Source organism: Crocuta crocuta, unplaced genomic scaffold, assembly GCF_008692635.1.
Source record: "Crocuta crocuta isolate KB4526 unplaced genomic scaffold, BGI_CrCroc_1.0 scaffold211, whole genome shotgun sequence".
In the NCBI taxonomy this organism is placed as follows: domain Eukaryota; kingdom Metazoa; phylum Chordata; class Mammalia; order Carnivora; family Hyaenidae; genus Crocuta; species Crocuta crocuta.
This window is the reverse complement of record NW_027527939.1, coordinates 600389-671811: the sequence shown is the minus strand read 5'-3', so window position 1 is coordinate 671811 and position 71423 is coordinate 600389. Positions and strand designations below refer to the sequence as shown.

The following is a 71423-nucleotide window of genomic DNA, read 5'->3' as shown; positions in this document are numbered from 1 at the left end:
CAGAGAGAGAGGGAGACACAGAATCCGAAGCAGGCTCCAGGCTCTGAGAGGGCTGTCAGCACAGAGCCCAACGCGGGGCTCAAACCCACGGACTGTGAGATCATGACCTGAGCCAAAGTCGGACGCTCGACCAACTAAGCCACCCAGGCACCCCTATTTTTTAATTATTTTTAACAGCAACTTAAAAAATGTTTGTTTATTTTTGAGAGGGAGAGGGAGAGGCAGAGAGAGAGGGAGACAGAATCCCAAGCAGGCTCCACACTGTCAGTGCACAGCCTGATGCAGGGCTCAAACTCACAAACCGTGAGATTGTGACCTGAGCCAAAACCAAGAGTTGGACACCTAACTGACTGAGCCACCCAGGAGCCCCAAAGTCCTTTAAAAAAAAGTACAAAACTCACTACATGTTAATATTGGCACATGGATACACTTTCTTGTGCCTGTATATGGATTTCTGATCACGTGGTACACTACTGAAAGTTCTTGGGAAACTTAACAAAAAAATCATAATCATAAGAAAAAAAACAATGTGGGGGGAAAAGACAAAATGTTTGGTCATGATGTGGGCAATGTGCGAGGAGAGACTTTGGATGGGGCAATCAATATTTCCCTGCCAGCTCCAGTCTTTCAACCTCTTCCACAGGCTCCCAAATATATGTCATTATTTCCCCCATTCACCTTCATTTCTGCCAGCCTGAATGAGTGTGAAGAGTCTCTGTCTAGGTCATAAGTATCGGCCTATTTAGATAGCTGTTAGTTAACACGATCATCCTTGTTTCCAACTAATTGTGCTGTTTCTCTAATGGTTCTGTCACCCAAATTTTATAATTAAAAAATAGAGAGCAAAATACCTCAAAGCATTCTCATAACTGCAGAAACTTTACAAGAAAAAAAAAAAACAGAAGCAGTTAAAAGACTTATAAGTAATGTACAGACACTCCCACCCCAGAAGATGGCAAATAAAAGCACACGGAAAGATGCTCAACATTATTAGTCATTAGACAAATGCAAAGTAAAACCACAGTGAGATACCCCACACACCCAATAAAATGGATAAAAAAAATTTTAACGACCATCCTGAGAGTTGGTACAGATGTGGAGTAATAGACTCTCATAGCTGCTGTTGGGAACGTAAAATGGTACAACCACTTTGAAATACAAGTAGGCAGTGTCCTGAAAAGTTAGACATACACCTACTGTTAGATCAGTTCCAGCCATTCCACTCCTAGGTATTTATCCCAAGAAAAATGAAAACATATGTCTACATGAAGACTCGTACATGGATATATAGAGAGCTTTATAATAGCTAAAAACTAAAACCACTCAAATGTCCATCAACAGCAAGTCGGTAAACACAGAGGGACATCCATCTAGTGGAATACTAGTCAGCAACAGAAAGCTTGAATATGGATGAATCTCAAAATAATTACGCTGAGTGAAAGAAGCCAGAACAAACAGAAGTATGTATTGTATGATGCCATTTATGTATAATTCTAGAAGATAAAAATGAATCCCTACAGGGACAGAGAGAAAATCAGTTTTGTTTGAAGACGGGATGGGGTGAGGTAGAGAGGAAGGGTTTATAGAGGTACATGAAGAAAATTTTAGGGGAGGATGGGTATGTTCAATGTCTTGATTGCAGTGATATTTCATGGTGTATACATATATCAAAACATCAACACTTTACAAATGTGCAGTTTATTATGTCAATTATATCTTGATAAAATTGATATTTGAAAAAGACTCACATAGTGGTTTTTGTACCAAAGATGAGAGAACTGGCTTGCATTTTTTCATTAAGTTTCAAACTGCTCTTGAAAATTCGTTTTTTTAATTAAAAATTTTTTAATGTTTATTTATTTTTGAGAGAGAGAGAGAAAGAGAGAGAGAGAGAGAGCGCATGCAAGCGAGCAGGAGAGGGGCAAAGAGAGGAAGACACAGAATCTGAAGCAGGCTCAGGCTCTGAGCCTATCAGATGTGGGACTCGATCCAATGAACCTCCCACAAACTGTGAGATCATGGCCTGCGCTGAAGTTGTCCACTTAACTGACTGAGCCACCCTGGTGCCCTGAAAAGCTTGTTTCAAAAGTATTAAGTCAGTGGAGAGGAGAATGAATGTGCTGGGTTACCTATTACCTCACTGTGCTTTTATCTGTTGGTTTCTTTAGAGTTTCTGTAAAGACTTCTTTTTAAAAAGGCCAGTTTTGGGAAAAAAATGGAAAAAGTCTTTAAAATTTGCTGGATCGTCTCATTTTTAACGCCTACTAGCTATAACAGTTTATGAATCTAAAGTTCTATAAATGAGTTATACTGTCCCTTTTGAGTTGAAGATGCCCTCAATTATAAAAGATACACTGTATCTCTAGCTTTTAAAAAAGCAATAAATGTACACTTATTAAAAAATTCACTCCAGTTTCAAAAATATTAGAAAGTATGACTGAGAATAGTCCCTGGTAGCAAGCAATCCCAAGGCGGCCGAAAAGGATGCCAAGGGCCTGCCTTTAAAAGTTCAAGGTGCCCATGTTACAGTCTCGGTACTGTGGCTGCTCTCAGGCACAATCTCTAAAGAAGCAGCAACATACTAAAACCCCAAACTTCACACTTAGCACAAGTTTCCTCTTTGCCCAGAATCTGTAGAAGCTCCGATGTTAGGGTTATATCCAGAATCCATCTTATCTTTTAAAATTGTAAAATTACACTTGTGTAACTTGGATCAGGAATCATCAGGGAAATGCAAATCAAAACCACAATAAGATATCACCTCACACCTATTGAATGGCTCTTATCAAAAAGACAGAAGATCATAAATATTGGCAAGGATGTGGAGAAAAGGGAACGCTTGTGCACTCTTGGTGGGAATGTAAATTGGTACAGCCACTATGCAAAACAGTACGGAAGTTCCTCAAAAAATTCAAAATAGAACTACCATAGGATGCAGCAGTTTTGCTTCTGGGTATATATCCAAAAGATTTGAAATCAGAATCTAAAAGAAATATCTGCACTCCCATAGTCACTGCAGCATTATTTACAATAGCCAAGACATGGAAGCAATGGAAATGTCCATTAACAGATGAATGGATAAAGATAATGTGTTGTATACACACAATGGAATATTATTAAGCCTCAAAAAAGAAGGAAGTCTTGCCAGTTTTGACAACATGGGTGAACCCAGAGGACATAAAATAAGGTAAACAGACAAATACCAGATGATACAGCTTATATGAGGATCTAAAATAGTCAAGCTCCTGGAACAGAGAGTAGAATGATGGCTTCCAGCATCTGGAGTTGGGGGAGGAGGAAACTGAAAGGTATTAATCACATGGTAAAGTTTCAGTTAGCACTGAGCCTACACCAATTGTACACTTTAAAATTTGATAAGATCGTTTATTAAATCTTCTGTTAAACCTTTGCTAAGATCTTATGTAAATGTTATCACACACAAAAAGTAATAATAATAAAAGAGGATAGGAGGAAACTTTTGGAGGTGATGAATGTGTCTGGTATACATACAATTTCACGAATGTATACTTTATCTCTTAACTCATCGAGCAGTAAACATTAAATAAGTACAACTTTTGTATGTCAAAAAAATAAGTCAAATTAAGTGAAAAAAATTAGTCCATATCTCCCTTCATTTGGATGTTAAACAAACTTTGAGAGACTCTATCTTAACTTCCCATGTGAGACAATCAGAGACTATTTTAGGCTTCCTTATGTAAGAGTATGCAAATAGAAACACTGGTAGATTTTAAAAATATACATGATGAAAAAAAGGGACTCAATCTAGGAATTAGGGAAGTATCATCCTATTAAATATACTTGCTACAATAAATACATTTTAGAAAATTTCTGAATCAAGTTTGTGCAAAATTCTCAAGAGAATCTTGAATTAAAAATTCACATAGTCATGAAACTGTAATGAAAAGAGTAATGAAAAAATAAAATGGAAATATCTAAATTTATCTGTTAGTTGTGGTGAGTGATAAGTATGTCTGGGTCCCAAATTTCAGAACGCTCTCCTTTCAACAATACCTTGGCAAAGGCCACCCCCTAGAGTATGTGCACTAGCGACAAATGTGGCAAAGTCATCCCCAAATCTTGATGTCCTCTATCCTTGTGAGTTGTTGGGCTAGGAAATATGATTTGTGCCTAGATGAGTCACCCTCCTGCCTGGGAGACTTTACTCAGCTTCTTGTTCGGTCTTCCAGGGAAGGAAGCAAATTTTTCGAGTTGGAGGAGGATTCTTGAGTCCTTCAGTTCCAGCTCTGAGGAGGAGCAAGGAGGGATGCAATTCAATAGGAAACATCTGAAAAGACCAAGAGGCACCGGAGCATTTATCTTAACCCAGCTCTACTGAAGGGAGCTCTACCCTTGCTAGAAATTCGGTCTTCTCAGACCTCACAGAAAGCGCAGGAGCTCCCACTAGAGGATAGAGCACGTAGATCGCACGTCCCCATTTGATCCTCCCCGTAGGCTTACCTGGGATTTTATTTCCCTTTTCAAGAAATGGCTTGGGAGACTCCCTTACTGCTTTGAGCATACCTCTCTAATGGTACTTATCACATGGCATTATTTGTTACAACCCCTATCTCCCCCGCAGATGTGAGCCCTGAAGGAAAGCAGAATATGTCACCTCCAAAAATGTTACTTTGACACAAAGATTATTTTGAACTTAAGGCATCTAAAAAACAGCAGATAAGAAAGGAGACTCTGACCTTACTTTTTATTCCTCAACGTAGGAGATGAAAGTTCTGTGTGAAAGTTACCTTCCCTGTAACAGGAGGAAAGAAAAATCCTTGTCACCTGAGACGGGAGACCAGGCTGAGAGAAATCTGTACAAACCAATCTTGTTAAGCTCACCCTTCCATCTCAGTCACTTCTCCACCATTAACTGCCTTAACACTTTGTCTTTCTATGTTTCCACAATTTACTACTTTTGTGCAATTTAGTGTAAAAACATTTGGCTCTAACTGCTTCCTCGGGTCTTCATTTTGATGGATATGTAAAAGTCTGTATGCTTTTAAAAGTAACCAAAAAATAACCAGATAAAAGTCTGTATGTCTCTCTGCTGTTAATCTGTGTTATGTTGGTTCAGTCTCAGTCCAGCTGGGGAGCCTCTGAAGGGAGAGGTCCAGGTTCACGTCCCCACAGCCCCTTGAGGGAAGCACCCGTCCTGAGGCGTCCTCCATCCTTTGCAGCAGTTTCTGGCACACAGCTGGCCCTCAGCATTGGTGTTTTTTGGAGGAATGGAAACACCCGTAAAAAACAAAAACCATTTGGTCACATTCCTATCTTGCAGTGTTCAGTTCTTTCTCCTATTTTCTTTTCTTTTTTTAAAAAATTTTTAAAATGTTTTTATTTATTTCTGAGAGAGAGACACAGCGTGAGCAGGGGAGGGTCAGAGAGAAAGGGAGACACAGACTCTGAAACAGGCTGCAGGCTCTGAGCTGTCAGCACAGAGCCCCAGGCGGGGCTCGAACCCACAAACCGTGAGATCATGACCTAAGCCGAAGTCGGACACTTAACTGACTGAGCCACCCAGGCGCCCCTCCTATTTTCTTTTCTGTTCTTTTTCCTCAGCCCCACATTACAACCTGCACTTTATAGAGAGGAGAAAACTGACATTCATATTGGTGAAGGGAGTGGCAGAAAGTTCCAGAGCCAGGCAGTTCCCCTCTAGCCTTTCCTCTGTAGCGCTCTCTGAGCACTCAGAAGGCAGCAAGCCAGGGATCCTGTCGTGGAATCCCCAGCAGGCAGTCCACACACCACAAGAGGTCACTAGGCGATAAAAGACCACGGCTTCTCTGAGCAAACTCTATCTGGCTGAAGACACTCCTTTTCAGGGCATTTGTTGGCAATGGCAGGAATCATAGGGACTCAGTGATCTGAGAGGATACCAGAATTCTGGATTTATTTATTGTAGACATTGTAGACATTGATTCGCTGCAAGATGTAAAGGAGAAGGTTTCTTTTGCCAATCACTCCAACCAGCCATTGTTTTAGGAATTATCTTGCCTTCATAGATCAAGCTTGGATAGAAAGAAGTGGCTAAGCACCAGGGCTTTGGAGTCATATCTGCGAGGGTCATGTCTCAGTTCAGCATGACCTTAAGCAAGTTACATAAGCTCTCCTCTCCTTCATCTGGAAAATGGTGGTGATGAAGACAATGCCTATGAATTGAAATATGTAAGTAAAATGCTTGGTTTATGTTTAAGGCTAAATAAATGCCAGTGGTTCTTGGGTCTATGGTTGCTAGTAGAGAGGACATGAGTTCACTTTGGGGCCCTTTAAGTTTGAGATGGTGGAACATGAACACAGAGATAGTGGCAAGGGCAGAGTGAAGTGTGTGCTATCACACATAGCTTGTGGGGGGTGGGGGGGCCAACCAGACACATTATCTGGGTTATGCAATCTGGCAATATGTTTTGGAATTTGTTTTTAGATAGATTCTATTTTATAAACAATAAAGCATTTTTATCAGAGCCTTCAGAAAGTGCCACTATAGACAGAGATCAAGAAGAAAACATGAAGAAAATGTACATGGGTAAAATTGGATTGTGTCTATTAAATGAGGAAATGAAAAATTTGGTGGGTTGTCTGGCTGACATTTGGCATCATGGAAAATTACTAAAAATACTTTAATATTCATTTATACATCCTCACCACATACCTGCCACCTTTTTAGTATCCTATTCAGATGGGACCGAGGTCGTGTACTGAAGGTCGAAGGTTTCATGTAACAATATGAAATATCTTAACTCTCCTTTTTTTAATTTAATTTTTAATTTTTTAATTTTTTTTGAGAGAGAAAGCATGCATGTGTGTGAGCAGGGGAGGGGCAGAGAGAGAGAGAGAGAGAGAGAGAGCATCTTAAGTGGGCTCCATGCTCAACATGGCGCCCAACAAGGGACACCATCTTCTGACCCTGGGATCATGACCTGAGTAGAAATCAAGAGTCAGACACTTTGACTGAGCCACCCAGGCACCCCTAACTCTCCTTTTTAATGAAAGCCCCTGATGCAGCTCCCCCGTACTCCGTATTTCCCCCCTGAAATAGTTGGTTTGGAATCAATACATACAATTCTCTAATGAAAATGCTCTAAATTACTGGGCACATTTACCTGTATGCAAGTCACATTAGAGATACAAATGAACTAAAAGTGTTTGCATTTGTCAGGGTACAGAGTGTGACAAAGAAACCCCAAACTACAACAGCTTAAAGTAGGCAGAAATGTATTTCAATCTTACTTAAGATGCAGTAGTAGGCAGCCCAGAGCCCTGCTGTCCAGAGCTGGCTTAATGGGCATTTGGCCTATGCAGTTATACAGAGCCCTAACTCAGAAGGGCCCAAAGTTTGGTTTAATATTGAGCTATTGCCATCTTGCAATTCTTAAAAATGTTATATTTGAACTTATGTTTGTAAGTAAAGTCCAATGAGACAGTGGAACATACAAGTTGGCAGAGAAATGCACAGTATGTATGTGTGCGTCTCATTTCTTGCCACCCCATCTGCATATAGTGTTGGCAATGCTCTATGAGTGCACAATTCCAGTGTGGCCATGATGCGTGGGAGTTCAAGGAGACTCAAAGTGAGTGCAAGTGAAATGTGTTAAATCTATGACTGAGGGAGAGCAGGGAGGCCAAGCTTTCCATCTGAACCAGAACTTGATTCCTATCCAGAAGGAAGACAGTGACATTGTAAGATACACAAATGACTGAGGAAGCCTATCACATCCTTTCTTCCTCATGTTACTTCCCTGTATTAGCCAGCCCCCTACACGGAAAATAATGATGGAGAAAGGGACACCTTTCCTTTAGTCATTCCATACTCATCAGTAATGTAGATACCATATGGGTATATCAAGAAATGAAACAAAGACAGCTGGGTTAGTTTTGTGCAGCACCTCTGTTCTTCTGGAAAAAATGAAATAGATTGCATCTATGAACCACAAAACACAGATAGTGTAATTTCAGTACTCCAGCACATCAGTTAAATGGTCTTACATTTGCATTTAAAACTGGGAAAAGGGGTGTCTGGGTGGTTCGGTTGGTGGAGCATCCAACTTCAGCTCAGGTCATGATCTCATGGTTCGTGGGTTTGAGCCTAGCATTTGGCTCTGTGCTGAGAGCTTAGAGCCTGGATCCTGCTTTGGATTCTGTGTCTTCCTCTTTCTGCCCCTACCCCACTCACACTGTGTGTGTGTGTGTGTGTGTGTGTGTGTGTGTGTGTGTGTGTGTGTGTGTGAAAAATTAACATTAAAAAGATAATAAAACTGGCATTGCATAATGTAAAGATGAATGGCAAAATTTATGTTAATGATCTAGATTTTAAGTTTTTTGGTTTTTTTTTTTTAACTTAGAACAACATTAAATAGCAACATTAAATAGTGCCTGGGGGGGCTTCATCAGTTAGGCTCCCAACTGTTGCTGGGCGGGTGCTGGCCTCCGCCGGCGAGGGAACCCAACCCCGCAGGCTCTGCCTCCATCCGGGGCCACCTTGTCCTCGTGCGCCACCTAGAGGTCGTCCGCCTCATTTGCGCGGGCATCGGGGACGCGCAAAGGGTCAGCGCGCTCCCCGCAGGAGGCCTGGGCTCTGCACTTGCTCTCCCTCTGACCCGCCGCTGCGCGCCCCCGACTCCGCCTGGCACGGCGACTCCCTCTCACCCCCAAAGAGCGTCGCCAGCCGGGACAGAAATCTCCCACCTCGGCCCCACCTAATCCACCAGGTCTCACAGGTCCGGGCGTCCCGGCCCCGCACCCTCCGCCTTGCTGGGGCAGCGTCCCCTCCACTCACACGCCCCGATAGTGCGACGGCTGCCTCGCCCCACAAAATCATCTGCTTCAATGTTTTTCTTCCTTCCCCCCCGCCAAGATTTTTTTTTTTAAGTAATCGCTATACCCAAGGTGGGGCTGGAACACACGACCCCAATATCAAGAGTCGCAAGTTCTTCCGACTGAGCCAGGCAGGTGCCCCTCAATGTTCCTTCTTGATGTTCTGTGTGAATTAGGTAGATCATGTTCTAAAAAATATCTCAAACTAAAAAGCAAAACCAGGCTTAACAGTAAAACGCTAGTAGATTACCATGAAAAGTAATAAATTAGAAATAATCAAAGAAGCACACTCTTATCACAGAATTTTAGCCTTTTTTCTGTAAGTTCTAACCAATATATAAGTAAGACACTATTGAAAAGGACTGAAATAATATTTCATTATTTGTACAAGGTATCATTTATCTTTTTTGTTAAGTTTTAAATTTTTATTTATTTTTCAGAGAGCCCGGGAGACATAGAATCTGAAACAGGCTCCAGGCTCTGAGCAGTCAGCACAGAGCCCCAGGAAGGGCTGGAACTCACCAAACTGGAGATCATGACCTGAGCAAAAGTTGGAGGCTTAGCGGACCAAGCCACCCAGGCACCCCAAGGTATCATTTCTCTTAGATTAGAATGTTGAAAATGGAAGAACGTTCAGTTGAAAAACTGTTAGAACTGGTTATGTATGTCAAAAAGAAGGTGAGTGGGTTGCCTGGGTGGCTGAGTCCCTCAAGCCTGGACTTCCACTCAGGTCATGACCTTGAGGTTCCTGAGTTCCAGCCCCACGCTGCTTCAAATTCTCTCACTCTACCTCCCTCTGCCCCTCTCTGGTTTGTTCTCTCTCTCTCTCAAAATTAAACATTAAAAAAAAAAAAAAAAAAAGAAGGTGGGTTACTAAAGATCTTGTCTCTAATAAAAGAAATAGATTTTCTAACAGCAGTAAGTTAAAAATAGAAAGAAAAAATATTCCATTCAACGTGGCAACAGCAAAAAAATTCCTAGCATAAACTTAACAACAAATGCATAGAGCCAATTATCAAAAGAACTATGAAAATTTAGTGAATTACAAAAATTAACATATAAATAGAGGTGCCATTTTATCTTTCTTAAAGCTAAGTTCTAACAACACATCAATTATTTCCCAATTTATTTATAAGTTTAGTAGAATCTTTATCAGAATGCCAAATTGAAAGTTTCACAAAACACTCCTAAAGTTTGCTTGGAAAATAAGAAGAGCCATGAAATCTTTGACGAAGATTGTAGGGGAGGTCATCTCCTATATATTTATATGTGTCACAAAGTTCCAGTAATTAAGATAATGCTGAGTACTGCAAGGATAAAGTAAAATGCATTGATAGAAAAATAGAAAGCATCATATATGTGTGTGCTGTACATACATATACACATACTAATCAAGTATATTAGGAACAGTATCTCAAAGGGATGCTGAATTGTTTTAGAAATGGTATCGACGTTAAGGTAACAGAACTCTGCATTATGGCTGTCCAACATCTTTTGAACACTCTCTGATATTTCTCACTTTGTAAGTAAGTCCTGTTTTACCAAGAGAATCCATAAATCAGGCATATGTCTTAGGTCCACACTCACCCTACCCTGCCCCATGATATCTCATGTGGAAAAGAGCCACATGGGGACGCCTGGGTGGCTCAGTCGGTTAAGCTCATGTAAGCGTCCAACTTCAGCTCAGGTCATGATCTTACAGCTGGAGGGTTCCAGCCCCACAAAGGACTCTGACAGCTCAGAGCCTGGAGCCTGCTTCAGTTTCTGTCTCCCACTCTCTCTCTTTCTCTCTCTCTGCCCCTTCCCTGCTCGTGCTCTGTCTCTGTCTCTCAAAAATAAATAAACGTTAAAAAAATTTTTTAAATGTTTTATTTATTTTTGAGATAGAGATAGGGACAGCGTGAGCAGGGGAGGGTCAGAGAGAGAGGGAGACACAGAATCTGAAGCAGACTCCAGTCTCTGAGCTATTCCTCAGCACAGAGCCCAACATGGGGCTTGAACCTACGAACCGTGAGATCATGACCTGAGCCGAAGTCGGGTGCTTAACCGAGTGAGCCACCCAGGTGCCCCTAAAAAATTTTTTTTAAAAGAGCCACATGAGGGGGCATATTCAGGGAGATTATTCTGCTAAGTGTGGTGTCAAGAGCGTTTTCTCTTTTGAAGAAGCGATGTCAGAGTTGCAGATGTTCCACAGAGTCAGGTTTTTTTGTTTGGCTTATTTGTTTGTTTGGTTGTTGTTTTTTGTTTGTTTTGCTAGAACCATCCTGTGGTATGGTCAGATCCACTCAGCATGCCTGCCTTGTCCTTGGCTGTGTAAATGCAGCCTATAAACCCAAGTTCTCTAGCCCTCACAGAAGTCAAACTATTAACAAAAATTTATACAAAAAAAGTATTCACAAAAATAAAATACAGCTGGATTAATGAGTAAAATGTTAAAAAAAATAAACATACACTAAAACCCCCAAAAACAAAAAAAACAAAGATAAACCTAAAGAGAACTAGTCAAACTAATAACAATGAACTACTTAACCACTATGGTCCAACATTTGATATGAGTAGATCCAAAAATGTGTCTGAATGAACTAGCAGGCAATGAGAAATGGGAGCCTGGCCAGGTAAGTGTTTCATAACATTATAAAGATAAAATTAAATGGGCTGTCCAGGGGAAGTGCAGCTATTCTTAGTTCTCAGGTCAGACAAGAATTTTGGTCTGCGTACTTCATACCGAGCACAGTCTGTGAGGGGATTATTGGACAATGGCCTGAGAGTGGGTCGCACAGACCTATTTTGGTGACAGCCCTCAGGCAAGTCAGAGGGTATCATACCAAAATCACATTAGCGCCATTCATCCAAAACAGTTCCCGCAGGAAAGGTGTAGGCCTGGGTGTGCAATATCCTCATTCTCTGTACCTCTGACATCATCAAATCGGATGGGCTGCACATTCTATAGGCGATCCTCTCCTAATATTTCTTTCAGGTGATCTTTCAATAATTAGGGGACTTAAGCCCAAACTGATACTCCTTCGTGGTAGGACAAAGGTCTCTCTCTCTCTATAATCAAGATTGGTGTGGGACTGGGACTCTCAGAGGCCAAGGGGGATCCAGGCTACTTCCCTAATTTTCAGCTTCCAGTAAGTATATTAAAAATGAAATGGTAAAACCAGAGTTAACATTTTAACAAGTTAATGCCTTGAATACACACATACAATAATAACTTTATTTGTAACTCATTTGGTGGCAACATCGAAACTGAATTTGGGGCCTTTCTTGAATCTGAAGGACAGATCTTCCTGGCCTTCTGGTGTTGGTCCTGGTTAAAGTGAAGTGCCAAAAATTTGTAGTCTATATGTTAAAACCTTAGTCGGTTAAGCGTCCGACTTTCGCTTAGGTCATGATCTCGCGGTTCGTGGGTTCGAGCCCCGCGTCGGGCTCTGTGCTGACTGCCAGCTCAGAGCCTGGAGCCTGTTTCAGAGTCTGTGACTCCCTCTCTCTCTGACCCTCCCCTGCTCACGCTCTCTCTCTCTCTCTCCTAGAAATAAATAAAACATTAAAAAAAAACAAAAACCCAAGTTGTTCTAGCCTTGACTAGATGCCCTCCTTGGCCAAGATTAAAAACGTCATTAATATATACCTAATTAAAACAAACCATTCCTGGTTTTATAAGCAAACATGCAGAAAGGTCTCTCCTATGTAGGTTTGATTTTTAAGACCCCATTTAAAGGAGGTAAGTGTCTATGAAAAAGTAATATAAGGTTCAGAATTGTCCACGTCTTCCCTTGCCTTTCTTCCAGGCCATGGCACTGTCTGCCCTGGTCATGTCTAGCTCAGGAAAATGAAACTACATTATCAGCATACAAAGGAATACTTGTCCTTTGTTAATTCTTCTCTGGTGTTTTCAGGTCCTGCTCCCCAGCCCCGCCCCCCACGTTCAGAGCAGAAGGGTAAGTGGAAAACAGGCCCATGGAAGGGTGACTCCTCCTCACAGCCCAGCACTGATCTCCATCCAAAACACATACCTGAAGTTCTGTTTCAGAGCAGGAAACCCTCTACACTCTCCATTCTGGTCAGTGGGTCCACATTTGGATTCTTCCCTGACCTTCTCAGAGAAAGAGAATCCCCTCCTCTGAACTCATAAGGGGGGCTTATCTCTCTCGTGGCCCTCACCACACAACCTTGGAATATACTTATAAGAGAAATCAAAAGTGTGATGTAATACCAAAAATACTTGCTAAGGAAGGTGGAACAGATTGGAGAAAGTTTCAGAGTTTCTGAGTGGCTTGTCACAAGCAGAGTAAAGGACCCTGGCTGACAGCCAGGAAGATGATTTGTTTGGAGATACGAAGGTTTGGAGGTGTACTGGGAGATACTGCCTCAACCAGGAGAGTAAAACCAATTCAGACTTCTAAGGACAATCTGGGAGGGAAGAAATGAGTGGGGGACAAGGCAGAGGAGAGGTTTAGAGGCTTCCTGCAGCAGTGAATGGAACATCCCACCCGGGCAGGGAGGGGGCTTCAAAGGACTTCTAGGAATAGGGATGACTAATGTTCAATTTTAAATTGTTCAATGACCACCACGTAATTCCCCTTCCTCTGCAAACTGTTAGCTATGTCTACTGTTAAATTAATTATGCAAGGAGGCTGTTAGACAGAGGTAGCTCTAATGCCAAAGCGCCTACGTAAGCAAACCAAAATCTAAGCCTGTAAATGCCTCAGGGTTACGAAATTGAAACCTAAGGACAGCCAATCACCAATAGCCAACTAGGTTTCAAGCTACAGCTAATCAATAATTTCATTTCTTTCCTTCTGCCTTTTATCTATAAAAGTTTTTCTTCAACTCTGTTCAATGGAGTGCTTCTAACTACTTGGTGTTGCTCAAATAAATTCTTAGAATTTTCACATGACCCAGTTAATCTTTTAACACTATGAAAAGGCTTTGTGCAAGTGAAATTGCTTGTTTGCTTTTGCTTTTTTATAGAAATCTAATGAAGGAGTCAAGTTTCCCATCTAGGTCATCACAGTAGGGATAGGGCCGGTGTACTGGGCTGGGGGATGACCCATGTGTGTGACTGAACAGATTCAGTGAAGTGAGAAGCTCTGAGCCAGAGTGACCTTAACAGAACCCCCAGAACTTCCCTCCAACTGGAGAAAGGCATTGGGCTTTCCAGAGGTTATAGAATAAAGGTTTGAGCCAATCTTATCTGGATCTAAAAAGGCAAAGAAAGTCAAGCATAGATGTGAGTTAACTATAGCTATTTGTGATCTTGCCTTCTCACACTACTAGACCCAAATGGGGCTTTGACTTTTACAGAGGATCAGTGTTGGTGCTAACCTCATAGGTCCAAGATGGATGAGGGAGAAGGCATGATGGGAAAGATCCCAGAATCAGTGCTTCTGGAGCTTGGAGGACAGGAGGAGACTCTGGAAAAAAGATTGACAGATTGGCCTGCACACAATGTGAGCAAGAGCTCTAGCAAGGGGTAACTGCCTATTAAATGAAGAAAGATTTTGAGGGTGGGAGTGAGGTGGGAGGATTCAGGGTGAAGGACACCGGAGATGATGAGGTTGGGTGCTATGGGAGAAAAAGTTTCGGAATGACTCTTCAGTGGTGACAGAGAAGGGAGAAGGGAATTTGGAGAATGTGGGAGAAGGGGATGATGATGAGGAGGATAGCAACTGTTATTTATTCAGTAATTAATTTTTGCCAGGCATCATGCATAACCCTTTTTGCTCATTATTCAATCCAGTCTTCCAACAATGTCATAGGTTATATTTTATTATTACCCTTTTGCTGCTGGGGAAACTGAGGCTCAAAAAGGTTAGAGGACTTGCCCAAAGTAACACAGCTAGGAAGCTCTGAGCCGGAATTTAAGAGTAAGTTCTATCTGACTTCAAAGTCCAAATTCTTTTTTTTTTTTTTTTTTAACATTTATTTATTTTTGAGACAGAGAGAGACAGGGCACAAGGTAGGGAGGGACAGAGAGAGAGAGAGAGAGACACAGATCTGAAAGAGGCTCCAGGGTCTGAGCTCTCAGCACAGAGCCCGATGCGGGGCTCAAAACCACGGACCTGAGCCGAAGTCAGACACTTAACCGACTGAGCCACCCAGGCGCCCCATTCAAAGTCCAAATTCTTAATGACAAAAGAAAATATTGACTTGCCAAAAAATTAATCAGTTTAATTACCTGGGAGGCTGAGTGACCCTGTTCTTTATTTTGTGGAGAGTAGATGGCACTGAGGTGGTCACTAAGCAAGTGACTGGTCCACCATTTGCATATGCTGGCTGGCTGCCGCTCAGCGTCTGGACCTTTTATTCCACTTTCCAGAATCTGGCCAGCCTGGCACTCTTTATTCCTATGGGAGGAAGCAAACCAAGGGGTAGGAGATTAGGAGACGGGGAGGTAGAACTACCTCGCTTCTTTCATACACACCAGCATTTTGAAGATTTCTAGTCAATAAATTATCCATTTTAACAATACTTCCCCAAAGAAGGCATCCTGTGGTCTAAGTTTCTTAGATTAGTGTTTAAAACCATTTGCTTTGTTTTAGGATAACCATGCATGTTAAAAACACACAATTTCAGGGAGAGAGACCATAGAGTATCACAGCTAGAAGGGACCCCTCCTTCACCGCATAGATGATGCATAGGTCCATAGAAGGTTCTAGGCCGGCTTTAGAGTCACAGATCTGTATTTAAACGTCCTTGCCCTGCTACTTACTAATGGTGTGCCCTTGGGCCAGAACAGGATCAGCTCATTCCTCTCCCAAACAATGCCTGCCTGGCTGATGTAGCGGGGACTGGATGATGTATTCTATGTGAAGTGCCCAGAAAAGGGCCTGTAGGGAGGAGATGGTCAACAAATGGTAATGCCCTCCCTTGGGCAATATCTTCCAGCTGTTCAGGGCAGAACGAGGGCTAGAACCTTGTTTTCTGATTGTCATATGTGTGTGTGTGAGCACAGGGAAGCCACAGGAATGTTGGTAATGTTGCTTCCGTGAAGAACATGGTTTAGTCATCTTGTAATTAGGTGGGGCTTTCGAGTTTTCAAAGCACTCACTTAGATGATATTGTTCACTCAGTGCAACAACATGGAAAAATCACACACGAGCGGTATTACTAGGCCCATGTTGCATATCAGGGACGGGAGGCTGAGAGGACGTGGTTTCCTTCAGTCCCGCGGCTAGCCAGGGGCAGATCTCGTGGCTTCTTATCTGTGGCTCTTTCTACTAGCGCACAATACCTTCTCACCTAAAGGCCAAACGGTTTCACCAAAGAGATAAGCAATAGTGAAAAAAATACACGGTGGGGGTCATAAATGACATAAGTAACCCACAATCCTGATTAGATAGTGAGGGAAAAATTGGACTTTGATATGATTGAGCAAAAGGCAGAGAGAAAACACTGACAAAGGCAGTAAACAGCTTACCAGGGGGGAATATGAGACAGCGGGGACTGGTGGTCACTGCCGACCAGAGTGTAACTCTTTCCTGTCAGAGACTACTGGTCACTCTAATTCTGAGGTTCTGCAGCCCCATTCTTTCTAACTGCCTCTACCTCTGCAGAATCCTAACTGCACATGTGCGTTTCCTCAGTCAAGGCAAACCTCATTCTTTATCACATTCAGGCTCTAGTTGTCTCTAGTCTCAAGGGGGTGGTATTTCTAAGCCCTAGAATTTAGATCATCTTTTAAAAAAAATTGTTTTAGTGTTTATTTATTTTTGAGAGAGAGTGTGTGAGTGGGGGAGGGGCAGAGAGAAAGGGAGACACAGAATCTGAAGCAGGCTTCAGGCTCCAAGCTGTCAGCACAGAGCCCTGTGCAGGGCTCGAACTCATGAACCACGAGATCATGACCCGAGCCAAAGTTGGAGGCTTAACCAACTGAGCCACCCGGGCGTCCCTAACATTTAGATAATCTTAAATCATCAGTGTCCCTCCGCATTTAGGTCTTGTAGTCTGGCATGCTGAATCAGATGGAATGGAGCCTGACCTGGCCATGTAGCAATTCGGAATATCTAGACTTTTCTTTCATGTCTCTTCATGGAGTCTTCACTGAACACTGCAGTAACAGCCACCACCACCACCACCACCACCACCACCACAATCTCTTGGTCCTTTCATATGCATTCTCTTATTTGGTTTGATTTGATTTGATCCTGACCTCAACTCTCTCTTCCCACTTCTTAGATTAGAAGTTCTTGACAACAGGCCAGTCTTAATCATCTCGTATTCTCTACAAAAGTGTACTCTCTGCAAAACGCCTCTGTAGATGGCAAAATGCCTTATATATACAACCTCAATAAAAATGTTGTAAGCTGTGCTGAAATAACACTAGCTCTATCTCTGTGAACAAAATAAGGACCACTGCTTTCAGGGTCCTCAAACCATCCCAACCACCAAAGCAGATTGGGACAGTAAGGAAATATCTGTACCACAGATTAGAAAAGATATTTTAAAAGGCTATATAGACCCAATCATGGATCTTCCTTCCTTATGTAGATGTGGCCCCTTTTTAGGAAATTTCTTCCTCTATATTACTAACCCTATATATTTTTAATTTTTTTTGAGAGAGAGAAAAAGAGAGAGACAGAGTGCAAGCAGGGGAGGGGCAAAGGGAGAGGGAGACACAGAATCCGAAGCAGGTTCCAGGCTCTTAACTGTCAGAACAGCTCCCATGCAAGGCTCAACTCATGAACCGCGAGATCATGATCTGAGCCAAAAGTTGGTTGCTTAACTGACTGAGCCCCCCAGGTGCCCCTATAATATTACTAACCCTATATTGAGTGTAACTATGATACAGGAGATTAACTTGCATGTATAAGTTTGTGGACTCAGACCTTATAGTGCTCATGAAAACATTTAACTCATGGTCTGTCAGTTGACTTATGTAGATATCATATTCAAATCAGAAGCATCTAGAGTGGGGTGGGGAGTGGAGAATAAACGTGGCAGTTTTTGGAGGTATTGACAGTCATGAATGATATCATCTTATTTTTGTCTGTTAGAAGAGTCTGCAGCTGGGGACTTTTAAACCAGAGTTATGCCTTCAGATCAAGCCACTTAAGAACAACTTACTCTGTGCTAAACCCCTTGTCATATGTCATTTCATTCCTGCTTCATAATCAGTTTCGGATGGAGGCATCGCCAGCCCATTTTACAAATGGCAAAACTGAGGATCAAAGAGGTTGGAAGATTCCCCAATGTTTCATAGCCCCCAAGTCCCATGCTCTTTCTGCATATCATGGCACCTCAGTTTTGAACATTTTACTAAGTTAAGAGACTTAGAAAGAAAGAACCAAAACCCTGCTAGCAGTTGCTCGGGAATTGCTGTTTCTCTAAGCTCCAGTACACCTTATCCGTGCTTTCCTGAACTTTGAGTTTCAGTTGCACATGAAACCGTGGAGGTGACCAGATGCTGATGCCACAGGAGCAGCAGCAGGGCACCACTAGGGGTAACGTGCTAGTGATCCACTGACACGCCTGGCCAGGCTGCTGTCCACGTGAAAGATGCTCAGCAGAGCAGGGCCACCCAGGGCTGCCAACGCAAGGCATTCTTCCCTGATGAATGCAGGTTTAATGTCCAAGGTTATAAACTGCTCAGAGGGGGGAAGGGAAAGGACTAATCTACACAGGGTGTGGTCGCCAAAAGGTAAGCAGCTCTGCTTCAGACCACTGGCTTGGAGGAGACAGCATCCGCATGTACCTGTCCTGTGACTCTGGGCAAGTTACTTGCTTTCTCTGAACGAGAGTTTCCTTATCCAGAAAATAGGAGGAATAAATCCTTCCTCAGAGGGGTGCTGAGATTGCAAATCGTGTATAGAAAGAACCAGAGGCATCGTAACACTTCTAAAAATAGCTATTAGTATTGTTATTGCTTTCACTGTTATAACAAGAAGAATTAGTGCTGGTAGTGTAAGTAGAATTATCTCTATGCATCTCTCAGTGGGTGGCATGGTTTAGTCACAATTCTGACACTCCAGCCCTGACCACCAACAGATGTCACTAATCCTGCTCTGCACTCTTCCATCACTATCCACCTTTTCTTCTTCCATTCTTCTTTGACACAAATCAAATCTGGTGAAACTCACATGTCCCCAGAGCAGGTCATTGTAGTCTGATGAATCAAGCACCAGGGGCTTAAATGAGCACCAGACGTACATGAGGAAACCAGAAAACATGCTATCAGGTGGCAAGTGGAGTCAAGAACACTGATGGCCTGTACTTGGCCTAGCCCTCTGCCATCTCTAGGATAGGCCTTAGCCAAACCCTCCCTAGGAAAATGAGCTTCAATTTTGTGTTTCAAACATTTCCATTTCCTTTCATAATCACATTCAATGTCTAACACTCCCCAACTTTTAGAAGCTGTCCAAGTCTAAACTCTGACAGACAGTTTAGTTCTTTGCTTCTTTTTCTTTCATTTCATTGATGGTTCATTCATTAGAGTGTTACACTCTATACCATCGGACACTTGGTTTTTAGGGTCTTTATCCTCCCATTTTATGATTTATTCCAAAGGAATATATTCCTGAAAATTTTATACTTTCCTGTGATCATGGTGACGGTCACTCCATTATCTTTATATTTCTTCATAACTTTTATTTGCCACGTTCATTATTTACCTAAGGAGACATACATTATTTTTATTTGCCTTCTCTTGAATTTGATTTTGGTTTAGTGCTCAGGAAAAAAAAACAAAACAAAAACACCGTAAAATGCACCCACACCCACACAGTGTATATCTAATAAAACTGATGACTTATACCAATCGCTTTGAGTTTTATTCTAGTTTTTAGCAACATTAAAGACAAACATGTAAAGCATAAGAGAGAATGAGAACGGGGTAAATACAGTGTGTTCTGGCATTAAAAACATCATGGGGCCAGCTTGGTTCTTGGGGAGTAGGAAGGATCTTTCATGCCTACTGTGTGCAGGCACTTTACAAACTCATTTAATGCTCTTGGGAAGTTGAGAACCCATTTTACAGAGGAGGATATTAAGGCCCAGAGAAATGAAAAGAAACAAACAGACATAACACCTTGGCCAAGGTCATGTGTTTAGTAAGTGCTATTAGCAAAAGTGACATTCTTTCCAGTTTCTCTTGGTGTCTGGAGAGCTCTGTCATTTACTAGCTGTGTGACTTAGGGGAATCCCCTAATCCTCTAGGCCTCAGTTTTCTCATTTGAAAAATGATGTCTAGGTTAAGAACTACATGGTCTCCAGATAATCGACTGTAGCTTTAACACTGTGAGTCCAACAGGTGTGTGAGCGTGATCAGGATTGGCTGGTATGAGCCAACCAGGTCTTGGATAAACACCTCCCTATCAGGCCAGGGGAGGGTGAAAGTTAAAAAAAAAAAAACCCACAACAAACAAATTTGACAAGACCTCTATAAAAACTGTGTGTTCCCAAAGGCTCGTCCTATTTGGCAGCTGCTGCCTCATCCACAGCTTCAGATACCTAAGAGGACTCTCCTTCCCAACCCGTAAGTAAAAGAACTTTCTTTGTCTGCCTGGACAGCATCTGGGAGTAAGCCGTTAATGATGTTGCTACCCAGGTAGAGGAGAAAGTCTGTTTGCTTTTGTTTTGAGGAGAAACTTGATTGTGGCTGAAAACGTGATGTTGTGCTGAAATGATTTTTTTCCTCCCTAAGCGTAAATGCTCATCCACACCTTTGCTGACCCTGTGGGGGCAAAATGCTCGAGACTGATGCCAGCTTCCAGTGTGACCTGCGTGAAAGCTCTTAGGTCTTTGGCCTGGGAGAAACAACTTGAGCGCACTTATTTGCTTAGGTGCCAATCGAGTTTTGAGATTCTTGCTCATTTCTCTTCTCCCCATGGCAACTGCATAATTCAGTGATTTATTTACATATCTATTGCCTGATGTCTTTTTCTTCCTTCTCTTCCTAGTCCTACTAGTGCTGGTACTGAAGCTCCTTTGTCACACAAATGAACTGCTGGTGCGTGCTGTGTGTTGCACTTACCTTCACTCACTGCTCAAATGAGAAAATGGCACAGGCTTGGAATTGTCACAGAGCACCGTCATCATTTGTTTATGGATTGTCAAGCTTCCACTTGTTTGATACTTTCTGTAACATTTCCTGCTTTGAAGATCCTATAGTTTAAGTTATTTGGAATCAAAAGCTGCTGGCATACTTTAGGATATTTGTTCTACTATCTGGAAAATAGATATGTTGTGAGGATATGCTGCCTTTACAAGCAGGGGAGGGGCAGAGAGAGAGAGAGAGAGAGAGAGAGAGAGAGAGAGAGAGAGAGAGGGAGGGAGGGAGAGAGAGATTCCCAAGCAGGCTCTGCGCTGTCTAGCCTAGAGCCCAATAGGGGGCTTAATCTCACAAACTGTGAGATCATGACCTCAGTCAAAATCCAGAGTGGGACTGAGCCACCCAGGCACCCCAGGAGATGATCCCTTTTAAAATACACTATTTCTAGTTACCTAGGGCTCCGTTAGCCAGTTTGGATCCCAAAGGGGCTTGGGCTCTGCTGCCATTAAGCCAAGGCACATCTGGGGACCACCCAGACCTACGGTAGAGCCTGAGGTGCTGAATGGAGACCTAGAAGTGTCTTTGACCTAGGTACCAGTTTAGAAGAAAGAGCAACATTCAGCTCTCTGAGCTACCTCACATATGTTCAAAGGCATCAGGGATCAAGCTGTCATAGGGCATCTCGTTGCACTTGTCACTGTGACGTTGGGTGGGGGGTGAAGCTATGGGCATCTTCACACATCTATATGTAAAATTTGCTCACAGTGCCTGGACATCGTAGGCTTTCAATGAATCAGCTCCTCATGTCTTCTTGAAAACCCATCTGCCTTGCACATGGAGAAGTGAATGGACTCTCTACTTCTTTATATTTCTCCAGGAGTTAAATATTCATATTTTACAAATCATTATCTTTTCACTTCTTCAAGGAAGGCAGGAAGAATTTCAGCTATTTTGCTGAAAAAGGATTCCAAGTCAGAAGCCAGTAGGATGTGGTTTATAATCCCAGGGCATCACAATTTAGAAAGGGCATCATACATATTCTTCCTGAGGTTCCATTTCCCCATCTTTAGTGTTGGCAGGGTTGATATCTCTGAGATCACTTGCACCTCTGTTTTTCTGTGATTACCTTCTATTCTTATATTTTTGTACAAACTTCTCCCAGATTTGTATATGTATCACCTGTTAATATAATACATTAATTTATATATAATAAATATTGTAATATATAAACCTATTCATTGAGAAATCAAACATTACAAAAAATTTATAAAGTAAAATGTGAGAGTCACCCCATCCCCTTTCAATCCCCACAGGTAACTCCAGGGTGGTTATTCTCTGCTTAGTATGTGTTATATAATTAAATTTTTTTGTTTATTTATTTGTTTTGAGAGACACAGAGACAGCATGAACAGGGAAGAGGCAGAGAGAGAAAGGAAATCCTAAGCTCTACACCATCAATGCAGAGCCTGATACAGGGCTAGAACTCACAAAATTACAAGATCATGACCTGAGACAAAACTGAGAGTCACCTGTTTAATGGAATGAGCCACCCAGGTGCCCCAAACCATTTTTTTAATTAAAAAAGAATGATATTAAATATTACACACGTCCCTGAAACTTGCTTCCCTCCTCCCATTTTACTTAATAATATAATGTGAACAACTTCCCATCACACTTGAAAAACAGATTGGCTTGAGACCTCAGTGAGCAGAGGCTGGGGAGCACAGAGATCATTCTCTGCGGTGATCCAGCCCTGGCTGGCTTCCTGTCTCCAGGGATGAACGTTGGCCTGTGACCCTGTTTTATGATTAACAGAGGGGCAACATTTGTGCTGATGTGGTACAGAACTTTAATCTCTCTGTAGAAGTTTAACTTCCCATAAGCAGTAGTGGTTCAATTTGACCTTTTCTCTGTTTTTTTTCTGGTTGAGTCAGCATCAGAAAATGAAAAAATAGCTTGGTAGCAAATAGAAACATGTAATCTCGGGTACTTATTTTTTTTAATATTTAGAAAGAGAGAAATAGTAATACCCAACATTTTCATAATGTATTATAAAACGTCTTCCAATTTATCATGCAATTAATTTGATAAATATATTTTGAGCAACTACAATGAGTAAGGTGCTCACAAGTGACATTAGACCTGGCAGTGAGACAACCAGAGCAGATGTGAGTGCCATTTATTCCATAGTAAACTAAGACTCAGAGAAGTCACTAACTTGCTCAAGGTCCCAGTTAGGAGGAAGCAGAGCTAGTCTCTAAACCCACTTCTGTCTGATCTAGGATCAAAAACCTGTGTGAATATATGAGATATTTATGAATTGACAAGGTCCCTGGGGTAAGGGTGATGGGCCACGGCCCAAGGATTTTGGATCCTCTGGGGGTGTCATCAACAAGTACTCTGGGGGCATTATCAATGACATTAGAGTCACCCAAAGACTGATTCCTTTCCCCAGGCTCACTGTTTCCTTGAAAGAGGGGAGCACTGCCCCTTATCCTAACTTTGTGCCTTATTAGTTACATGTCCTTGGACAAATAATTAAACTCTCTTATATTCTTTCCTCATCTCTTGCGTAGTGTGTTTGTGTGTGGGGGAGGGGAATGGAGGAGGAACCCAGCTGCCTTCTGAGGGTATAATGAGGAATAAATTGTATAGTGCATGTAAAGCAATTAGCAGAGTACTTGGCAATAAATGGTAATTTGCTATTATTGGGTGATGTTTTCCTTTTGTTTCACTAAGGAAACATCTTTATTTCTTATTTGTTAATTCCTTTATGGAATTACCTAAACTGAGAGAGAAAATTTGTACTTTGGTCTGAAGGTCACCAATTTCAGGTTGGCTTTTATCTGCATAAAGATCTAGTGGCCAGATTTAAAGCTAGTAATCCTTGATTACAGTTTTAGGAACTAATATATAAATGAGGGGAAACACTATCTTCAGGTGTCTGGGATGGGAGGGGCCTCGAATGATCATTTTCTCTAGATATCATTGCCCATTAGCCTATCCTGTCCCCAATGACAGCACTCTGGTTCCACTCTTTGGGGTTAATGCGAGAACCCCTGTTGAAGTGAGAGTGACATCAATGATACCTTCTTGTGAGCTAGTTCATAGCCATCTATTTCTTATATCAACCTTGCCTTGAAGGGATGCAGAAAATGTGAAGAAATTGATTTGCCATGATGGGCAACACTGGGTGGGGAGCTCTGCCTCATCCTAACTGAGACATTGGACAAGTCCCTTAACTTTGCTGGGTATTAACTAGCTCTTTAATTAAAGAAGACAATAGCTGCCGTGGTTACCTCATTGCTGAGAGGATTAAATGAGAACTGAGATGCCCTTGTGCTTGCGGGAAGTAGAAAGCAGGCATGGGGCATCTTCCCTATGGATGAGTTTGAGAGGGAGGAGACCGAGGAAAGGAGGAGGTCATAGGATTGAATAAGAAACCACTCAAGATAATCCTTACCACCATTTTTTTCTTTGATAGTCCAACACATGCAAAATTAATCTTTCTAGCATCCAGATGAGAGTGCTGTGAGCTTGCAGTTTTGACTAGCTCAAAGTGACAGCTGAACAGGGGCAAGATCTTTTCAGAAGACCATTGCTGAGGAGGGCGCTTACATAGGGGATCTTTAAACCAGAGTCTCTCTTTGTTAGAGCAGTGAAGCTGAGAGTGATTGGATGGAGCAGGAGGGAGCAGGGATCACCGTACGGCTTTGGCATCTTTAGAGTCCATAGGAGGCTCCAGTCCAGAGCCACTTGGGAAAAATCCTGCCCATCTATCCCAAATGGTGTCATAGGTGGTTGAATATAAGAAAAAAAGAGACTTGCACACCATACTCTATCTCCCAAAGCTGAAGGGAGGTTAACTGTAAAACCAAATGGCAGTTCCTCCTCTCACGTTTGCTACCCAAAGAATAATTCAGGCTAACAAAATAAAATGGGAGATGGGTCATAGAGGCTGAAAGCCTCACTGTCCTGGCCTCAAGTCATCCAGAGCACCCAAAGGCACTGGAGATCCACAGAGAGTCAGTTACCACAGTGCCATCTACTTGTCAGATTTGAGTGGGTCACTAGTTAGCTGGTTCAGTCTCAGAATCAGTGAACCCAAAGGTCTTCTGGAAGACATTCTATTTAGGATGACCATGAAATTTGGCATCCCACCTTCCATCGTTATGGCTAATTGCAACTACTTAAGCTAGAGGGGGAAAAACCCAGACTTCATTTGTTTATCCATCATGGATGTGGCCCAGAAATGTAAGAGGGGCCCACAAGGCTTGGTAGCACACCTTGGCTGTCTTGAATCTGTCTGAGCCACCTGTTCAGGACACTTTTGCACTCTTTTCCAGACCCATCACCATGGCCTATCGATTTCCAGCCCTCACCTCAGAACAGAAGAAGGAGCTCTCAGAAATTGCCCAGCGTATTGTTGCCAATGGGAAGGGGATCCTGGCTGCAGATGAGTCCGTAGGTGAGTGCAAGTAACATCATACAACAAGTGTATTCTTATTTCTACGACTTAGCGATGGCCATCAACAATCATATTCTTTCCTCTCAGAGGAGTAAAGGTACACAGCAGTGGGAGCAGAAGACCCCGTGAACATAGACATTTTGGGTCCTGTGGTTCCAGTAGGTAGATTTCTGAAAACCAAAAGAAGAGGCTCACGCCCTCCATTTTAAGGCCCCTTGCCAGGGATCATTTGAATCGAGACTATAGCAAAGCCAGGAACTCAGTAATAAGAATGAGGTCAGATACACAGACCTCTGCTGCTGCTGAGAAGTCAGTGTAAAGTCACCTAAGGAAGATTGGGGAGGGCAGAGAAATGTCTATATCTAGAACAGGGAAGGGCTTGTGGCTGAGAGAAGTCCAGGATGGTGCAGGGGAGGGTTGTGGCTGGCCTGTATGGCCCACCATAAAATAATAGAGGCCAGAGGAATCAAGAACCCACCCCATCCCTCCTTTGACTGTATGTACATCTCGTCAGATTGAGAGCTGGACCTGGGGCTGGGGGTGGGGGGTGGGGTGATCAGAGAGTCCTGAGGGCCTTACAAACCCACTTAAACCCAATAGTGGCTTCCACCTACCCAGAATATTTCCATTCCATAGACTTCCTAACCAGCATCCTGACAGCAGGCGAGGTCTTTCCCTAGGGAGCCAACAAGGGAGACAGGAGTTTTGAAGATCTGAACAAAACAGAGTCTTGCTGTCCTGCTGAGGGTTTCTGAGCTAGAGTGGAGGAGGCTGGCAGTAAAGCCCTGGCTTGCCCCTCCAGCTGCTTTGGCCCGTCCACCTTATAGGCACCATGGGAAACCGCCTGCAGAGGATCAAGGTGGAGAACACTGAGGAAAACCGCCGGCAGTTCCGGGAAATCCTCTTCACCGTGGACAACTCCATCAACCAGAGCATCGGGGGCGTGATCCTTTTCCACGAGACCCTCTACCAGAAGGACAGTCAGGGGAAGCTGTTCAGAAACATCCTCAAGGAAAAGGGGATCGTTGTGGGAATCAAGGTGAATACTTCCATTTCCACCTCACTTCTGCCTCATCCCAGCCCAACTCTCAGGTCAGTCACTGGACCAACACTCTGGACACCCTCACCATCCAACTGTCATTCGTACTCCTTTCCAGCATCATTCTCTCCCTGAGGACCAGATCCTCTTCTAGGTTTTTCTGCCAGTGCCGCCTTCTTCCAGCCAAGTTTTCTATAAGGTACTTAATCTCCTGGTGTCCCAGTTTCCTCATTTCTCAAATGGGAATAGTAGGGCCTACCTCATAAGGCTCTTATAAGGATGAAAGGAGTTTTTAAAACAGTTCCTGTCACATAATTATTATTTAGTTCCGGATCGCTATTATTGAAGTTATAATTCTGTCAACTCAAACCACATGAGCTTCTCAGGAGTGAAAACTGGTACAGGTTGAGTGCTTACAACTCCAAGTGCTCATTGAATCCTCTTCATAACCTCTGGAGGTCAGATCAGTTATTATCCTAATTTTAGAGATGAGGAGAGAAAATGGAATTACAAGGCATAGTGTAACTTGCCCACAGCAAGGCAAACTGGAGCCAGTTCAAACCCAGCCTATCTACCTCTCTGGCTCATGACCTCAGGTTCTGGTATGCTGAGAGTAGGGGCTGTGTCTTTATTTTTTTTATTTCCTGGAATAATGTAGTGCCTGATATGTGCAGGTGCTCATGAAATGTCTCTTGAACACATAATTTAAGGGAAGCTGCTCCTATACAGCATCCCAGGTACTGTCAGATTACTTCTTATTTCCCAAGCTCCTGGTGTTTTCCATCCTTTCCATTCTCTTAGTGTTGACACTCTGACATTGTTCCTTCCAGGTAACTTCCCTCCTCTTATGGACTGAATTGTGTGTCTCCACCCCTCTCTCCATCCTGTGACTGATACACCTTCAGAATTCACCTCCTTGGCTTATGAAAAATGACAGCTGTTAGTACCAGAGGCTCTGCTTGTGTTTTCCTGGGGCCCATGACATCTGCTAATTACCTGTTAATTACATTCACAGTTAGACCAAGGAGGTGCTCCCCTTGCAGGAACCAACAAAGAAACCACCATTCAAGGTAAGGGTATCACCTGCTGATATGAATCATGCCAATATGTATTAGGAATGAAGGCAAGCAAAGAGGGGAGCAAGGGAAAACAAAATATGAATATCACACTGGTTTTAGAGCCACACTCACCTGCTTTTCAATCCCAGCTCCTCTATTTGGTGACTGTGTGACCTTAGGCTAGTCGTGTAAATGTTCTGAGCCAGTTAAAATGGGATGACAATGTCTGCTTTGCAGAATAGTTGTGGGAATTAAATTAGATAATGTACATAAAGTGCTTACCACAGTGCTTTGCACAGAGAAGATACTCTGTACCCGAGAGTATACGTTTTAGAGAAAAATCCAGTAGCAGAAAAGAGGAAAGGTCCCAAGCTTTGGGATCAGACTCACCAGGGTTTGACTCCTGGTTCTGTCACTTACTAATCAGACAATTTCGCAAGGTGCTTCACTGCCCAAGTAGATAAGTATGAACCACAGCTTTGGGTTAGCTAAACAGAATTTGAATTCTCGGTCTGTCACTTGTTAGCTATGCAAACTTGGTAAAGTCACTTAACCTCTTGGAGCTTGGTTTTTCACATCTGTAAAACTATTATAATATTAACTATTAGAATTGTTATGGCAATTAAATGAAGTATGCAAAATGCCTAGAATCATGCCTAGAACATAGTAAGTACTAAACAAATAGTAGTTCCTTCTGTTCTTCTTACAAAGTATAAAGCCCCAGATCTTTGGGCTCAATATTGGGATTGGTATTTATTTGCCTGGATGTTTTCAGTCTTTAAGCTCCACCGACTGAAAGGTAAGGCATGGAATAACTCCCTCACTTCATCAGTGCCCCATGGATCAGAAATAAAAGTGCAAAGAAGCCTTTTTCTCTTTTGTGACTTGCAGGGCTCGATGGCCTTTCTGAACGCTGTGCCCAGTATAAGAAAGATGGTGCTGACTTTGGGAAATGGCGTGCTGTGCTAAGGATTGACAACCAGTGTCCGTCCAGCCTTGCCATCCAGGAAAACGCCAATGCCCTGGCCCGCTATGCCAGTATCTGTCAGCAGGTGCTCTGCCTTCCCCTTGGGCTAAAATAACAGTAGGAAAGAACTTTCTTCAGAGCTTCTCTTTCCAATTTTACTATAAGTACATGAGCCTTATCTCACCTTTATATCCTGGTGGCATTTTCTACCACTTTTGCTGTAGCTAAGTATGATGGGGAAAGATTTGGTTCCACAAGTTAGCTGTGAACTCCAAGGCTGATGCCATCAATAGCTGTCCTCTGCCAAAGCTCTAAAAACTTAGTCTTAAGAGTGATTCAGCCCCTAAGGTCAGGGGAGTTGCTTGCCTATGCTCCATCACATCTAAAACATGATCTTTGGAGATCCCTAGCTCCAGAGTGATAGCTCTAATTTAGCCCCAATCCAAATAATATCTTGGAGGATGGTGACCTGACACTAGTTTCCAACATACGTTCAAGTGTTCTGGGATCCCAGTTACGTCTGATTTGCTTGTGTGGGTGTTATGTTGGAGTTACCAGCATTCTCAGAACTATAAACAGTGCTTAATTCCTTAATTAACCCACACAAGGGGGCTCTTTCTTAGTGATCTTGACTGCCCCAAATGGGTGACAACTAGGTTCTGAGGTAGCTAGTGTAGTCTCTAACATAATCTGTATCTACAGAAATTAAGGGTTTTTACTTATTTTTTACCCACTCCCAGGAGAACTTTTTTTTTTTTTTTAACCTCACTGTGCTTTTTTGGCCAAGCTACAAATGCTCACTAGAGATCCCATTAAATTTCCTTTCACTGCCTTTAAGTCAATGAATGGTATTTATCCATAAGGGCTTCATTTTATACCAATTGTGACTGTCAAATATCTTTTTTTAAGTTTATTTATTTATTTTGAGAGAGACAGTGTGAGTGGGGGAGGGGCAGAGAGAGAGAGGGAGACAGAGAATCCCAAGCAGGCTCCTCACTGCCAGCACAGAGCCTGACGCAAGGCTTGAACTCACAAAACTGTAAGATCATGACCTGAGCCAAAAGCTAGAGCCCAGATGCTTAACCAACTTAGCCAGGCGACCATGCAACTGTCAGACATCTTCTTAAGGAAATGATCACAGTGAGCAGTGCTGCTCTTTTACGTCCTTTTCCTCCTAACCCTTTTTCCTTTTTAGAATGGGCTGGTACCCATTGTTGAACCAGAGGTACTTCCTGATGGAGATCATGACCTGGAACACTGCCAGTATGTTACTGAGAAGGTAAGTCTTGAATATAAAAGTCCCAATTCCAGTTGAAAAATCTTGGTACTTAACATATATCGGTTGTGATATATGAAATATTCTTCAGTTGGAATCATTATGTAGCATTGAGAAGGTAAGGAGGTANAACAACCCCCCCCCCCCTTTTTTTTTTGGCACAGTGGTATTCTCCATATGGAAAAAGCACAGAATTTTCAGTACTAAGACTTCCATTTCACAATCCATGTTCCCAGCGGTGGGACCTTTGGTAAATCCTGTTATCATTTTGGATCAGTTACATTATACGTAAACAAAGAAATTTAAAAATAAGATGAGCATATGTGGAGTTTAAGAAACAAAACTGATGAACGTAGGGAAGGGAAGGAAAAATAAGATAAGAACAGAGAGATGCAAACCATAAGAGACTTTTTTTTTTAATGTTTTATTTATTTCTAGGAGAGAGAGAGAGAGAGAGACAGCGTGAGCAGGGGAGGGTCAGAGAGAGAGAGAGTCACAGACTGAAACAGGCTCCAGGCTCTGAGCTAGCAGTCAGCACAGAGCCCGACGCGGGGCCCGAACCCACGAACCGCGAGATCATGACCTAAGCGAAAGTCGGACGCTTAACCGACTAAGCCACCCAGGCGCCCCAAGAGACTTTTAAATATAGAGAACAAACTGAGGGTTGCTGGAGGGGAGGTGGGGGGATGGGATGAATGGGTGATGGGCATTAAGGAGGGCACTTGTTCGGATGAGCACTGGGTGTTATGTGGAAGTGATCAATCACTGGGTTCTACTCCTGAAATCGATACTCGACTGTATGTTAACTAACTTGAATTTAAATAAATAAAATTTAAAAACCTTTATATTAAAAATAAATGGGTAAAAATAAAATGAGCATCACATGAGAAGATGTAATTAGAAGGTACTTCATTCATACTTGCAGTGTAACCTGATTTCAGTTTCTCCACTTGCAAAAGCAGGTGGACTGAGATGAAGCTGGTTGGGAAGCTTTGGCCAAGCCACATACAAGAATACATTTGGCTTGCATCCCTGCGACATAAAAGTCAGGTCAGGTGACTGTCAGGCTGGCTCTGGGTTTCACCTGTTTGGGCCTCTTGTCCTTCAGGTCCTTGCTGCTGTTTATAAGGCCCTAAACGACCATCATGTTTACCTGGAGGGCACCTTGCTGAAGCCCAACATGGTGACCGCTGGACATGCCTGTACCAAGAAGTATGTGCCAGAGCAAGTGGCTATGGCCACTGTCACAGCTCTCCATCGTACGGTTCCTGCAGCTGTTCCTGGTAAGGCTTTCCTCCTCCTCTGACTTGAGGTCTTAGCTCTATCCTGCGAAGGAGTTCTACAAGCACTTGCGTTTGTCTAAGAGTCTTCTTTTATCCAGGAAACAAACCTCTGTATCTCAGAGGCAGCGAGGGCTTCCCCTCACACTCCGTGAGACCACATCTCCTGAGTCTGTCCAAATGCACAAAATCCATTTATTTCCTCGATATTTAATCACCCTCCTTATTTATTAAAACCCTTCTCTTTTTAGCCCAGTTAACCTCAGCAAAAGCTAACTAATTTGTCCAACCCAGTTCCATGCAAGCAGAGAAAGGACTGAGGCATTACATTTGCTTTAGGCTCGTTGCTTGCTTTCTCAAGCCTGGTACATAAGCTGGGAATAGTAGAGAGGAATGGTTTCTCTCCTTCCAGGCATCTGCTTCTTGTCTGGTGGCATGAGCGAAGAGGATGCTACTCTCAACCTCAATGCTATTAACCTCTGCCCTCTACCAAAGCCCTGGAAACTAAGTTTCTCCTACGGACGGGCCCTGCAGGCTAGTGCACTGGCTGCCTGGGGTGGCAAAGCGGCAAACAAGAAGGCGACCCAGGAAGCTTTCGTGAAGCGGGCCCTGGTAAGATGCTACTACTTCTTATGTACTCGATCAAGTGGATACTCAGAGCTTGGCTCTCTTACCTGGAGAAGCATTGCTTTTATTCAGGCCATGATGGTATCTCTAGATAGTGTCGACTAGATATTTGAAAAGGTGGCATTAGAGCTCAGTAGGAAGGTGAGGGCTAGAGAGAGTTGTGAATTATCCACACTGGGAGTTTCGTTGGCAGTAGACTGAAGGACAGTCTCCACAGAGACACTGGAGAGGGAAGATAAGAGGGCCAAGGACTGAACCAGGGCACCTTTCATTTTGGGGAGATGAAGAAGAAAGGCACAATGACAAGCAGCAAAAATAATCCCAGAACCAAAGATCCTGGGAACAAGTAGAGACAAGTTTCAAGGGGATCACTAATAACACACTACAAGGAGATTCAGAATAAAGGCTGAGGGAAAGCAGACATTGGCATTTAGGAGCATATACAGTGACCCTCAGCACAATAGTTTCAATAGAGAGAAGAGGAAATGTTGTCAGGAAGGAAGGTTGTCAGGAAAAGGCCCGGAAAGGATATCAGGAGAAATAAGGGAAAAAAGGGATTTTATTCAATCAGTTGCCATTCCTTTTTGAATACCTACTATGAGCCAAGGACAGGGGTGAACAAAGCAGATGCAGATACTGCCTTCAGGGAGCTTAGAGTTTAACCAAATAGGAGACAGCGTGGCATGTTTAAATGTAAAGCAAAAGGATCCAGAGGAGAGATTAAAGGCAAGGTCAGTGGGGATAATTGAGAAGACAAGGAGTTAGAAGAAACAGGATTGCATGAAACTAAATATTAAATGCAGGTGACACAGTTGGTTTTGGAAAGGAGGGAAGAGGCAGCAAAGAAGAGAAAAATGGGTTTGCAATCAGGTCTGTAGAGGTGAAGGGATGTAGCAGTTGATTCCAGTCGAGGCCATCTGTTGGGGGTGATAAGGGAATGGAGATTTCAGTCTTAACATTGGGGAAGCTCAGAATAGCTGTTGGAGTAGCCGGGGAGGAGACCAACCAGACATCATGGTCGAGCATCAGGCATGGTACAGCTAAAATGAGAGTAAGTTTGTGGTGTGTTAACTTAGATCTCGAATTTTCCTAATAGCTCTCTTAATCATGTGGGAACATCTGGATCAATCTCAGTGGGAAATGGCAGCATAGAAGAGTCAAAGTTTAATAGGGAGCTAGGACAGTGCTGAATTTGAGCGACAGCCCCAGTTTGGCTTGCTGATCACAGAGGAGGCCGGGCAAGGAATCAAGCATAGCCAGAAGTTTGGTGATGAGGCATTAAAGAAAGGAAGGCCCCAGAGAAGCTTAGAAGACATCTCATAGGCCTAAAAGAGGGATGAGATTTTAGAGGTAGTGCTTGACTGTTAGGATGGAGAGCTGAGCCTGGCTGTGCTAATGTGTGGCTGACGAGGTGGGGAGATGTAGCTAGTATGATGGAGGGATCGTGAAAGGAAGGGTTGGAAGGGCCTTCCCACAATACAAGGGAAGCTGAGTTCATCATTTAGGATGGTGGTTCTCAAGCTTGAGTATGCATCCGAATAACCTGGAGGTCACGTGGAAATACAGACTTCTGGACCCCAGCTACTGAGGTTCTGATTGAGAAGGACTGGGGTCAAGCCAAAGAATTTTCATTTCTAAAGTGCTTAGGTCCATGCAACATACTTTGAAAATCACAGTAGATGGAGAAATAAGTCCTGGAGACGGCAAGACTATAGCAACAGTGACTTGAAGACATGGTACCATCGAGTATCATTCAAATATTATTATTGCAGGTTTTGTAATTCTGAACTCACCTTTAATTGGAATTTACATAAGGAATCAAATGATAATATGATTACAACTCCAAAAAATTAGATATTCTTGTGGACAAATATAGGTGAAAAATGGAAAAGTTTTTTGAAATAATTTTTTTGAGAGTGTGAGTGTGAGTGGGGGAGGGGCAGAGGGAAGATGGGTGGGAGGAGGGGAGAATCCCAAGCAAGCTCTGCAGTGTCAGCACAGAGCCCAGCTTGGAGCTCAAATGTACCAACCCTGAGGTCACGACTTGAGTGGAAATCAAGAGTCAGACGCTCAACCAACCAAGCCACTCGGGCGCCCCTGGAATAATTTCTTTAATTTGCTGTGTTGTACCTCTGGCTGCACCTTGCCTGTGCACCAATATAAGCACCCTTATCACTATAGCAATGAGAAGTTTCTCAACTTTAACTTTTAGCACTGTTGTTGCAATACTGTTGGTACTAAAAAGAAAGTTTCTCAGTAACTGACACAAACTTCAGCTTGCCTGAGAAATCCTCAGAAAGCTGGGACAGAAATGGACATAATGTATTATAAAAGGAAAAGAATTCAATCGGCACCAGCATTTAGCAAAACCACTGTAAGGAGAAAAAAGAAATCCAAATGTGGGTGGAGCTGGTTTCAAATGAGAGACAGAGAGAGTCAAGCACAGGGTTGCATTTGCTCTAACCCCATGTCCTCTCTCACGCTTGCTTTTCAGGCTAACTGCCAGGCAGCCAAAGGACAGTATGTTCACTCGGGCCCTGCTGGTGCTGCCTCCACTCAGTCCCTCTTCACAGCCTCTTATACCTACTAGAACCCGAGGCCGGCCAGCCTGCCTCTAGCCCTCCTACGTACCTTGGTTGGAGTGCTGAAAGAGAACAACTGACCTTGGAAATGAGACAAAATCAGAACTACTGGAAACACAGAACCTGCTAAATTCTTAGACTCAATGAAAAAAAAATCAAGTTACTAAAACGTAGGTGTGAATATCAAAGATCTGACAAAACTTCACACAATTTCCTTGCAACCTTCCAGCCTTCCACACCCCAGAGTATCCACCTAAGAATAGACTTGAAAATGGTACCAGCTCTCCATTCAAATAACAACATCCCAAAGTAACATCTCAGGGGCTGAGTGCAGAGAAGTGCGTCTTATTAAACAATCTTAGCAGTGGTAGGTTTCAAAAGAGACAGCTGCAACCAACAAAGCAATAAAATGTTCTAGAAGCCTTTGGTTGGTATCAGGTTCTACTTTTTGCTCTTGCTTCCAAAAGTTTCAGTATATTTCATTACCTTTGACTCTACTAAACATGACTGACATTAATGGTTAGGGTTCTAAACTTGGGCTTCTCATGGGAATAACCTGCCAAAAATGAAAACATCCAGATGTTCAGCCCACACTGCAGCCCAATTAAATCAGAAACTGTGGATGTGAGATCCCCTAAATATCAGGGTTTCTTAATAGCTCCCTTGGTGATTCTAACGTTCTGCCAAGTTTGAGAGCTACCACGCTAAATTTCAAGTTTGAGGATATTTTTAAACAAAAGCCCTTCATAACAAGAAGCAAGCTAAAATGTAAAGTGATTTCAAGCAGCGCACTGAGTATAATGGGAGAGAATCAGTGTGGCTGTGATGCCTGCAGCGCTCCTCTTGAAGCGGCCCAGATTTGGGGATACAGACTACTCTCCCTCTGCACATCTAAGCATGCTACCTCATTTTGCAGTAAATACTATTCACACGGTTATACGTTATTGGCTTTCAATTTTCGGAATTAGCCTATAGAAAAAGCATTAAAGACAGCCATACTTAGAAAAGAGAATTTAAGTATTATAATTTTGTGCAATATAAAAATAATGCTTTGGGTGGGTAAAAAAATAATGATTGAACAGACAGAACCTAGGAGATTAAAGGAAGAGGAGTGGAGAGAAGTGAGGGGAACATTAATTCACTTAGTGGGAAATCAAGATACTACTAAAATCTGATAGATTAAGAAATAGTCCTTAAAAGAAGAAATAGTGCTTTAAGTCTATTAAAGGGAATGAATATATATCACTGAAATATTCATACATATAATTAAATATAGGAGAAGGTAGTAAACTAACTTTTTTGTCTTGACAAGTACAAAGATAAATGATATTGCTTAGAGTAGATAAATTAAGAACTAGAGGCATAAGCAGAGTATTTAGGGCAGGAAGACAGAATTAGTCCAAAGGGGCTTTGTTTGAGGAGAGAAACCTGGGAGTGGGGCACAGGGAAAATTTTTAACTCATGTGCCTCCACCATACTTGAGTATCTGTTTTCATGTACCCATATTACTTCTTATATATTCATATAAGCAATTCAAACCTACCTTAGAGATCATTTGGTGCGAGACTTTCACTTTACAGATGATAAAACCAAGCCTAGAGCAGAGATATTACTTGCCAATGGTCACACATATAGGGGTTTAGGATAGAGCTGAGAGATTAGAATCCAGGTCTCTTTCTCCTATAATGGACACATGGCCAGGAAAGAAGGTAAGGACAGGGCAACAGGTGGTGTTCAAAACCTCTACCACCAGTGTTGTAGGACTTCTACGTTTCTTACCTCATTCATTCATTCATTCATTCACTCATTCACTTATTCAGTCAGCAAGTAGTTCAGCTCCTACCATGTGCTAAGCTCCCCTAAAGCTGGCAACACCTTATGTGACAAAACTCATCTGCCAGGCAATTTTTATCTAGAGCTCACTCAGCATCACTGACCCTATGTTGTAAAGAAACCTTCTAGACTCTCATTTTTTGGTTGAGCAAGAATCTATAATCAATGTATTTTGATCCAGGCTGAATTACATTTCCCTGGGGCTGAGGATTTATATAATGCATTTTCCTGGCTATCATCTGATATATTTTCCCAATTAAAGCACTACAGTTGTCTTTGAAATCTCAACCCCAGTAATTTACTCCACTGAGAGTAATATGAAGACAAGTTTTATAAGACTACTGACTTTAATTTCTATTAAGTGTATGATCACTGAAGGAGCACATTAATGGGTTCCTACCTTTTGGCACACTGTCAGATTTATTCTAGTTATTGAACACCTACTAAAAATAAAAGTTGGTACTAGGCACTGAAGGTAATTAAGAGAAGTTTCAGCCTTAGGCTAGGTGCAATATTTGCATACCACACAATCAAACTTAAGTAGCTGTAAGCAAGAAACACCGATGTCATTGACTAGATGTTGGGAAGTGGGAGGAGACAGCATCTAGGGTGAGCACCAAGGTATGGCCAAAGGGAAGGAACTCTTAGAACTGCCTTTGCGTAAGAAAATTTACTGGGAGGAGAGGATATCTTGAAGGCATAAGCACCAAAAGTGGGAGAAGCCAGAGCAATATGGAAGTGAGGGAGGTGACTAAAGCACTTTTAAGAAGGTGGAGAAATAGCAAGCAACCTGAAGACATTTGTCTGCTTGAGATGAAGAGCTGAGTTTCGCACATGAGTGTATATCATGCTGTCCAAAAACAAGATACTGAGATGATTCATAATGATTCATAATGTGAATTTAGCAGAAGCTGAAGCCAACTGTGACAACGAGAATATGAGCCTCTAGAACCTTGCAGAGATCTTGGAACAGGCTTTAGGCAAAGCAGGAATAAGACTTCAAGTCCATCTGATGTAGCTCTCCTGGGGTGAAAACCTCCAGGTTGACATCTACATTTCACTATTAGCAACAGATGAGGAAACCAGGGCCCAGGGTGCTAAGGCAGTGGTCCAAGGTCACATCACCAGTAGGTGAGACTCACAAAGTCCTCTTGGAAGGCAGAACTTGGAGTGGTGAAAAACACCTGTTCTGGAGTCACAGTCTAGGTTCAAACACTGGCTCTGCCACTTGCTAGCCATGGGACCTTGGGCACATTATAGAACCTTTCCATGGTTTAGTTTCTTCATCTTCAAAATAAAAAAAAATACAGCATTGCAAATTATTGAGAGATTAAATGAGTCAATACATCTCAATAACAGGTTCACATCCCTTATTACAATTTTCACAATTCTGAAATCCAAAAACTTCTGGAAACCAAAAATGTTCTCCTGAGTTTGCAGCAAATTGGCAGCAAAATGTGACTCGAGACTGTCACCTTTATTCCACTTGATGGGATACAGAGATAATGTGTCTGATTTTAGGTGCTGACTCAGACCCTGCAGAGGGAGTTATACAATATGTAACATAAGCACTATATTTAATCTCTAAAATCTGAAAAATTCTGATTTCTAAAACACATACACCCTCAAGGCTATCAGATAAAGAATTGTGGACCTGGCCTTAGAACAATATCTATCTCACATGTAGGGTAAAAATGAATTACCTATGTTCTATAGAGCTCAGAGGGCTCATATAATGCTACCAGTTCCCCAAGCCCATTTTCTAGAAAGGATGAATGAAGAGACAGGTGTAATGGCAAGGGTCAACACAGCCAGTCATAGCTCTTTTTTCATTACTCAAGTAAATGTTTTTCTGGCTATAACACAATCTGTCCTAATCTCCTGAAATGGTTGAACACGCAATGCTGGGTATCACTCTATAACATTTATAAAATCAGTCAACAAGTATTCATTTAGCAACTACTGTATACTTGGTGATGTAAAACTACATCATGGTCCTTGTATGCTTACCACTGAGATGAGGAAGACACGGACACAGGAAACAAAATGGTACACAAAATGTGCTACAATGGCATAGGCTATGTGCTGAGATCAAAGGGGCTTTATAAAGACAGTGGGATGAATTACAGTTTATTGCTAGTTATATGATCTTGGGATCTTGAGTCTCAATTTCCAATTTTGTAAAATAGGATTTCTGTGAGGTTAGCAATATTTTATGTATAGTGCCAGATATATAAGTTATGAATGAATATTATATTTTTTTCCTTGTCAGTTGGCTGCTGAGGAATGGAAAAGGTACTTGAGTGAAGATGAATTAACTGTATGCTGATTACAGATTGGATATGTTGAGGACATTGTTGGAACTTAGAAGAATGAGGTCAAGTGGAGTGACACAGTGGAGAAGGGGAGATTGGACAGGGATATTATGGAAAGTCTTACCTTGAAGTAGTGATAAATAGGGATCTGTGAATAATTTTTGAGTAGGAAATAACATAAAAGAATAGTGCTGATAATTATTTTTTTTTTGGAAGGTAGAGGGTTGGGAGAATGGGGAAGGTGNGGGGGGCAGGGGCTCTTGGGGGGGGGGGGGAGTGGACATGACATCTTTACACTGGAGGAAACAACAACAGAAAACTCTCATGGAGCATTGCTATTTACCACCCTAATAAAGTCTCTATCTTATTGCAACTCAACAGGCAAGTGTTGGGACAAATAAAAATTAAAACCTCTTCTCATCTGCTTTTCAGAAACAAGCTTACATGCATGTCCAGACTCGGCCCTTTGAGTTATGTGGTGGCACAGTGAAATATAAAGCATCTTCTAAACCCAGCACTGATTGCTCTGTTATTTCAGAATGGCCAGGGCTAGCTCAGCTGTAGCCCAAGGTCTCAGATGTCAGGGAAATCTATCCTGCCCTCTTACAAAATTCAAAGTCAAACATGTTTCTGCAGACACTTCCTCCAACTTTTCTTGTCCTGCCCTGGTTTTCCCTGGGAGGTTTTATAGGCTAAAGAAGTCAAAGTCCCAGGGATGCAGTGACTATCATGTGATGTGAAGGTTTATCTTAGCTGTTGAACATAAGAAGCATGTTCTTGAGATCATGGCTTCTGGACAGGAAAAAGGACAGGTAGAGAGATATGCACTGTTTTTTGTTTTTTCTTTTCGATAAAATGTATCAAGACTCAGCATTTTGGCAAGTTAGGTCATTTCCCCCCATTCTTTATGCTATTGAGTACATATGGCTTACTATTCACTTTCCAAAGTCTCCTTGAGGATAAAGGACTGTTTGAAGCAACACTGCAACTAATACTTAATAACATCTGGCAGGTATTTAAAAATACGTGTTAATTGAATTTGAACCATTTGTGCACTAAAGTAAATGTAACTGTCGTATTTTCCATGCATTATGGTTATAGAGATAGCCTTAATTAAAAAGAAATCAACCAACCCACTCCTTGGCCACCCACTCAAGGACACAAAACAAATTTGGAGGGCATCAAGAAGAAAGGTGAAAAGTATTAAATACTGATTAGGAACAGTAACTTTTTAAAAAGGATTGGAATATTTGGACTAGGTTTTTTAAAGTTGAAATTTACTCTACAAATATGCTCAGCTGGGTATTCTGGGTATGCCCCTAGATTTGCTGATGAAACCCTCCTTTAGGAAGACAAATGAAATCAAAATTCTGCTGGAATTAGAGAAATGGAGGAGGGGGTTGGATTTATTTATTGATTCATTTCGCCACCAAAGATTCCTTTTATCTGTTTGTTTTAAATGCTATCTGGTTTATGTTTAAACTTGACTGGGTTAAAGGATGCTGGCAAAATACTATTCCTTGTGTCTGTGAGGGTGTCTGTAAGAGATTTGCATTTGAATCTGTAGATGAGTCAAGATCGACTTCATGAATGCTGGTGTGCATCATCCAATTCATTGAGGGCGTGAACTGAACAAAAAGGCAGAGGAAGGACAAATTTCCTCTTTGCCTAAGTTGGGGCAGCCCTCTTCTCCTGTCCTTGGACATCAGTGCTCCGAGTGAGTCTTTGGACTGGGACTGAACTACACCACTGGCTTCCATCGTTCTCATTTGTAGATTGCATATCATGGGACTTCTTAGCTATCATAATCACATTAGCTCAAAACTTTCTCCTATTCAATTCATATTGTCTCTTAAATTAAAATGAAGTCATCACAAGATTTCAAGCATCACAAGCGTTTCAAGTGCTACTTGCGTAGGTTTAGGTGTGAAAATTCAGAGCTGCACACTTAAAATAGTGCCCCTCCCTCTCTTGTGCATGCACACAATTTAAATACACAGAAAATGTTATCACAGAATTTTACGCAGCATTGTTGTATCTCTTGAGCATAGCAACTCTCTTCATCTGCCCTTGTTTACAGGCAGGCTTACCTCCTGCTACATTGCCATCACCAGGCAACTGGAGGTTCTCTCTGTAGCTAGTAGGTCCTCTTACAATTCCGTCTTCAGACACTATCCTTTTTTCCTTGTACTTATCTTTCAGTCTCATCTATAGCATCATCTCTTGAAAGCTTTAACTTTCTCCTTCCTTCCTCTTCTAAGCATTTCCTGTCCCTCTCTGTGTTATTTCTATCATCCTCTTAGAAAACAACAGTGAACACTGCAGTAATGTTGCTTTAAAAGTTCATCTTTTTGGCTATGCTTTTTATAAGCAATGAATTGTACATATAATCAAGAATTGTTTCACTGCTACTGGAGTTTTGAGTTATCACTCCAGGTTCACATCCAAGGATGTTAAATTATGTAATTTTATTAGGGATATCTCATATGACAATGTCCCCACATTACAATGAGGCAAACAGCCAGAGCTTCTGCTAAGCAAGATAACCATACATGAAACAGATGCAACTCCACCAAAAAGCAGTGTCTTAGTGTGTATGTAACTATAAAGTATGAAAAATATACTTTGCATTAGCCTTTTCAAATTACTGAGAAAAGGTGTAAGAACCTCATTATTAGTTGAGACCGTGGCCGGTGAACCACTAGTGTAGACTAAGTAAAAGGGGGGAGATTTAGGAGGATAACAGGGATCAAATGCACTTTCAGTTGCTTTTTACACGTTTCATTGGGCTACACGCTGTTTCGAACTATGAGCACCTAATTTGAATAGGGGAGTGCACAATTTCTACACATATACCATAACATTGACATTTAACATGTGCACACACATATTGAGGAAAGTTTGGAGGCAACATTCAGAATGTCTACATTATTGAAGGGAGGTGTTTTCCTCCATCTGTTAGGATGTTAGAGTTCTGGTGATTTGGAATTCCATCTTCAGAAACTAAAAAATTTGTATTTAACCTTAATTGAACTATCCCAGAAAAGGATACTACAGGCACACCTCATTCTATTGGTTTGCTTTATTATGCTACACAGATACTGCATTTTTTTTTTCCCGGGCAAACCTGCACCAAGTCTATTGATTCCATTTCTCTAAAAACATTTGCTCACTTTGTGTTTGTGTCACATTTTGGTAATTTTGTAATATTTCAAATATTTTCATTATTATATGTTATGCTAATCTGATCCGTGATTGACTCATTCAAAGCTCAGACGATGGGTAGCCCTTCTTAGCAATATTTTAAAATTAAGGTATGTACGTTGATTTCTCAGACATAACACTATTGCACACTTAAGTGCAAACATAATTTTTATAACTAAGAAACCAAAAAATTAATTTGACTTGCTTTACTGCAATTATTTGCTTCATTGCAGTGGTCTGAAACCAAACACACGGTATCTCTGAGGTATGCCTGTAGTCAAAGCTAGAACAAGTGAGGGCAATTTCTTTTAAATCTTGATTCTAACTTTCTTTTTTTTTAATTTTAAAAATGTTTATTCTTGAGAGAGAGAGACAGAGTGCTAGTGGGGGAGTGGCAGAGAGAGGAGACACAGAATTTGAAACAGGCTCCAGGCTCTGAGCTGTTGGCACAGAGTCTGACACAGGGCTCGAATTCAGGAATGGCAAGATAATTGACCTGAAGTCAGACACTGAACCGACTGAGCCACCCACGTGCCCTGATTCTAATTTTCATATGCAGTATTTGACAGGATAGATTTTGTACTACTGAAGTAATAAAGAACTCTTACACAAAGCAAAAAACAAAACAGGTTTAATGATTAGAACAGATGGATTAATAGGTTTATATAACCATTAACTAAGGGAAGCCCTAGAACCAGAAATAAGGATTTTAAAATTGCATGCAAAGTCTAGTTACCATAAAAACCAAAGCAATACCAAAATATTTCAGCTTCCTAGCATAGACTCCAGATCTTTTTATTTCCAACTCTTGGTAATCAAAATATGTACACTTTCACATGCTACTGGTAGTGGAGGAGGAAGACGATTTGTATAGGACTACAATTATGGTTCACAGTCAGGAGGGCACATACAGAAGTGTCTTCCTCCACTTTTTTGGGCCCATCTTAAAAAAAGGCACTCCCAGAGGTTCCTTGATAACACCTTTGCTAGGTTTCTTATTTACTCACATAATCTTTACATGTAAAATTAATGGTCCACTCATTTCACAGATCTGGGAACCACAAGGCATTGGAACTGCTTCTTTAATTCATATGCCAAAAAGCTGGCTTTCTTAAGAAATGACTAAAACTTTGGAGATCAGTTAAAAAACCAAACACACACCTGGGGCTTTGTTTCCTTGACAATGTAATCATATGCTTAATTACCAGGCTTTGGCATGCATGGCCAGACACATCATAGAACTTAAAGAGCCACCATATAACGGTGGCTGAGGGCTTTCTTGAATACTTTTCTACCTTCAGCTCCCTCGTACCAACACAGCTTTGTCCTTCTCCCCTTTTTAATTATAATACCAAGTGCTCTGAACCTGGGTTTGACTTCTCTGCTGAAAGATGTGTTAAAAAAGGATGCTTAAATAAATTACTGTCTTTCTCTGTGATCATCAAAACAGAGTAATGGAAGTCTACAGCTGCCTGTGGGCAGCTGTCCACTATTCACAGAATCTTTAGAAACGATTTGCCTGAGGCCAAGGAGAATTTACTTTATCACTAAACTGGACTCATGTTGAGCCACACTGAAACTGCACTTGGGTAGCCAGTCTCAAGTCACACCACGCTTAGACACTTCTCGACATTTACTGCATCCACGTGGTGTGCAATTTTTGATGCTGAATCAGAGATATGCGGCAATTGAAGGCTTCGCCACAAGCATCACATTCATGGGTTTCTTGGGTTTTCACCTCTGCGTGGATCTTCTGATGGTTGACAAGGCTGCGTTGTTGACTAAAACTTTTGTCACACTTCTCACACTTGTAAGGTTTCTCTCCTGTGTGTATTCGCTGATGCTGAATAAGGCCTGAGTTCCGGCTAAAGGCCTTCCCACATTCATCACATTTATGGGGCTTATTACCTGTGTGAACACCCTGATGTCGAATAAGGTTACAAAGTTGACTAAAGCTTTTGCCACATTGTCTACATAGATAAGGTCTCTCACCAGTGTGGATTCTCTGATGTTCAATAAGAAATGAGCTCCGACTGAAGCTCTTCCCGCATACAGTACATAGATAGGGCTTTTCACCAGTGTGGATTCTTTGATGTTGTACAAGATGAGCGCTGACACTAAAAGTTTTCCCACATTCGTCACATTTATAAGATTTTTCCTTGGGATAGATTTCCTGCTGTATAACAAGACTGCAATTTGGATCAAAACTTTCCTTAGTTTCATTGTATGAATAAGTCTTCTCTCTGGTGTGGATTCTCTGATGCTGAATAAGACCTGAGCTTCTACTAAAGGCTTTTCCACATTCCTCACATTTATGGGGTTTGTCTCCTGTGTGAATTCTCTGATGACGAGTAAGGTTGCACAGTTGACTGAAGCTTTTCCCGCACTCCTTGCACTGATAAGGTCTTTCACCTGTATGGATTCTCTGATGTTCAATAAGGAATGAGCTCCGACTGAAGCTTTTTCCACATTCGATACAAAGAAAAGGCTTCTCACCAGTGTGGATTTTTTGGTGTTGTATAAGGTATGTACTTAATCTAAAAGCTTTCCCACATTCACCACATTTATGGGGTCTTTCCCCAGTGTGAATTCTCTGATGTTCAACAAGTAATGAATTTCGACTAAAGCTTTTCTTACATTTGGTACAGTGATAGGGTTTCTCACCAGTGTGAGTTCTCTGATGTTCAATAAGGTGTGATTTCCAACTGAAGGCTTTCCCACAGTCACTGCATTTATGGGGTTTCTCGCCTGTGTGAATCCTCTGATGTTTAACAAGGCTTCTTCTCTGGCTGAAGCTCTGTTTACACTGATTACACTGATAGGGTCTCTCTCCAGTGTGGATTCTCTGATGTCTAATAAGAGTTGAGCTCACACTAAAGGTTTTTCCACAATAATTACACTCATAGGGCCTTTCCCCAGTGTGAATCCTCTGATGTTCAATAACAAATGAACTGCGACTAAAACTCTTCCCACATTCATTACATTGAAAAGGCTTCTCACCAGTATGGACCCTTTGATGTTGAATGAAATGCGCCTTTCGGACAAATCCCTTTCCACATTCTTCACATTTATGGCATTTCTCTTCTGGGTTTGATCTCTTACGAATAATGTTAGTGTTTCCTCTGAACATTCTCTGTTCCTGGGCCAAAGATTCCCTTGGTATTTCCCATAAGAAAATTCCTCTCTGTTTATCTAATCTACCAACAAGTTCAAAGGTTTCTCTACCTATGGGATCTTGGTCAATTTCACTTTTGATTCTTGTAACTATTACACCCTGTGGTTCCACTTCTTCCTCAATTTCCTCAATTTCTTGTTTCACAGTTGGCTCCTCATCCTTATCTCTGTTTAAAACATCTAGAATAATAAATAGAAAATAGAAAGATTAACTAGGCTCTTTGCTAGCAAGGATAAATGCTTAGGAAAATAAGATTAAGATAAATTAATCCACTATATCTATAAAATGTGGATGACTACTTCATAGTATTGTAAAAATTAAATTAGTTCATATATATAAGGCATTTAGGACCATACTTGGCAAAAAATACAAGTTATATAAATATTATTATTAGTTATCTGATGAAATGTTTTTCTTGGAGAAGGGGTATGAAGACTGTTTTTTGTTGTTGTTGTTTTTTAAAGGAGCAAGCTTTTAAGTTTTTATTTTTTTAGTAATCTCTACACCCAACATGGGACTCAAACTCACAACACTAAGATCAAGAGTCACATGCTCCTCTGAATGAGCCAGTTTGGTGCCCAGAAAAGAGTGCTTTTATTAGGGGTAAGCAGAGTTGGGAGGAAGGGCTAGAAAATCAACAGAGAAATATGCAAGGTAAGATGGGCCAACAATGAAGTAAAACAAGTGGTGGTGTGATGGATTAGTCTATCAAAGAGAAAAGGATGACACAGGAATAGTAGATTCAGGAAAATCTGGGATGAAACAACATTACTGGAATGTGAGTAGACCAAATAACTGACAGAAAGGAACACAAAATGATGTTAAGATAAAAGACAAAAACCAGGGAAGCAACAGTTAATTCATTATTAAGAATTTACTTGTTGCAACAGAAGCATGCCAGGCATTGTGTAATGATTCAGTATTCAAAAATAAGACATGAAACTTCCTACCAAATAAAATGAATGACAAAAATACTGGGGAAAGAAGATAAAATGATACAATATAAGTAAAGCAATTCCTGTATCAAGAGACAAAATAGTTTAAAAAAAATGGGTTGGAGTAACATGGAGTCTATGATATAGAATGACAAAAGAAATACAAAGGAACACAGTCAAGACTAATGAAAGAAAGAGAAAAGCAGTCTGTGGTAACCTCACCTACCATAAATCATCCCACATTCTTCAAGTATACATTATTCTCACTCTTTCAAAGATATAAGAGCCAAGCAGGAACCATCTGGTTCCAAATAAGAGTCTCTAAGACATTTGAGAAATGAAAATCTTCCATGTGTTAAGGAAAGACAACATAATGGTCTATGATGTAAAGAGTGGCATATAGAACACTTAACTCTGCCTCTAACTTCTTTCCTGATTTTCTCTCTTGCTTTTTGCTGGATAATTGTATATATTTTGTTGATCACTACCAAAAATATATTTGGCCCTAAACAGTTTCCTTTTTTAGAATTTCTATTTTCTCTCAATTTTATAATCTACCTTTGGAGTCATCTCTGACTTTTCTTTTCATTCACTTTATTATTTTTTTAATGTTTATTTATTTTTGAGAGAGACAGAGAGACCGAGTGTGAGCAGGAGAGGGGCAGAGACAGAGGGAGACACAGAATCCGAAGCAGGCTCCAGGCTCTGTGCTGACAGCTCAACTCACAAACTAAGCCAAAGTTGATGCTCAATCGACTGAGCCACCCAGGTGCCCCACTTTTCACTCACTTTAAACCGGTCATTAAGTTATTTTATTCCAAAAAGCCTTCCCTTATTCCCCTAAGAAACTAGTAGAAAGTTTATTTCTGCTTATACTATTTATAGTGTTCTCTCTCAAATTCACTTCACTTGGACTGCTTTCTTTTACAGAAAAACAATCAGAGAACTCCCTCAACCTTCTGCCCCCTTCCTATAAAATTATCTGACTGGCACGTGAAGATCTATCCCATTCCTATCCAAGGAGAATTTGTCTACTTTCTCTGGATCCTGCTTGTTTTTGAGCACTTGGTCAATTATTACTATTTTTTCCTCTTTCTTCCATTGGTAGTCTCCACTGACCAACATACCAATATGCATACAAATATACTCCGCATACAATTATGCCCAATTATATCTTGAACTTGAAATCCTGCTCTCAATGAAACCCAAGTTTGTGAAATAAAATGTTAACACTGTAGCTTTCCACTTCCCAACTATGTTTTCTATGTCCAAGGTCTTCCCATTCAACCATTTTATAACCTACTGTAAAATCTGGCTTCTGTTTCCAGCATCTAGAGAAGCTTCTTATGAAATCACCAATAACTCTTGAATAACAAATACAATGAACATTTTTCATTCCTTACTTATTCAGCAGCATCTGACACTGTTGACTATTCCCAAAAACTACCTGTTTTTGAGTTCTATGCTATTAATATTTTTCTAGTCCCTTCCCTACTTTTTCTTTGGCCTTTTCTAATAAATTTCCTTCATGTATTTCTCCTCCTTTGCAAAATGTTGGTTGACAAGGTTACTGTGACTAATGTTTACATTCTTTTTTTTTTTAAATATCTTGAGAGAGACAGACAGAGAGAAAACACAAAATCCCAAGCAGGCTCTGCACTGTCATCAAAGAACCTGATACGAGGGCTCAGTCTCATAAACCATGAGATCATGACCTGAGCCAAAATTGAGAGTTGGATGCTTAACTGACTGAGCCACTCAGGTGCCCCACCATATTTACCTTCTTACTTCTCTATATTCACACTCTGAATATCGCCACTTACATGCCTCAAACAGGGTGTACAATTAACATGATCCTCATCATCTTCTGTCATGTAGGGCTCTACCTCTAATCATCTTCTCTTGATGGGCATCCTCATCCATGACCCAAAGTAGAAAATCATCCTAGATTTCTCCATTTTTCTTTTTGTTACACAATCGCCACAATCAAGGATTCTACTCCCTGGCACCTACCTTCTTTCTATGTTTTCCCTGGATTATGCAAAAGCCATCTAACAATCCTTCACTCTAATCTTTAAGCTGCCCCCACACTACATCTACTTCACTGCATCCAGAGGGATGTACATGAAATGGAATTCCAGTCATATTACCACCTATAGGTTTACTAGTATTCTATCACCTCTAAGATCAAATCAAAGCTCTTTACACTATGATACTCCGCGTTTTATGACAGGTTCTCTAAACCTCAAGTCACCCTCCTACCCCCTTCCTCACAATGGAATTGGGAAATTGCTTATGTTAATGTTTTATACCATTTATTTGCGTATCTCATTCACCAACTGTCCCCCAGCACTGTTTACCTGGCAAACTCTTGGTTGCTCTTTAAGACTCAACTTAAAGCAACAGTTCCTCTACAAAGCCTTCACTATGTCCACTAGACAGATTTAGGTGTTCTGTTTTTATTACTAGTTCTCATCCATAACTGTATTATAGCTATTATCGCACTGCACTTTTAACTGTTTGTGTTTGTCTCTTCTGTGGGTTTGTAAATTCTTTGTAAGAAGGGTAAGTCTCTTATAACGTTTACCCAAAGACAGAGTCAACCACATTGCTAAAGAGATTATTATAAGGATCTTAATTCTTCCCCGAACAATCTATGAACCCAACTGTATGAACCCAATCAAAATCTTATGAACTAATTAAAAGTTCAATGAATATAAACTTCAAGTGGAAGAATGCAGAAAACTAATTAAGCATACCCTGAAAAAGAATATAAAAGAATGATTTATCATGCCAGACATAAAATGCAATATATTGCTAAAGTAAATAAAACAGGCTCTGGCATGAAAATAAATAAGTCAAAGAGATAGGTAAAGAAAACAAGTGACTTCAGGCTTCTATAAAGAGCAGCACAGAAAGGACTATCAGTTATCTCGGCTTGGTAGCTATAATCACCTTCTGAGGTCTCTGCCATACTTGTGTTCTATGTCCCCATCCTATGATCATAGCTGACTGTCTACAGTAGACCGATGACTCAAAGTGTATCTCTCCCAGGGATTTGGAATTAAAAATGAAATAGGCAGTTATTCTGAACATGACATAGAATTGCAACCTATCAACTCATAAGCTATAGGGACAAAAGCATGTGGATATGAGGAAGAAAGGCCAGTCTACCAAGGAGAAAGAAACAAAACGCAAACAGTTAATTACTGACTTCCTGAGCAATCCAATTTCTGGGTTTAGTCCTTTCTGACATCCAGTTGCAATCATGCTCATATTCTATGAACCACCTCTGTCCCTACAGTAAGTTCTCTTGTTGGCTTACGCTAGTTTGAGTTGATTCCTATAATCTTTAATCAGTTTTAATATGGTAGCTGAGGAGAGAGAGAAAAAGCAAGGAAATGGTAAAGTGGAAGTGGCTAAACTTTGACAAAAGTTACCACACATTTTCTAAAAAGGGCCAGACAATAAATACTTTTAGCTTTGTGAGCTAAAAATGGTCTCTGCTGCAACTATTCAACTCTGCCACTATAGCACGAAAGTAGTATTAAATAATACACAAAGGAATGGGCATGTCCATGTTCCAATAAAACTTTACAAAAACAGTCAGTGCCAGATTTGGCCTGTGGACCATAGCTGCTAACCCCAATATCCAGAAGAGTAGAGAAAGAACAGTTTTCTTGGTAAAAGAATGACAGAATGGGGAAGAACTTGCATTCTTAGGGCTAGCACAGTGCTTAGCTATTTACTGAATGGATGAGTAGTTGAACAAATCACTGAGAAGAGACTATAATGAAAGAAGAGAAGCAATGAGGTTAAAGTCTTACAGCAATTCCCAATTCTGTCAAAGTCCAATATGGCTCAAATAGACTGGAAAGAAGTCATTAAAGTTGAAGAAGTCCAGTTCATTTGAAAGAACTGAGATCAAGCTGTCAGCTAAGTTATCAACGTAGTTACTAAAGTTTTTAAATAAAAACCAGCATGGAAAGGAAAGGTGTTGAATAAAGGACCAAAATTAAAGCTGGAAGAGTGTTGTATTATGTAAGGCAGCAAGATGAAATACAGGAAAACACTACATTTAGAAAAGTTAAGTAATTGTGATTTTTCATCAAGGGAATGGAGGAAGAATCTATAGAGGAATATGAAAAGATTGTGAAAGATGAGAAAAGAACTGATAAAAAAGCTGTAGTTCAGCTAAAATGAGAGCCTGAAAGTAGATCACAGATGGGCTCACTGTCATGCCTTCCTCCATATGGTACTCACATTTTACAGTAGTAGGGACAGGCAAGGCTGGGCACTTGCCTGGTTCTATCAACCAGAATACCATATGTGTGGATAAAGCTGGCAGTGACTCAGAGACATCATGGCATACTGGGAGAAAAAAAATCAGCAGCTGATCTGGCTGGAGGCTGACGTGGTATGTGGGAAATAATAGACGATGCTAGAAAGCTAGGCAGGGGCTATTTAGAGAGGCTCTAGTAGGTAGGACAAGAAATTAAGATTTGTATCCTTTAAGCTATCAGGAAGTTGTAAGCAGTTAACTAACAAAATCACTTTGGTGGCAGTGAATAGAATGTATTAAAAGAAAGGGAGGTGGAGGGCAAGGGGCTAGTTTATGGGCTAATGAAATAATCTGTTCAAGAGGTACGGAGCCTTTTTTTTTAATTTTTTAAATGTTTATTTATTTTTGAGAGAGAGAGAGCGAGCGAGCGAGAAAGTGCAAGCAGTAGAGGGGCAGAGAGAGAAGAAGACATGGAATCGGGAGCAGGCTCCAGGTTCTGAGCTGTCAGCACAGAGCCTGATATAGGGCTCAAACCCACAAACCACAAGATCATGACCAGAGCAGAAGTTCAGACACTTAACCGGCTGAGCCACCCAGGCGTCCTAAGAGGTATTGAGTCTTAAGTATAGTTATTCAGTTATACAAATATTTAAAAGCATATAATATATACCCAGATCTATGCTAAGTGCTGGAGAAATCAAATGAAAAAATAGTTATTGTCCTCATGGAGACCAGTCAAGTTAGAGAAATAAGATAAAGAATGACTAGAATACAGTCATTTGATAAATTGACTGTAAACTATACAAACAGTTGAGAAATTCAAAAGAAGTGCATACATGGCAGCACAGAGAAAGGAGTATTTAATTCTGAAGAGGAGGCCCTTGAGATCATAATGGATTATTTGAGATTTGCCAGGTGTGAGTTATTTATGTAGTCTTCAAAAGGAGATGGCAAAGATTTCAGAGCCAACTTTGAGAAGATAATGAGTATGATGACGATATGATGATAACAATCATCATTTATATTATATTTAGTACATGCTAACCAGTACCCTAAGCGCTTTACATATATTAACTCAGTTAATGCTCACAGTAACCCTAAGAGGTAAGTGCTATTATTATTGCCATTTGGTAAAAGAAGAAATAGGCATGGAAAGGTTATATAATTCACCCATGGTCACAAGGCTTGTAAGTGGGGGAACCAGGATTTTTATTTCGGCAGTTAGGCTCCAATTGCTTCTCCTAGGTAGAGATAAAGATTTGGGACTTATCACAGTAGTAGGTGATGACCGGACTGTAGATAAGGTTCACCAAAGAAAGCATGTAGATGGAAAGGAAGTCTGAGGATGCAAGGCAATAGAAGGAAGCAATAAAGAGTTTCAAATATATAGAGATAGGTGAAATAAAATAAGGTCCAACACTCTATTCCATTTGACAATTAGGCTATTAAAGTCTAATTTAAACAATTTAATGGGCATGGTAGAGGCAAGAAAGGGGGCTTAGAGATAATGGAAGGCAAAGTACAGAACACACATTACTCTTACAAAAACTGGGCTTTGAAGTGAACAAGAAGCAGGTTACAGGCTCTCTCAAAAGACTGTCACCCCGTCCCCCACTTTCCCCAACTGGAAGAGTCATAAACCTACCTATCACCAAAATAAAGGTACCAGGGCAGAAGGAATAGAGACTGAAGTTGTAAGGGGAGAAAAGAAAAAAAAAAGGATGACTGATGGATAAGTTCTTGAAGAAGTGAGGAAATAAGAGCACACTTAAGCGTGCACATGAGGGGCAGAAAGTTAAGAGTTCACATTCACTGGCCTCTATCTTCTCTGTGTAACAGAAGGTGAGGTCCACTACTGAGTAATGGACCCAAGGAAAACTTTTTAAGCTTTTGGAATAGTCACTAAAGGGAAGAAGAGAATGAGCAAATCAATGATAAAAAACTGGCTGAGATGTGAAAACCCACTGGAGACTAGAAGAAAAGTCATGCATATCTACAGGGCATTAATCCTTTCAGTTAAAGAATTCCTCCTGCTGTGTTTAGCAACTCAGATAGGAGAAAAAGCCGCTTTTATAACCAATACAGAATTTGAAGTTTGCAGAAGAGGGAGAGCACAATGACTAGGTGGCAGGAGAGCTGGTGATAATTCATATGTAAGTCCATGGATTAGAGGAAGAGGTGAAGTTAGAAGAGGATTGATGATCTGGGGGGGAGGGGGGGGAGGAGAAATCAAGGAACAAGCAGCATGATTGTGCATAAGCAGGTCTGGCAGGAAAGGAGTAGAAGAGGTAGAAAGGTAAGAGACTGTAGTAAGCTCCACATGGGCAGAGAGCAGGTCTGTTCTGGTCCCCCCTGTCTAGTTACGGTCTAAGATATTTACAATGCCTGAATAATTTTCAAAGACTAAGATACTGGGGCTTCCAACTTGCCTGCCTTGACAAAACTGAGGGTTTGATCATTGGCGTGAGTTGCTGAACGAAAAAGGAAAGCAAGGTCCCTGAAGACAACATGGTCGGGATATAATAAGGCTGAAATGATGACTGCACCATTCACGGCACAGGTGAGCATAGGGAAGATTCTGCAATGTGACAAAACCTATGTGTGACGGGCCAAAAACTGTTGACAGGTAGCAGCGGAAAAGAAAAGGGTGGGTAGAGCAAGGCTGCTGAAGCCTCCAAGGAGATTTTGTTTGAAGGGTTAAACGAATGCTTCGGGAACAGCACCGAAGAGCCAGGGGAACAGTAACTTCTCCCCTTCCAGCCTTGAGACAAAGGAGAGGGGAAAAAAGAGGATGTAGGAGAGTAAGCACTTCTCTTTGCCAGAGAAGTGGTGTCCTTGGGAAAGTGCCAGTTTCCAGTTAAGGCCAGGAGGGGTAAGGAACATTATGTGAAGAAGAACAGGGGCTCCAGAAGGCAGAGTGAAAAGGCGTAGGAGGAAAACAGTGCGAGGATGAGCCAGGAGGGAAAGTACAGAGCAATATGGGAATGAGACTAGGAAGATAAGAAGCCAGAAAGGCTTGTATTTTGGTTATTGCAAGGACACTAGGGACGAGAGCAGGGAGACAATTAATGGCTGAAATGTCTGAACCTGAACTTTGGAACAAAGCGGTTTTGGTACTGGTAGTGGTCCAAGGGTCCTCCGAGTTTCATTTCTCATAGCCTCGTAGATATTTTCGTCAGAGGAACAAAAGAATCTTACCCAGTGAGACCAGGTTTCCGTAATTCTCCATCATGACATCTTTATACAGGCTTCTCTGAGCTGGATCCAGATAATCCCACTCCTCCTGGGTAAAAAACACAGCCACATCCTCAAATGTCAGCAACCCCTGAAATAGTACGATTTCTGTAGTCAGTTCTTGTTGTCTCAAGGACAATTCTACCACTGAAAGTAGCAGAAGCAATCAGCTATCAGAGCCGGGTAGGCCAGGAGGAACGGGATTACCAAGAGTTCCAAATGATGCCGAATTCCGTGTCAGACAAGCACCTCCAACTAGAGGGCAACCGAACTGGATCCTGGTCGTCAGCAGTGATGGTGTTTTTCTGGTTGAATAATCATACCCTAACACTTTTATTTCAGTAAGCTGCCCAAGGCCTCCCCAAGTTTCCTGACCCTCATTGCCCGGCTCCATCCAACTGTTAGCACCGTCTTGAGACCCTGTTCAATTCAATTGCAGGAAGTTCTCTAAGCGTCTACCTGGGGTCCTAGCATCGTGACAGGCGCACAAGACACAGGGGAGGGTCAAAAACGGTGCCTTGTCGGGAAGAACTCACAAATGAGAGCGCTTGTCTGGAGCATTACTAATTTTCTTCGGTTGATTTATCAAGTCGCTCTTGAAACGAAGGACCAAGTGGGCGATTCTGTACCGAGGCGCAATCCAGACCACTGTGGGGTTCTTCCTTGCACAGGGCTGGCCTTAAAGACAACGGTCGCGGGGGGTTTGGGCGGGGGGTAGCGCGGCCTAGCTCCAGTAGTGGCCAGAGAACAGGGATACCCAGAGTGGCGACTTACCTTTGGCTCCGGCGGGGGGCTCGGGGAGGCCATCTCCAGGGCAGAAAATCAGGACGGGAACCCGGGAGAGCCGCAAGGAAAGGAACCTCCCGCGAGGCCTACCCGGCGGTTGGAAATTAGGCCCCAGGAAGGCGAGGCCTCCAGGCTGGTTCTGGCCAGGTCCTGCCTCGGTCCCAGCGTGGTCACGACCCCAGCAGCATATCAGACGCACTATCTGGCCATCCCCCAAACCCAAATTCCCTCCCTCCTAGCTGCGCAGCCTTCCAGGCCTCGCTAGAGCCTCCTCCCAGTTGCCAGTTCCTCCTCCTTTCAGCCAAGGAGCTCTATGACCGCCCGCCCCCGGACCAGAAGGCGTCACCCGGAACCTTCCCGGGACGCCCCCAACTACAACTCCCGTCATGCTCTGAGAGAGCGCCTCGGTCCAGCCTCCGCCGGCAAAGGCTATCGGACTACATTTCCCAGCGTGCAAAGCGGGAGGGAGCTTCTGGGGAGGCTTAACAGGAAAAAGGGAACACCTATCACTAAGCTTACATTTGACTGGCTGGTCTTGGCGCGTCACTGCCGGCCGGGGCAGAGCCCGAGCCGGTACCTCTCCTCCGAGATGGCGGCCCTGTCAGTGTCTGGCGTTACCAGAAGAGGCCTCACGTGGATAGTCTTAGGGGCACCACGCAGAGAATTTTGGTCTCGATTCAGGTAAAGCGGAAGGTTAGATGGCGGGTCTCGTTCAGGGAAGGTGAGAGAAACTGAGGAGGATGGAAGGACGAATTCAGAAGTTGGGAGTCATGCCGTTAAGACGGGACCCTGGTCCTGCTCCTGACCTGAGATAGGACGAGAAACTACGTTAGGTTCTGAGTTCAGAGCTTCAGCGCGGGTCTCTGAGTGATGGTGCCCAGTCTTGGCCTCACTTTTGTCATTTTATAACGGAAATACCGCCCCCTTTCCCTTCCACTTCACTCGTTAATTTAGTAAGCAAACGGTACCGACCGAGAGTTTCAGGCACCGACTCTGGTGTCAGGACACAGATGGCTCGTTTGGAAGAGTAACATGGAACACGAACTTGAAAGTGCTCGGTAAATCAAATGCATTTGTGCGGTTTCTTCGCAAGCTAGATTCAGAAAGGAGATGTGGCCTCCTCATTTTGTTCGTTTGTCCATTCGTTGTTTCATCAGCAGATAGTTACTAAACGCCTGCTCTGGTCCAGCATTTCCCTAAGTAAGTTAGAGCAGCGGAAACAAAGTCCCTCTCAGTTTCCGCCCTCTGGCATATGGGGAAACCGTGGCCCCGTAGGAAGTATTTTGCTAAAAGCAAGTTAATGGCTGGGCTGGAACCAGAACCCGGGTCTTTAACTCTCCATCTACTGCTTTTCCTACTGCACCGTGTGGAATGTTTTGAAGGTAAATCCGTTTGACTCATAGTGCTGGGGCATCAAAACGTGTGGGAACCTCAGGAAACATGCCCTCAGGTTTCATGGAAAAGCTCCTTCCATCCGGGGGTACTTTGGTCATCAGTTCATGGATTTATTAGCTTTTCTCTTTTTTGGTTAGTATTCGTATCTCAAATCTCCTTCAAGTTTGTTTCATTCACTCATTCAACACAAATGTATAGAGTGTCTGCTATATGTCGGATGTCTAGGTGTTAGGGATACGGTTGTTAGTAAGTCAGACCTAGTCTTTGTCTTAATAGAGCATATGTTCTGACGGAGGGGAAAAAAAATCCAACGTGGGATATGATTTCAGAAAGTGGTAAATTATGAAGAAAACTAGAGCAGTACAAGAGATTACTGAGATCGAAGGAATTCGTCAGAATTTCATTCTGATGAAGAGTGACTGGAGTAGATTGAGGAGAAAATGGAAAGTGATGAAGTAGAGACTATAAGTATAGACAACTCTTTGGGAAACTTGAGAAGAACATGGAGTCTCGGGGGTGTCATTTTTCTTTCAAGATGGGGAAATACAGCATATTGTGTGCCCTGGGAAGACACTAGTAGATGGAGAGAAATTGATAAAGAGTTGCTGTAAACAGAGGGCTAAATTGCTGGAAGACTCTTTGAGTAGGCAAAGAGAAATTGTTCTACAAACCATATTCTTGGCCAAACATCTTTCTTCCTGTCTTTCTCCCTCTATGCCTGCCTGCCTGCCTTCCTTCCTACCTTCCTTCCTTTTCCCACACATCATTTATTTCTGATGCCTCTCAATTTCTGTAGGGATGACTGACCCCAGTCAGATACCAACTCCATGGAAAACAAGAGTCATGATCTGATTAATATTTCATGAGGCACTGAAAATAGTGTATTAGGCAGATTTCCTCACGTTGGCCCATGTACTCAGAAGTAGTTATTCAGGCAGCCTTCAAAGGACCCCAGGTCAATAAAACAGGTTTCTGTATTCAGGAGTTTATAATCTGGTACACTGGTTCTTAACCAGAGATAGATTTGCCCATCAGGGGACATTTGGCCATGTCCTTTGGTTATGACTGGAGCAGAGGAGTGCTACTGGCATTTATCCTGCCCTGGGTAGAGGCCAGAGATGCTGCTTAGCATCTCACAATGAATAGGATAGCCTCCTACAACCAAGACTTATCTGGTCCAAAATGTCAAGTGTTTGGGCTGAGAAACCATGATCTGGTAAGAGAAATAGAATGTAAATAAATCTCCAATAGGATGAAGTGTGCTGTGAAAGCAATATAAAGTGCTGTACTATGTCAGAGGAATTTATATTTGGGGAAATCAAGTAAAACTTCTTGGAAGAGAACAGTTCTGTGCTAGGACTTAAGGATTTCAATAGGTGAAGATGAAATTGGCATCTCTTGTAGGATGTAACTTGAGCTAACACACGACATCAGGAAAGTGGGAAATAGAATGTAGTAGTTTACTGTGTGTAGGCATAGAGTGTATGTAGATTAGTAGGACATGAGGTTAGATAGGTTGATTGGGTTTGGAAACTGGGAATCCCAGATGACGATTTACCTCTTGTTCTTGGGATTCTTAGAGCATATAAAATCTGTAATTAGCTTTTCTCTTCTGTCTATACCAGCTCAGGTCAGCTATAAGCTTCCAAAGGCAGGCATCTATCTTATTTTTCTCTCTACAGTGCCCAAAAGAGTAAGTGCAAATTATTGGTTGATTTAGTTAGATGGGTAAGATTAGGTGTGGTGTTTGTCAGTTTTTCAGCTTTGTTAGTGCAGTTAACCAAAGATTCACATAGTTGTTTTTGACCATTCCAGAAAAGAAAAAAAGCCAGCGGTGGCTGAGATAGTAGAAGAAGTGAAGAAAGAGCCCATTTTGGTGTGTCCACCCTTACGAAGCCGAACATACATACCACCTGAAGATCTCCAGAGTCGTTTGGAATCTTGTGTCAAAGAAATTTTTGGCTCCTCTGTTCCTAACAATTGGCAGGATTTGTCCCTGGAAGATGGCCGTCTGAAGTTCAGTTTCTTGACACGTTTAGCTGATGACTTGGGCCATGCGGTGCCCAACTCCAGGCTTCACCAGATGTGCAGGGTCAGAGATGTTCTTGATTTCTATCAAGTGCCTATTCAGGATCAATCTAAATTTGATGAACTTACTGCCAGTAATCTGCCTCCCAATATAAAAATCACTTGGGGTTACTGAGCAGTTCAGAAGAGGAACACATTAAGATCATTTTGTCCTGAGCAAGGGGGCTGGTTATTAATTAGACTTTTGATACTTTACCTTGTGAAATGCTGTTAGAACTGTTCTCTAAACCCACTTTTTCTGTGAAAGAATGAATTATCTCTTTTTCTCATCATGAATTAATAACAAAGATTTTCTTTTTTCACATTTGCTGAAACTTTGTTGTTTTTTTAATGGAATCAAGTCATTAATCATGGATGAAAATTTCCTTCTCTGGAGGACACTAATTAAACTTGGGTTTAAGATACAAGGCTGTTATATGTTCAGACATGGTCTTTATAGGCATAAAATAGTAGATGCAAAAACAGGTTTTAATCCTGTTAGGACTCTTAAACCTAAAGTGGTATTATTATGTATAGTACCTATACAAATAAGGAAACTTAGATATGTATACAAGAAATGTAAAAATCTATGTTGTATATTAGAGCAAGTTGTTTCTTTCATTTCTTTATGAAGTCAAAATAGAAAATGATACTGTTCATTCTAGATTAATCTCTTATGGAATTAAAGTAAATTTTTTGAAGAGTGTTGTGTGTTTTTAAACTTTTTAAAGGTGAAATTTGTGGGGTGGCCGAGTGGCTCAGTTTATTAAGTGTCCAACTCAGTCTCAGCTCAGGTCTTGATTTCTCGGTTGTGAGTTCAAGCCCAAAATTGGTCTCCAAGCTGAGAGTGAAACCTACTAAAAAAAAGTGAAATTTGATTTTCTGCCCTATCATTTTCTTAATTTAAGTACTATAAATGAAAGAATATATATGCCAGCTATGAAGTGCTGTGATTTTTTTTTTTTAAAGAGATAGGTCAGCTTCTATATCTAAATGAATGTTCTCTTCAAAGGAGATATGTTTATTTCAGAACATTTATCTTTTCTGTAACTTTTAATTTTATTTTAATGTTTATTTATTTCTGAGATAGCGTGACGGGGAGGGGCAGAGAGAGAGGAAGACACAGAATCCAAAGCAGGCTCTAGGCTCTGAGCTGTCAGTAGACAGCCCAATGCAGGGCTCGAACTCCCAAACCATTAGATCATGACCTGAGCCAAAGTCAGATGTTTAACCAACTGAGCCACTCAGGCACCCCTTTCCTGTAACATTTTAAAAGCAGCTTTGAATACCTTTGGGTATCCACTAGGGTGGTAAGTCTTTGCACACTTTGGTGTACTCAATTTGTGAAAATTACTCAAAGAGCAAGTTACCAGACAGTTCTGAATTACAGATGTTAAATGAGGAGGTGATTAAATTAGGAATTATTTTTGTTCAGACTTTAGATAATGGATAGAGAGTAATAAAAGGGAGAAGGAATTTCTTGTATTTTATCTTGANTCTTACTTCTCCGCCATCTTGCCCCCTCCGGATTTGACTACTGATAGTTCTGAAAGAAAAGTGACAGGTTTTAAACAAAGGAAAATGCATTTATTCTCTTTCCCAGGGGGACTACATTGAAGAGGGAAAAATCGGGCGTATAAATTCTGTCATATTAGAAAAATAAGTTACATTACAGTCATGCCTCATAAATAGCAGACGATCAGGTTTATTATAACCTGTATATTAAAGAGCTTAGAAGTTTCTGGAGTATCAGAGCATCTGGAGGTCTGGAGCTTAAATATCAGAGCTATTATATCCCTTCTATGTGAGAGGGTTTCAGCATGAAAATATTTGAATTTTACATACAGGATTTCATCATTTCATTTCCCGTAAAACTTTTATTTCTAATCTGGAGACACAGAAAAATATGCAAAGGGCATGATTGAAAGTAATGGATGATAAAGATGGTTTGAGAAAACAATTGGTTTCAACTCGAGATTGTAAAACCAGGCTTCACATGAATGTAAAGGCAGAAGAAATTCCCTCTTTGTAGACTGGAGTCGTGTTTCTCAAAGTCTAATGTGCATATGAATCACGGAGGTCTCTTTAAAATGCAGATTCTTATTCCATAGGTCAAGAGTGGGTTCTGAGCCTCTGTCTCCTAGGCAATGCTGATAATGTTTTGAGTAACATGGCCCTAGACCCTAGTATTGAAATGGGAAAGTTCCACCCCTGAAGCAGCAGTCCTGGAAAGTTGAGCTACCAGAGAAGATAAACTGCACATCCATCAGTAACTCTAGAGGGCATCACTGAGGTAACCAAACATGGTATAATTCTAAAAGGTTACATTTAAAAATCAAGTGATTGTTGTATAGAAGGAGTTCTCCATTAATTTTTCTTAGTTGGACCTTTGAACTCCATAAATATACTTAGGAAAAGCTAGGCAATAAAATATTCAGAGTTAATAGAAATAGTCTTGCGTAAAAAGTATGTATTTAAGCCATGTAAATAGACTTCTCCCTCTCTCTTTTTAATGTCATTTTTTTTATTACAAAAGCACATTTTTAAAAATTTGGGAAAAACAGAAACAAAATACCATTTTCATCTTACTGTTCAGGTAATCACTTAATATACTAATATATTTTTAAAGGAAAATAAAATTTTATCCTGTATTTTATTAAAAAAAATTTTTTTAATGTTTTATTTATTTCTGAGAGAGAGAGAGGGAGACACAGAATCTGAAACAGCCCTCAGGCTCTGAGTTGTCAGCACAGAGCCCAAGCAGGGTTTGGACCCATGAACCATGAGATCATGACCTGAGCTGAAGTCAGATGCTTAACCAACTGAGCCACCCAGGCACCCCTATTCTATATTTTAAAATTTACTGTGACTGTCCCCTGGTCCCTTCACTCTGAGTGTTCCTACTTATTTTGAAAGTCTTAAAAGTAATACATTTGATTAATAATGCATTATTTCATAACTGGATGTTAAGTACAGTAGTCCCTTCTTAACCTTGGGGAGATGCATTTCAAGTGGATGCCTGAAACCCTGGATAGCCCTGAACCCTACATATACTATGTTTTCTCCCTATGCATACAGACCTATGATAGTTTATACTTAGGCACAGCAAGAGATTGACAATGATTAATAATAAAATAGAACATTTACAACAATATGTTGTAATAAAAGTTATGTGAAGGTGGTCTCTCAGATATTTTATTGTACTCACCCTTCTTGTGATGATGTGAGATGATAAAATGCCGGATGTGATGTGAATGATCTAGGTGTTGTAATGTAGCATGAGGCTGCTCTTGACCTGATTTGCATCGGAAGGAGGCTCATCTACTTGGAGACTGGGGTTGACTGCTGGTAACTCAGACTGTGGAAAGGGAAACTGTAGCTAAGAGGTGGGGTAGGAGGACCACTGTAATTATTCAACTAATATTCTTTTGCTGGATAATTAAACTATTGCCAGTTTTTTGCTTTTATTTTTATTTACTTTTAATCTGGCTTTTTTAGTTCTTTGAGTATTGGTCTCCTGTAAAATTCCCTTTTACTCCGAGTGGAAATCATCCCACTCTAAATTTCTTGACTCGGAACCTAGGAATGGGCAACTTGGTCCTGCTGGTGTGTGTGTGTGTGTGTGTGTGTGTGTGTGTGTGTGTGTGTGTGTTTTAATAAACATTTATTAATCTCAAGTCATCCTTTTGGCAATATTTTTTTAAGGTAAGCTCTGCACCTAACATGGAACTTGAACTTAACCCCAAGATCAAAAGTCACACACTCTACTGACTGAGCCAGCCAGTTGCCTCTGTCCTACTTCTTGATTTGTAATCCCATTAACGTGTGTTCTTGTGTACCCTAAAGGATAAAGTGACAAGTACCTTGAACTCAGTCATACTGGCACACATAAACTTAATCTTATCTGCAGTTAACTTTTCTCATTTTTATTAGTTTATTTCACAGTGCAAAAGTTCTAAAGTTTTTACTTGAATGGTTTCTAAATTCAAAAGTAGTCGCTAAAATTAACTTCTGATGCCACGGAATTCCAATGTTAGTCAGTTCTACAGTAGCAAACTGCAGCTGCTATCAAATTTCTGCTTTTTTTCCTATCAGGAAATAATCAAATTCAGAATATTTAACACTGATGTAACACTAATCCACATTGTTCGTATTCAAATTTCACAAATGTTGTCCCAGTAATGACCTTTATAGCAATTTCACCCCCTGATCCAGGATCTAATCCTGGTTCATTCTTTGTGTTTTTTTTTTATCACTTAATCTCCTTTACTTTGAAACAATTCTTCAGTAAATTCTATATTATAAGGAATTTATTCATTTCATCTAAGTTGTCAAATTAGTTGGCATAACGTTTTTATAATAATATTGTATTTTCCTTTTAATGTCTATTGGATCTGGAATGATAAGCCCTCTTTCATTTTGGGTATTTGTTATTTTATTCTATCTTTTTATTGGACCAGTCTGGCTTGTAGTTTATCAATTTTGTCTTCTCAAAGAACTAAATTTGTTTTTGTTAATTTCTTTCTATCATTTATTTCCCATTTCATTCATAATATGCTTTTCTTATTTCCTTTCTTCTACTTACTTTGGGCTTACTTTCCTCTTTTTTTTCCCCTAGCTTCTTGAGGTAAAGACTTGGGTCATTGATTTTAGACCTTCTTTTCGAGTATGTCACTAAAATGATAAATTTCACTGTTTAGCTTTAGCTTCATCCTACAAATATTTTCATTTTGTACTTCCATTATCATTCAGTTTAAAATATTTTCTAATTTCTGATTTCTTCCTTGACCCATGGATTATTAGAAGTGTGTTTGGTTTTCAAATATTTGGGAATAAATAAGGAATAATATTTTCTATATTATTTTATTGCTTTCTAATTTAATTCCATTGTGGTCCAAAAAAAAATTACTCCGTGATATCAGCATTTTTGAATTTGCTAAGATTAATTTTATGGTGCAGTGTATGGCTTATCTTGTTGAATATATCATGTGGGCTTGAAGTTGTTGGGTTTAGTGTTCTATAAATAGCAATTAGGTCAAGGTCATTGATAGTGATGTTTAAATTTATTCCTTTACTGATTTTTGCCAAGTTATTCTATCAACTGCTGAGAAAGGAATGTTAAAATTTTTGACCATTATTATGGAATTATTTATTTCTCACTTTAATTCTGTGTCAAATTTTGCTTCATATATCTTGGAATCCTTTATTAGGATTTATGATTTTTATGAACTTGTCATTATTTATTTTTTAAGTTTATTTATTTATTTTGCAGGAGGAAGAGAAAGAGAGAGTGCATATGAGAATAGGGGAGGGGCAGAGAGAGAGGAAGAAAGAGAATCCCAAGCAGGTTCTGAAAGCAGGGAGGCTGATGCAGGGCTCGATCTCATAAACTGTGGATTATAACCTGAGCCGAAACCCAACCAACTGAGTCACCCAGGTGCCCCAAATTTTTCATTAGTATTTCTCTCTCTCTCTCTCTTTTTTTTTTAATGTTTATTTAATTATTTCAAGAGAGAGGGAGAAAGAAAGAGAATCCCAAGCAGGCTCCAGGCCACCAGTGCAGAGCCTGTCATGGGGCTCAATCCCTTGAATGGTAAGATGGTGACCTGAGCCACAATCAAGAGTCTGATACTTAACCAACTGAGCCACCCATTATTTTCCATCTCTGATAATACTCTTGATATTGAAATCTACTTAATCTGACATTAATATAGCCACTTTGGGTTTCTTATGCTTACTGTTGCATAGTATATTGTTTTTCATCTGTTTACTTGCAGTTTATCAATGTGAACTACATTGATAATTTTTCACCACAATCCTGACTCTTTTGGTAATCCCTTCCTTACTTTTGTTTATAATTTACTCTAGAAGTAGGTTATACGGTTTTTTAGCATACACTAATTTATCCTGGTTCATTCTTTGTGTTTCTGTGATTGGCTGTATATTCATCTGTGATTGGCATCTAACACTCAATATGTTTGTGAGGTTCACCTAAATTTTTGAATATAGGTAGGAGTCTTTTATTTTTATTGCTTTGATTTATTTGTTTACTTATTTAATTTTTCAATGTTTATTTTTGAGAGAGAGACAGAGAAAGAGATAGAACACTATAGGTACAGAGAGAGAGGGAGACACAGAATTTGAAGCAGACTCCAGGCTCTGAGCTGTCAGCACAGAGCCCAATGCGGGGCTCAAATCCACAAACCATGAGATCATGACCTGAGCTGAAGTAGGACTCTTAACCGACAGCCATCCAGGCACCCCTGACTTACTTATTTTTAATACTGGGCTTTGTAGTATTTCACTGTATAAATATGCCAAAAACTATTCATTTATTTTATTGTAATAGATATTTGGTTATTTCTAGTTCTTTAATGTCTTAGAAAATGCTTCTATGAATATTTGTGTATACAATTCCTGATGCACCTGTGTACACATTTCTATTGGGTATATCTCTAGAAATGAAGTCGTTGGGTCAAATGTTATTCGTATTATCACATTTAGTAGATATGCCAAATTGCTTTATAAGGTGATTGCACCCATTTACATTCCTCTAGCAAGGTTTGAGTCTTGGCGATTCACTTCTTAACCAAATCTTTATATTTTCAGAAATAAAAAATTTTGCCAATCTTATAGGTGTAAATATACCCCATGACTTAAATGTACATTTTTCTGATAACTAATTGCATTAAACCTATTTATTTATTTATTTATTTATTTAGAGCACAAGCAGGGGAAGGGCAGAGGGAGAGAGAGGAGGAGAGAGAAAGGGAGAGAGAGAGAAGGAGAGAGAGAGAGAGAAAGGGAGAGAGAGAGAAAGAGAGAGAGAGAATCCTAAGCAGACTCTGTACTGTCATTGCAGAACCCCATGCAGGGCTCAAACTAACACTCAGAAACCATGAGAGCATGACCTTAACCAAAACCGAGAGTTGAACACAACCAACTGAGCCACCCAGAAGGTCTGAGATTAAGCCTTTTTTCCACATGCTTATACTTATGTTTTCTCTTCTAGAAAGTGCTTTTTGAAGTCTTTTTCTCATATTGAACTGAGATTTTTATAAATTGAGTTTTTACCAATTCTTTATGTATTTTGTTTAATTCTTTTTTTAAGAGGAACTTTAAGGGGCGCCTGGGTGGCTTAGTCGGTTAAGCGTCCGACTTTCGCTTAGGTCATGATCTCGCCGTTTGTGGGTTTGAGCCCCGCGTCGGGCTCTGTGCTCACTGCCAGCTCAGAGCCTGGAGCCTGTTTCAGAGTCTGTGTCTCCCTCTCTCTGACCCTCCCCTGCTCACTCTGTCTCTCTCTCTCTCTTTCTCTCCTAGAAATAAATAAAAATATTAAAAAAAAAGAGGAACTTTAAAAAATATGTGTTTAATGCAAGTATAGTTAACATACAGTGTTTCATTAGTTTCAGGTGTACAATATAAGATCCAACAGTTCTATATATTATTTAGTACTTATCAAGATAAGTGTATTCTTTGTTCCCTTTATCTATCTGACTCATCGTCCCACCTACCGCTCCTCTGGCAATCACCAGTTTGTTCTATACATTTAAGAGTCTGTTATTTGTTTGTCTCTCTCTCTTCTTTGTTCTTTTGTTTTGTTTCTTAAATTCTACATATGAGTGAAAGCATATGGTATTTGTCTTTGCTGACTCATTTCACTTAGCATTATATCCTCTAGATTCATCCATGTTGTTGCAAATGGCAAGGTTTCATTCTTTTTTATAGCTGAGTAAAAGTCCACTGTGTGTGTGTTTGTATATGTGTGTATCACATATCTATCCATTCATCTCTCAGTGGACACTTGGGTTGCCTCCTTATCTTGACTGTTGTAAATAATGCTGCAATAAACATAGGAATGCATATAGCTTTTAAAATTAGTGTTTTCATTTTCTTTGGGTAAATACCCAGTAGTGGAATTACTGGATCATATGGTAATTCTATTTTTAATTTTTTGAGGAATCTCAATACCATTTTCCATTGCTTAATAATTTTTTATGTTTATTTATTTATCTATTTTGAGAAACAGAAAGAGTGAGACAGCATGAGTGGAGGAGGGCCAGAGAGAGAGGGAGAGAGGGAATCCCAAGCATCCCCTATGCTATCAGTGCAGAGCCCAACATGGGGTTGATCCCATGAACCGTGAGATAATGACCTTAACCAAAATCAAGAGTTGGTAGCTCAACCAGCTGAACCACCCAGGTGCCCCATCCAGTGCTTAGTAATTGTTTTTAAAAATGTTTAATGTTTATTTATTTTTGAGAGAGAAAGAGAATACGCGCTGGGGAGGATAGAGGCAGCGAGACACAGAATCCAAAGCAGACTCCAGGCTCCAAGCTGTCAGCACAGAGCCTGATGTGGGGCTTGAACCCACAAACCATGAGATCATGACCTGAGATGAAATCTGATGCTTAACTGACTGAGCCACCCAGTCGCCACCACTGCTTAATAATTTTTAATCAATTTTATTTGTAGTATAAGTCTACTGCAAGTTAATAGCCTGTGTTTTCAAGTATTTCATCAAGTTTTTGGCTGATCAGAAGTCTTTAAAATTAAGGAAGATAAATTTACTAATAGTTTACTTAAGTTCATATTTTTATTTTTTTTAACGTTTATTTATTTTTGCGAGAGAGAGATAGTGAGTAGGCGAGGGGCAGAGAGAGAGGGAGACAGAAGGTCTGAAGCAGACTCTACACTGTCGGCACAGAGCCCAGAGCCAGACACCAAGCTTGAAACCATGAACTGTGAGATCATGACCTGAGCCAAAACCAAGAGTTGGATGCCTAACTCGCTGAGCCACCCAGGTGCCCTTAAACTCATACTTTTAAAGTGCTCTGTCCATCACCTCAAATAAATAAGGAGTCAATGATCTAATAGATATAGTGCTTTTATTTATTTATTTATTTATTTTGTCATGTAAAATCCCACAGTCATAGACTCTGGGTCTGGAGTTCTCTCTTGTCCAGCAAGAGAGTGGATGCAGGATTGAAAATGTGAGAGAACCTAATGTCTGGGAGGAGACGAGTGGTGAGTAAGGGTCCTTGCTCCATTTTTATTAGGATCAGAAGGTTTACAAGAGTGATGGTGAAACCATGAACATTAACTCATGGGCGTGGGGAAAGGGGAGTTTTGAAGATACGCGGTGTTAGGGGTTTGGGTCAATACAAAACAAACTCCTGGTGCTGGGCAGAAGGTTGTTTACAGCAGACAGGAGGCCCCACCTCTGTTTACCTAACCTGGCTTAGGGGACAAGAAAGACAGAGCATGCTACCTCAGGGTCAACAAGGCATTTTTCTTTTGCTAATTAGCTCCACTGTGAGCAACATCACCCTGCTGAGGGCTAAAATCCTGTTTCCTGTTTTTTTGTCCTTCCTATGGAAAACAGCTTTCTGATATTGTACTAAGTTGGGGGGCCTTTCTGCCCTGAATACCTAATCTTGTTTACCTCATTTTGGATGCTTCCATTCTGAGATTTCCGATTGCTATACCTTTGTCTTATACTGGGGGACTTTGCCCTGTTTACCTAATCTTGTTTACCTCATCTTGTTACCCAAACTTGAGTGTGTTCATCCTGTGGCTTTCTAATTCTTTATGTGTTGTTAACCCATCCCTGCAAGCTCAGGGAATTCCTAAACTATTCCCCACACACGAATGCTCCATTCTATAGCTATCTCAAGAGCTCCTGTGAATTAGTTCAGGAGGGGGAGGTAATGACTGGGAGATTTGATGTTGCCCAAATTCCAAAAGTAGAAATTGAGGGGCCAAGAAAAAGTATTTTGTGCCTGTTATTGTGACCACATTTGCAATTCTCAGTTCAGAACCCTTTGACCTAAGTCAAAGTCCTTGACTTCTTTATTTGTAGAGCATTTGTATGCCCAAATGGTGCCAATAAAGGTCAAGCAACTTTTTATGACAAAAGTTAATAAAATAATGTGAGTAAAATGTAGGTGCTATTCCTAAGAGGGAGAGGTTTAGAAAACATAGATAATGAAAAAAGGAAAATAGGAGGGAGGGTTCAATACATTTTAAAAGTTAATAGGAAACTAGAGCAAATGGTGGGCCATAAGCTGGTGCTTCTCTTGTATTAGTTTGGTCAGTTTGCAAAGATGTATTTGGGGTTTTGACTAATAAGAACTCTAGGGAGTGCCATTCTTCCTTTACTGAAAAGGAGGCTCAAGAGAAAAAAGACAGATACTTTGGCTTGTAATCTGGGCTCTCTCTTCTGGGCTAATTGGAGATGGGTTAAAGTCTCAGGTCTTGAGTGAGTCATAAAATTAGATTCTTACTCTCAGTGTTTGAATTTGGTAGTTCATGTGGACAAATAGTTTTTTTTTTCCCTCATTTTATAATCTCAGAGAGCTTTGGAATTCAAAGAGTGCTCAGATAAGGGTATGTCTTTTCTGTTGGATTTTGTTTAGAAAGGATATCAATAGAAACTTGTGCTCATGAAGATATCAAGCCAGAATTTATATTTCTGAGGGAGAATGACAGGCTCTCTGAAATTATTTGTTAACTTTTCTTTATTCAGTCTTCCCCCATATCTCCATTACTATTTCTCCCTCTTTTTAAAGACTACTTCCTAGAAAATTATAGAAGAAACTCTCTTAGTTTGGGCTTTTGAATTGTGATCCTATTTTTATATTGTTTGAAGGATGAGTTTCTTTTCTTGTATTTTTAAGTTTATTTATTTATTTTGAGAGAGAGCGTGAGAGAGCATCTATGAAGGGGAGGAGGAGCAGAGAGTGAGAGAAAGAGAGAGAGGGAGAGAATCCCAAGCAGGCTCCATGCCCAGTGCAGAGCCCAATGTGGGGTTGACATTTACAGAAAATCATCCTGGGGCACCTGGGTGGCTCAGTTGGTTAAGTGTCTGACTCTTGATTTCAGCTCAGGTCATGATCTCACGGTTTGTGGGTTTGAGCCCTGAGTCAGGCTCTGTGCTGACATTGTGGAGACTGCTTGATATTGTCTCTCTTCCTCTTTCTCCATCTGAAGATCACACATACACTCTTTTTCTCAATATAAACTTAAAAATAAAAAAAGGCCCAGAATACCATGTTAGTAGATACTGTCAATACCTTGCCTATATATATAATCCCCCAGTGGCATTAGTGCACAGGCCTGACTCACAACATCAGGTGTTGGAGTCTACTGCCTGATAATTTTTTTGGACCTCCAGAGTCAGCTTTACCTCTCAGCATGATGGGCTGGAAGTGGTGGGAAACTAAGGCTCCTTCTTCCCCTACCACTCAGCCCTTCACCAACTATTTATTGGGTACTTCCCATTGCTCCTCTGCATTCCAGTTTCCTGGAACCCCCTCAAAATACACTTCTTGCTTTGAGTTCTTATCTCAAGGTGGGCATCTTGAGGAACCCACATTAGGACAAAAGCAAACTACTTGACCCTTCCTTTAACCACCACCCTATTTCTCTCCTTATTCTCAAATAATTAAGCTGTTATATTTATTCCTCAACCCTACTCTTACCAGGTTCTGCTGTCACATGTCACCAGCCTCCTCTCTCTAGAATTGCACAAGGATTTACATGTGGTATAGCTAATAGCGAGGTCACATCACTTGCTTGAAATATCAAGTGACGATAAATAACCTTTCCTTTAACCTGCTGAACCCTGCTGATCTATATAACTCATAAGGATTGAACCTTGTACAGTTGTGGAGGCTGGTTTAGCAGTCTCTGAAAAGTTGTTGTCCTTGCAACTGATGACAGATCTCCCCGAATCCTGCTCTGATTCCCAACCCACAGAATATATGAGCATAATAACTGTTGTACACTTTTAAATTTTGAGGTGGTTTACTACACAGCCATAGTAAATGGAACATCTGTTTCTTTGGGGGCTACTTAAATATGTGTGTGTGTGTGTGTCTGTGTGTGTGTGTGTGTGTGTGTGTGTGTGTGTATGTTACTCTACAGAATACAATATGTACCTGAGGAGTCTAGCTTCCAGTTAAAAACCTATGTGTGATTTTTCCAGCACTGACCATAGGCAATTACAAAGGCTTTAGCTGGCAGGTGTCATGGGAGAAAGCTGCCCTTCCAGCACCAGATTTGGGGTATAGTCAGTGCATGGCAGTCTTTAGAAAAAGTTGGAGTCAAGGACTTAGGCCACTACTGCAGTTAATGGCCGCCAGAGTCACTAGTCACTCAGGCCCATCATGTTCTTCTCATCTTTGCCTTCCCTGCCCATTGTAGATCTCTCTACATCAGGCCTGTTCAGGGTCCAAAGTCTTGTCAAGGTGTGTCAGCTGAGGTCTCTTTATGCAAGGAGGAGGGATCTTGAAGACACTTCCTCTCATTCTGATTCAGCACCTAGTTCTTTTCTACTTCTAGCTCTTTCCTTCACTCTCTCCTGACCTCAGAACTGCTGGATCCTTTGGAGCTCCCTCAACAACCCACACCCACTCCTTGCTGACCCACCAACTTCAGACCATCGAGCCTCACCTTGCCCAGGCATTTTCTCCCACCATAGTAAGTGATTAAGGTTTCACTCTTGTTTCTCCCTTGTTGCTTTAATCAACTACCCCGACACCTAGCCGCTCAGCTTTCTCTGCCTCCCTGGGCCCAGCTGAGCTCCTAACAGTACCTTTAAGTAATTACAAATTACAAATAATTACAAGTAATTACAAATTACAAATTGCAAATAATCTTGTATTGCTTGAAAAATAGCAGGTAACGTAATAATTCAACAACAGTTGAATTCTATTTACCCCATTCCCACCTTTTTGTCATATTTTATTTCTATGTATTCTATAAGCCCCACAAGACATTGTTATTATTTTTATTTTATACAGTCTTTTAACTGCATTTAAATAAACACACATATGTGTGTATACATATTAAAGATGTTTTTAAATGGGCTTCTAAAATGACCATTTTTGTGGTCTTCATCCTTTCCCACAGATCCGGTTGTTCATCTGGTCTAATTTCCTTCCAACAACCCAGCATTTCTTATAATGTTGGCTCATCACAGGCATAGGATCTCCCGTTTCTCCATCTCCTGAAAATGTCTTTATTTTGCTTTCATTTTTGAAGTGTATTTTTGCTAGATAGAGAATTTTAGAGTTTTTATCTTTTCTTTTAAGCATTAAACAAATTTATTGTCTGGCTTCCATTGTTTGTAATGGGAAGTCAAACGTTGTTTATGTTGTTAGTTTTCCTATATGTAAGGTTTCCATTTTTCTGTGGCTGCTTTTAATATTTGCTTCTTATACCTCATTATTATTAGTTTGACTATAATGCCTCGATGTGGTGTTCTTAGTGTTTACCCTCCTTTTTGTTTGCTTAGTTTCTTGCAATAGTGGCAAAATATTTTTTAACAATTTTGGGAAAATTTCAGTCATTATTTTCTTAAAGTTTATTTATCTGAGAGGGCAGGGGGTGGGGAGGGAGGCAGGAGGGGCAGAGAGGGAAGGAGAAAAAGAATCCCAAGCAGGCTATGTATGGTCAGCAGAGGCTGACCACGAGGTTCTGTCCCATGCAGTAACCATGAGATCATGATCTGAGCCCAAATCAAGAGTTGGATGCTTGAACCAGTTTCTCCTCATGGTCCTGGGGCAGCTCTTTCTGTCTTTCTGCTCACAGGTCCTGTCCCTGTGCTTAATAAAATCACCTTTCTGCACCAAAAAAAAAAAAAAAAAAGAGATTCTCAACTGATTTAGCCACACAGGCGCCTCTCGGTTATTATTTTTAAAAACATTTGTTCTGTGTCTTTCTCTCTCTTCTCTTTCTGAGGCACCAGTTACACATATATTAGAGTATTTGGTATTGTTCCACACATCTCAAGTGCTCTGTTTTACTTTTATACCCTTTTTTTCCTCTGTTGCAATTTAGTTTGAGTCCTTTCAATTGTCTTTACATTTGCTCCTTTACTCTGCTGTTTCTAGTCTTCTACGAAGTCTATCTAGTGATTCTTCGTTTCTATTATATTTTTTATTTCTAGCTTTTCCATGTTGTTCTTCTTTGCAACTTTCAAGCCCAGATGAAATTCTCAAATATTGTGTCTGCCTTTCCTACTTGATCCTTTAGCATTTTTTATCATAGCTACTTTTTTAAATTAAGCTT

The 71423-nt window shown here is 41.0% G+C and overlaps 3 protein-coding genes across 5 annotated transcripts; 2 read left to right on the top strand and 1 right to left on the bottom strand.

Moving 5' to 3' along the window:
• Window positions 1–20260: 20260 nt before the first annotated feature.
• On the top strand, window positions 20261–34547 carry ALDOB (aldolase, fructose-bisphosphate B). Its single transcript, XM_077752265.1, has 9 exons — window positions 20261–20308; window positions 25171–25292; window positions 26120–26331; window positions 27347–27401; window positions 28281–28441; window positions 29552–29635; window positions 30741–30915; window positions 31325–31524; window positions 34034–34547. The coding sequence occupies exons 2-9, from the start codon at window positions 25181–25183 to the stop codon at window positions 34127–34129; spliced, it is 1095 nt and encodes a 364-aa protein (XP_077608391.1). The 5' UTR covers window positions 20261–20308; window positions 25171–25180; the 3' UTR covers window positions 34130–34547.
• Window positions 34548–42088: 7541 nt separating this feature from the next.
• On the bottom strand, window positions 42089–54168 carry ZNF189 (zinc finger protein 189). Of its 3 annotated transcripts, none has more exons than XM_077752245.1 (3): window positions 53874–54168; window positions 53064–53190; window positions 42089–44827 (listed from the first exon to the last, which is right to left on the bottom strand). In XM_077752245.1, the coding sequence occupies exons 1-3, from the start codon at window positions 53904–53906 to the stop codon at window positions 43107–43109; spliced, it is 1881 nt and encodes a 626-aa protein (XP_077608371.1). In that variant the 5' UTR covers window positions 53907–54168; the 3' UTR covers window positions 42089–43106. The 3 variants fall into 3 exon arrangements, with proteins under 3 accessions (XP_077608371.1, XP_077608372.1, XP_077608373.1); XM_077752246.1 differs by having other exon boundaries at window positions 53064–53148; XM_077752247.1 differs by having other exon boundaries at window positions 53064–53145.
• A 282-nt stretch (window positions 54169–54450) lies between these two features.
• Window positions 54451–58048, top strand: MRPL50 (mitochondrial ribosomal protein L50). The gene is made up of 2 exons (XM_077752264.1): window positions 54451–54566; window positions 57096–58048. The coding sequence occupies exons 1-2, from the start codon at window positions 54475–54477 to the stop codon at window positions 57481–57483; spliced, it is 480 nt and encodes a 159-aa protein (XP_077608390.1). The 5' UTR covers window positions 54451–54474; the 3' UTR covers window positions 57484–58048.
• Window positions 58049–71423: the final 13375 nt, after the last annotated feature.

Excerpts from the sequence above, each read along its gene's own strand:
- ALDOB (XM_077752265.1), top strand. The coding sequence starts at position 25,181 with ATGGCCTATCGATTTCCAGCCCTCACCTCAGAACAGAAGAAGGAGCTC. Across the intron at positions 28,442-29,551 it reads ATGCCAGTATCTGTCAGCAG|AATGGGCTGGTACCCATTGT; the intron begins GTGCTCTGCCTT and ends TTTCCTTTTTAG. Across the intron at positions 31,525-34,033 it reads CTTTCGTGAAGCGGGCCCTG|GCTAACTGCCAGGCAGCCAA; the intron begins GTAAGATGCTAC and ends CTTGCTTTTCAG.
- ZNF189 (XM_077752245.1), bottom strand. The coding sequence starts at position 53,906 with ATGGCCTCCCCGAGCCCCCCGCCGGAGCCAAAG. Across the intron at positions 53,191-53,873 it reads GCCCCCCGCCGGAGCCAAAG|GGGTTGCTGACATTTGAGGA; the intron begins GTAAGTCGCCAC and ends GTACTATTTCAG. Across the intron at positions 44,828-53,063 it reads CGGAAACCTGGTCTCACTGG|ATGTTTTAAACAGAGATAAG; the intron begins GTAAGATTCTTT and ends TTATTATTCTAG.
- MRPL50 (XM_077752264.1), top strand. The coding sequence starts at position 54,475 with ATGGCGGCCCTGTCAGTGTCTGGCGTTACCAGAAGAGGCCTCACGTGG. Across the intron at positions 54,567-57,095 it reads GAATTTTGGTCTCGATTCAG|AAAAGAAAAAAAGCCAGCGG; the intron begins GTAAAGCGGAAG and ends TGACCATTCCAG.